The 72,089-nt window shown below is 34.5% G+C and overlaps 5 protein-coding genes and 1 pseudogene across 6 annotated transcripts; 2 read left to right on the top strand and 4 right to left on the bottom strand.

Annotated features, from left to right (window-relative positions):
- Positions 1-22,744: 22,744 nt before the first annotated feature.
- Positions 22,745-24,385, bottom strand: LOC142544999 (uncharacterized). Its single transcript, XM_075651990.1, has 2 exons — positions 23,047-24,385; positions 22,745-22,942 (listed from the first exon to the last, which is right to left on the bottom strand). The coding sequence occupies exons 1-2, from the start codon at positions 23,483-23,485 to the stop codon at positions 22,935-22,937; spliced, it is 447 nt and encodes a 148-aa protein (XP_075508105.1). The 5' UTR covers positions 23,486-24,385; the 3' UTR covers positions 22,745-22,934.
- Positions 24,386-46,850: 22,465 nt separating this feature from the next.
- LOC142544450 (uncharacterized) lies at positions 46,851-50,116 on the bottom strand. Its single transcript, XM_075651495.1, has 3 exons — positions 49,969-50,116; positions 47,490-47,867; positions 46,851-47,417 (listed from the first exon to the last, which is right to left on the bottom strand). Exons 2-3 carry the CDS (start codon positions 47,838-47,840, stop codon positions 46,851-46,853), a joined length of 918 nt encoding a protein of 305 aa, XP_075507610.1. The 5' UTR covers positions 47,841-47,867; positions 49,969-50,116.
- LOC142544449 (uncharacterized) lies at positions 48,019-49,508 on the bottom strand (annotated as a pseudogene).
- A 219-nt stretch (positions 50,117-50,335) lies between the features above and the next one.
- LOC142547618 (ubiquitin carboxyl-terminal hydrolase 2-like) lies at positions 50,336-55,938 on the top strand. 2 transcript variants are annotated; one of them, XM_075655991.1, is made up of 3 exons: positions 50,336-50,564; positions 51,090-54,097; positions 55,219-55,938. In XM_075655991.1, the coding sequence occupies exons 2-3, from the start codon at positions 51,096-51,098 to the stop codon at positions 55,427-55,429; spliced, it is 3,213 nt and encodes a 1,070-aa protein (XP_075512106.1). In that variant the 5' UTR covers positions 50,336-50,564; positions 51,090-51,095; the 3' UTR covers positions 55,430-55,938. The 2 variants fall into 2 exon arrangements, with proteins under 2 accessions (XP_075512106.1, XP_075512107.1); XM_075655992.1 differs by having other exon boundaries at positions 50,336-52,503; positions 52,582-54,097.
- Positions 55,939-57,052: 1,114 nt separating this feature from the next.
- Positions 57,053-60,978, top strand: LOC142547617 (ER lumen protein-retaining receptor). Its single transcript, XM_075655990.1, has 6 exons — positions 57,053-57,476; positions 58,775-59,040; positions 59,122-59,237; positions 60,041-60,114; positions 60,312-60,375; positions 60,456-60,978. Exons 1-6 carry the CDS (start codon positions 57,386-57,388, stop codon positions 60,490-60,492), a joined length of 648 nt encoding a protein of 215 aa, XP_075512105.1. The 5' UTR covers positions 57,053-57,385; the 3' UTR covers positions 60,493-60,978.
- Positions 60,979-64,491: 3,513 nt separating this feature from the next.
- LOC142547616 (vacuolar protein sorting 38) lies at positions 64,492-70,876 on the bottom strand. Its single transcript, XM_075655989.1, is given in 7 exon segments — positions 64,492-64,904; positions 65,059-65,286; positions 65,574-65,722; positions 67,671-67,851; positions 68,319-68,468; positions 68,470-68,526; positions 70,486-70,876. Coding segments are annotated over 7 exon segments (1,074 nt in total). The 5' UTR covers positions 70,678-70,876; the 3' UTR covers positions 64,492-64,787.
- Between the last annotated feature and the right edge of the window lie 1,213 nt (positions 70,877-72,089).

Below are 72,089 nucleotides of genomic sequence, written 5' to 3'. Positions count from 1 at the left end.
TATAACCTAATGCTATTTATGTAGCAACATTAGAAGAACTAGCCATTAAAGAAACAATACCGACATTAAAAAAGTTCTGGTCTCTTTGTGATATTTGTTTGAGCCACCCGATTTTCTCGCTACCAACTCGCCGATTCCTGACTCTTTAAGCTCCCAACTTCTCAAAGGTTTTGAGCTTAAACATGTTAGTAATGCAAAACTATCTTTATTTTAATTAAAACCATGATTGTTATTGAAAGTATTTTGTTTAACAAGAACGGTAATACTTGTGTGTAACAGATATAAATGTTGTCTCAAATGTTGTAATATCTTATGACAACATACATCGAAATAATAAAACACACAAATAATTAAATTAATTAAAATAACTCGGAAATAATTATGCACAAGTATTGTGCGATGTCTAAGAGTAAAATAATCAATAGAAAATTTAAAGTCAAATTACAAAACTAATACTAGTGATTGAATGAAATACTAATTTCCTCAACAAATTGAAAAAAAAAAATGCATCCTAAAACAAATAATCATACTTAAAACGAAACCAAAGAATGCAAAACGAGGTGCCGAAAACTGGAGCGACAAAACAAAATCTTCAATCAACACTGTCTTCAGATATCTCCAACACTCAACGGACACAATATAATTACGATGCTTCGTATTTGTGAGTTCTTCTGAAAATTCTTTCGAGACAGACGCATCTCCGTGTATCGGTTATTCTTCAATATATATAGACTTGTATTGATTTTGATAAGCTTGAATAGATTCCTATAAAATAAGGGAAGTATTCTTTCATTATGAATCAATTTCTTTCAAATAATAAAAATCTAATTCAGAGTTTAAGAAATTCGTTATTTTAGAATGACAAAATTCCTATGTAAAATCTTATAAAGAAGGAAAATAATTTTAGGAGTTAAATTTTTGTCTTGCAAAGCAAAGCATTCCTTTCAGTTATAGTATTGTTTTGATGATCTAATAATACAATTTTTTATGATCACACAAATAAAAACAAATTAGATAATAATACAACGATATTTGCCCATTTTATGTGTATAAAAAAAGGAATCAAAATAATTATTTTCATGATGAAAATCTCGTCTCCATGGAAAATTCTTCTCTCTCAATTTTTAAATTCGAACTAACTATTAAAAAATATATAGGAGAGACTGAAATTGTTAAAAATTGAAAAGATATTTTATCTTCTGAATGGATATCCGAAGCAGAAACAATAAAAACACAAGAGTTCATTTTTGGAAAAATCATGGTTTGTCAAAATGTTAGAAATAGTTATCAAGATATCATATCTTATTATGTTAAATGAGACATATGATGATAATTGAAATATTTAATTAGGTACAAATATTTTATAATATCTAGTGGTCATATATTTGTAAAGATTTAGGTGTGCAAAATTATTTCTTGATAAAATTATACATTGATACATTAATAATCTTTTTTAAATAGAAAATATTTCATCATGATAAACCACAATCAATTTAAACATACTCGATGATGCTCTATGTTTTCTATAAATAGTGGTGTTTAGGGCTCCTAAATATACACACCAAAATTTATACAACACCATCTATAGTGAGATTTGAAGTTCTTAGAATACTTTCAAACAATTATAAGATATTCAAGTAGATGTTCAAAGGGCTCTTCAATTCAATGGTTGGAGGTAACCATTTGATCCATTTTTCGCATTCAGTATCATGTTATTTAGTTGTTAACACGAATACATTCTTATAATTGGTATCATAACGAATTTTACCGCTTCTTTCATACGATTAAATATATATTTTTTTTAAAAAAATCTCCAAATTCAAAACCTTAATTTTTGAAACCCTAACCCTAGCCCCAAAATTGAATCATCTCTCTGCCATCTCCTTCAATGAATTGCCGGTCCTCGACTACAGATGGTCGACCTCGTCCGACCACTTGTCGCACCCACGCTACGTGCAATTGGCCGAAAAACAAAAAAAATTGTTTGAAATTACGTGAGTAATTCCGGTCCAACGAAAGCAGGCCATGTCTGTTGTCATCAACATCATGACAGTCTCATCTTGGATGACCTTTCCCTTCCACCGCTACTACATGAATGCTCGGAGATCGAACGAAAATCGGCCAAAAACAGACATAAAAATCGTGTAGGCTGAGGCATGATTTTCCTGCCAAAACATCGAATTCGCTCTCCGGCGTGGGATTTCAGCCAGAGACTTCAATTGTCGGAGTTGGGTTTCGTATGACGACCGATTGGGTTGACTTCAAAGGTAGGGTTTTCGAATTTCGGTTTTTTCAAAATTGAGGATGTTTTGAATTTGGGTTTTTTTCAAAATTGGGGATTTTTTGATTTTAAGGACTGCTTAGTTGCTGAAAATTTTTTTAAAAAAATTATTTTTAAAATTTGATCTTTTGAAATATTATATTTCCAAAACTATAGATAATTTTCTTGTTTAAAATTTGTTTTGATAAGATATGTCAAATATTTTGATTTATTTCCTTATCTTGTATGCAATTAAATATTATGTTAAAAAAATATGCAAATGAGGAACTTGCAATTTTGGCTTATAAAGATTCATAATATGGATAATTAAATAATAATTATGAAATACACATGAAAAATAATTTAAGAGTGTTCTTCATAGACCTGTTTAAATTGCCTTCACTTATTACAGATCTCCTTGAGGAACATTGACATGTATAGGAGTTAGGTATTTAAAGGGTATTAAACCTATCAATCTGTAGGACCAAGCGTTTGCCGCTTAACCAAAAGCTATAGCTGGTGGTAATGGTGCAACTCAAATCTTTTAAGCCGCACAGCAGCTCAAGCACCACGGTTCGATCGCTCTACCAAGCATGGACAATTATTGCACCCAATAATTGCACTCCTTGCAATCAATGAGAATCGAACCCGTGACCTTGACTATGATACGAATTGTAGGACCGAGCGCCTGTCACTTTATCAAAAGCTATAGCTGGTGGTAATGTTGCAACTCAAATCTTTTAAACCTCATAGCAGCTCAAGCACCACGGTTCGATCGCTCTACCAAGCAGGGACAATTATTGCACCCAATAATCTCCCTCCAAATAATTGCACTCCTTGCAATCAATGAGAGTCGAACTCGTGACCTTGGCTCTGATACCAATTGTAGGACCGACCGTTTGTCGCTTTACCAAAAGCTATAGCTGGTGTTAATGGTACAACTCAAATCTTTTAAACCGCACAATAGCTCAAGCATCACGGTTCGATCGCTCTATCAAGTAGGGACAATTATTGAACCCAACACTATCTTTTCATGTATCACTCTTGGAAAGCATTAATTGTGTTATTAAATAATTAATTTATAAAGAATTAAGTGAAACCATTTTTGTCCAGTGAACCGTATAATTTTAAATAATTGAGGTTTAGCTACAACATCCTTAATTATGTAAGATTTACATTAAGTAAATTTCGGTCACATTATAGACAAAAATTGTTATTAATTATGTAAATGTGATAAATTTTACTCCACTTGGATTTTTATTATATTTATATGATTAATTAGGATAAAATTTCAAAATATATTTTTCTTAATTTACTAAAGAGTTAGAAAAATTATTTTGATAGTTTTATTATCAAGTTATGTAAAATTTAATTGAAATAAAATATCAGCTCATATGCAAGTGTTATGTAACTAGATTTTTGTACATGATTTACATTGGTAAAACATGATATTTTTCTCAAATATTTTAAGTAATAAGCATGTTTATTAATTTTTTTTATAATACAACCTGTTAATTTCTAATATAAATTATGATCTCCGGGCCCCGAACTTAAGGGTGATAATTACAAAGTCTAGAAGGAAAAAGTTCTCCTTCAATTAGGGTGGATGAATATTGATTACACCATAAGAAAAGACGAGCCACCTGCCATAGATGAATTCAATGAACATGATTAGGTTAACCTTTATGAAAAGTGGGAGCGATCTAATCGCCTCTACGTTATGTTCATAAAGACTAATATCTATGTTGGTATTCATGATTCGATTGAAGGGCATGAAAAAGTCAAGGACCTATTTATGACAATTGATGAACAATTTGCAACTTCAGACAAGATCCTTGTCATCACCCTAATAATGGAGTTCTCATCATTAAGGCTCTGAAGTGTGAAAGGTGTGCAGGAGCACAGAAGATGAGGACATAGTGGCTCGATTGAAAATACTTGAGGTGGAATTATATTTCTCGTTCACTTCATTTTATGCAATATTCCACAACAATATGGACCTTTCAAAATTTCATATCACACACATAATTATTCATTGTCAGTCAAAGTATTGATTATCATGTGTGTTCAAGAGAAATGAAGGTTGTTGATAGAAACCAGGTGATAATTTTTTTATAACTGCACATGGAAAGTCTAAGAAGCAAGCCAATGTCAAGGAGAAAGGGAAAGAAAATATTTCATCCAAACATGACATCAAGAAATAATCCAAGTGTTTCTTCTGTAAAAAAAAGGACACATGAACAATGATTACACTAAATTCAAGAATTGACTTAATAAGAAATATACTCATATTTATTTGTTTGTTATGAATCTAATATGATTTATAACACCTGGTAGATTGATTCTAATTCTACAATCTATGTCACAAATACTTTGCAGGGTATGCAAAATCTAAAGAGGCCAATGGGAAGTGAGCGGAACATCTATTCGGGAAACAAGATGCATTCACATATGGAGGCTATAGGGACTTGTAGTTTAATTTTGGATTGTGGCTTTTCTAGTTTTGGAGAAAATATTTTATATTCCAAGTTGTCCTAGAAATTTAATTTCAAATTCAAGTCTTGCACCATTTAGATACACATTTTAATTTTAGATAATTATATGAATTTATTTTCTAAATCAAATTTTGTTGGCAATGGTATCATTATTGATGTTACTTTTTCAATTTCATTACAAAATGATAACACAAACACTATGCATGTTCATGCCAATATTAAAATATGTTTCATGAATTAGTCTTATTCCATATTATGGTTGAAACGTCTGCACTTTTTATTGCTTTAAAAGTACTAGAATTTTTTTTTTCAAACCTCACATAGCATTCGGCCAAATCATAAAATATTTTGGAACCATTTTAAAAGAAAACAACCAATTATTTTATCAATCCAAAAACATTATTTGAAAATTATAGCCCATACTAAACCTCTCAAAAATCTCTCAAAAGCATAAATTAATAGTCTTAAAATCCTTAACGTAAGTCATGAATCATAGATCATAAATGCGGAAAATGTAGAAGCGCTGGTCCTCGGGTTGTGTGCACCTTCAGTCCAGACAGTTCATCCATCAAGACCTCCCTCAAACTCACATGCATCCATCACACCTAGTGAGTCTAAATACTCAACATACCATAATCTTTATAACAAATAATACGTGTAAAATCGCATGCAACAGTGAAAATACTTTTACGTAAAAACATTTCATGACATGCATAAATAAACCTTAACTTTTTCCTTTTTCCTCCACATGACATAACGTAATCTTTTATCATGATCATAAACATTTTCCTTTTCCTTTTCCTTTTCCTTTGTTGAATTTAGATCGTTAATTGTGACTTTCCTCTAACTCAAAAGTCGATTGATCCATCTATATGTAACCACAGTACTGGGCGGTGGGGACATCAGCGACACTCTCACCCGTCAACTGAACCTTGGCCTATCCTCTTTCGAATAGAAATACGATCGTCGGGGCTCCCTCTGGGGCCTTTTCTCATAAATGGGCTCCCTCTGGGGCCTTCTCCCATCACGATATTCTCATTCTTACCTCAAACCTCATATAATCATATCCTCATATTCGTAATAATAGAAATACGATCGTTAGGCTCCCATTGGGACCGTCGCCCTCACGATATCTCCAACATTATCGAATTAATCACAATTACTTCACTTCCTTCAACATTTTACATTCACATCACTTTATTAAATCATGCATAACATAACATTTTTTTGTTTTTGAAACCAAGCATGCAACATGTCTTTTAAATGTCTTCCTTAAATCATAAAAATCCCATAGACATTTAAAAATCATAATTTAATCATGAACATTTCATAAACATTTAAAAATAATCATAATATCATAAAAATAGCATTTAGAGCACTGCCATGACGTTTACAAATTTTTAGGTTTAAAAAGACCGTTTTACCCCTAGACGTAAAATTCCTCGATTATGACTTTTTCTTGAATTCATTGACTATAACATGTCTCAAATAATTATTTAAGCCTAAATTACTTTTCCCATAATTTTATTTAGCATAAACATTAAACTTTTTCATTTATCTTTAATTAATTGCTTTGACGGTGTTTTAATCCCGAAAAATCCCAAACTTTAGAATAAAATTCCTAAACTTACAACTTAGACTTTTGATATTATTTCAGCCCTTATGAACCATGACTCGACCCCCGTGAGCCATGTTTCAAATATTTTTGCTTTGAAAAACCCTAACATGACCTACAAAAGTCCCACCCGAGCCGTGTCTCGATTTTGTCGAGTCACCCTCGAGCCATACCTTCCCAAACCCTGACCAACTCCTTAGTGCACCCTACTGGAGCTTAGGAACACCTAGGAACCAGCCCCAACCAAAAAACGTGACCCCCTAACCAAACCCATGCAGTGGCCGAGCGTTGCACTTTGTGTGGACTCTAGCTTTGTGCACCTAGGGACCTAGCCGTTACCCCAGCACCCGAATCAACCCCTAGTGCCCCTTCATAGGACCCTAATGAGTTACCCTAGCCCAGCCCACGAGCCCTGGACCGAGCCTTCACTCCCCTGCAAGCCGCGCAACTTTCTGCGCAAGTTCTCGGGTAGGAGTCCTTGATCACAAGGACTCCTCCCAGCCCTTCTAACCCGAGTCTTAGCTTGGCTAGGACTCTCCCCTTGACTCAACCAGACTCTAGGCTAGCCCTGAACCCAAGCCCAGGCCAGCCCTCCATTTAGAACATGAAAGCTGAACCCCAAAACTCCATGACAGGAAAATAACGATTTCGGTGAGTTGCTTGTGGTGCAGTGTTTTTTGTGAGTATAGGACCTTTTAAAATCATGTATAAACATCTCTTGATCATATCCTAACATCATGGCAGCCCCTTACATGCATAAAACAATTTATTGGATTCAAAGTCATGAATTTAACACCTATAAGCGCAATAATCCGAAAAATACAGAAAATAACTTCATGATCTTCATGCACACAATATTTAAAAAGATATTATGACATGATGGATGAGAAACGGAGATGTATGGCATGCCTTTGCGTTTTATACGCACGAATTAACGTTGACGACGAAGAACGGGCAAGAACCTTGGCTTTGAATTCCCTTTAACCTCACGAAAATCCTTCAACTTGTGGTGTGTGTGTATCGTGTAAGGGGTTGTGGGGAGAGTTTCTGAATTTTTTGAGTGTGTGGCCGTCAGTTTTTTTTTTTTTTTTTTTTGCCAATTGTAGCTTTTTAACATATTAAATACTAATTAAGTTACTAACTAGGCTTAGGCCATTAAGCCAATACAATTAGGCCCATTAGTCTTAATTAGGATGTAATTAAATCATAAAAATGGTTTTGATAAAATAAGTTTGTGAATTTAATAGCCGGGTTACTAAAAAGTTCGTATTTTTGTTGAAAAACCAACACCGATAAAATTTATGTTCCGGCGTATAAAATCACCTCAAAAACCTATATTTTCAAAAATGTGAAAAAGCAACACTCATATTTTAAATAATTTAAAACAATTATTTAATAAAAACATTTTACGTTTTTCAGCCCTCAGCCTCCGTTCCTCGATCTTCACTCGAATAACCTTTAAAAATACATTTTAATGCAACCATGTAGAAAAATATATTTTAAAAATACAAATATGCACAACGTAATTAATTAATGCAATTAAAACTTTTAATTAAAATACACAAAGAATTTAATAGTTGCATGCATGTGGTTCGCGTGAACCTTTAAATTTTCGGGGCGTTACAATGGTATCAAAGACTGTAACACATCTCCATAGAGAGGATAAGACAATAGTAAATGATGGAGTACTTAGTACTTTAAATTTTACTAATTTTGAAACTTGTGTGAACCGCATTAAGGGAAAACAAACCAAAATATCAAAAGAAGATGCCAAGAGGAGTACCAAATTATTAAAGATCATACATTCAGATATATGTCGTCCAGACATGAAATGTGAAGTCCAAAATATTTCATCACTTTCATTGATAATTACTCACAATACATGTATATTTACTTGCTTCATGATAAGCATGAAGCATTGGATGTCTTTCAGGTTTTTAAGGTTGAAGTTGAAAAACAATGTGAAAACAAATTAAGATCACGAGGATTGATATATGTTGTGAATATTATGGTGGATACACTGAAAATGGATAATATTTTGGGCCATTTGCGAAGTTTCTTCAAGAAAATGAGATTGTTGCCCAATTTGCCATTCCTGGTTCTTCAGACCAAAATGGTGTGGCTGAAAGAAAAAATAGAACTTTAATAGACATGGTTAGAAGTATGATGAGTAACTCCAAACTTTCCAAGTCCTTGTGGATTGAAGGTTTTTAAAACGACAACGTATATATTAAACCGAATTCCAACCAATCTTGTCCCAAAGACGCTATTTGAATCATGTAAATGTTAGAAACCGAGTTTCCAACATCTATACATTTGAGGATGTATGTCTGAAGTAAGAGTTTATAACTCACAAGAAAAGAATTGGACCCAGGAACCATAAGTGGATATTTCATTGAGTTTACCATGCATATATTATATTGTTCATCTCATAACATTAGAATTGTAGAATAAAAATGTGATGTCTACTCGTTTTAAAAGTGAGGAAATATTTTTTTTTTTTAAAAGCTCACATTTTCGAAATAACATTTAAAATAATCGTAATTATCTTACCGTAAAAAATAGTGCATTTTAAATTAACCAAACTCATCCAAAATCTTACGTAAACATAAACGAGTAGAAATCTTAAATTTATCAACGTATGAAAATATTCATCTCCTCTCAACCTCATAAATCGTAATGCGGAAAACATGTGGTCCTCGGGTCGTGTCACCGCACCAGCTCTACCTATTCAGAGTTCGGCACCTCAGTCTCCTCAACATTTAGCTCACCTGCATCACACACGCCTAGTGAGTCTAAAGACTCAACACGCCTGTACCAGGAATAACAAGTACATATACATAGCACACAACATTGAAAAATATCATACTCAACATATCTTTTATGAACTTAAAAGCATAACGTAAACATGTCGTGTAAAATCATATCGTGTCAAAACATGTCATCTCATATCATCATATACGTAAACGTGTCGTATCCTTTCAAAACATGATAATAATCATAGCATGTATCATCGTATCAGCATATACGTGTTAAAGCATGTCATCTCATGTCATCATATACGTAAACATTTTCTTTTTAATTGAATTCAGTTCATTAGTTGTGACTTTTGTATCAGCTCTATCGTATCAGCTCTATCGATGGATTCATCTATAAAACCGTGGTACCCGGCGGCGGGGACATCAGCGACATCATTACCCGTCCACTGAGCCTTGGCCTCAGCTCAACATATCTCATATCATCGTATACATATACATCGTCAGTCACAACCAATTCTCATCCTTCAAAAATATCATTATATTCATCACTTAATAAAAACATGCATATACGTAACTTTTCCTTTAAACCAAGCATGCAACGTATATTTTCATAAAATCTTAAAAATCGTGATCATGATGCATAAACCTTTAAAACATAGTAAATTTGTGCTCAAGGCGCTGTCTTGACCAAAATCTCACCCCGGGTGAAAAATGACCATATTTCCCCTGAAAATCAAAAAATTATCATTTTGCCCCTAGACGTAAAAATCCATGTTTTTGACATTTTCTTAATTCCATTGAAACTAACATGTCCCAAATAATTATTTAAGCCTACAAGAATTTTCCCATATTTTTATTTGGCCCAAATCGATGACTTTTAAATTAATCTTTAAATATAACATATTAATGCAGTTTTAAATCCCGAATTTAACCAAACCTTATCATAAAATTCCCAAATTAAAAACTTAGACTTCTAATAATTATTTGAGCTTAAATACAATTTTTCATAATTTTATTAAGCTTAAATCTAGGCGTTTCAATTAATTCTGTAATTAACGTTTCGTGCGGCGACTAAATCCCGAATAATTCCAAAACTCATTATTTTGATCCGAAGCTATCCAAACTTCTAAAAATGTCCCAAAACATATTTAAAAGTATTTCTTAGACGTAAACTCGAGTTAATTTCATAACTTAACCGAATTGTTTTAAAACTTGGATCGGAGACTCGGTTTCAACCCGTATCAACCCGAAACGTAACCCAAACTTTCCCAACTTTTTACCATACCTTAAAAACACTGTAATGATCTTAAAACATTAACTTCAGGCCCCCAATCCCTAGGCTGAAAATTCCAGAAACTCACCTAAAGTTTGGCCCCTTCCTTATTTGCACTCTAGCATCCTCATCTTCCCAAAAATTTACTTCCTAGCCTACCCCGACGGCACCCGCCCTGAACCAGCCTAACATGGACCTAGACCAGACCCTAAGGCACCTATTAGAACCAAGACAACGGCCTCATGCACTTTACTAACAGCTAGGAACCGAGAATCCACAACAAGACACTACCGAGGCCAAATCGTTTCTACCTATCTCGATTGCTCGTTCTGTTGTTTCCAGCATGGTTCGAGCCATTCCAGACCATGACTCAGACCCACCAGGGTCTGGTACAGGGCTGGAGGAGGCCCTCGCTCAGCTGGTGTAGCAGGAACAATGGATCGAACCCTCCACAAGCCACACACTCGATCGACGCTCGCCTATTCCAACAAAACCCAACCAGCTGCGAACTCCAGCACTTAAACCTTACCAACCACGATCTAAACATCCCCTTACCATCACAATACAGCAGCCCCTTGCACACAGAAACAGAAAACGTGAATTCAAAAATCAAAGAATGCATGCTAAAAAAACAAAACCGAAAATCCTTTCCTACTCCATGATGGATCGAGAGTTTCCTACACAATATGCACACTTGACAACAATATATAACATGTGTGATGCAAGAATAATGGAGTAGAGCGTGCCTTAAGTGTTGGAAATTTATAGAGTCTTCGAACTATTCCGGTTATAAAAATTATTTTGATCAAATCAGAAATACAGCGGAATCGATTACATAATTTCATAAATTATAATCGAACATATGAATATAAATTAATGATGAATTTAAATAAAATTAGTTTCTAGAAAAACTAACCTTTTTGTAGTTTTTCTTTCTTTTTGTGAATCCGAGATCTGTAGAAACCACAGCCTTCCAGTACAATCTTTTCTATCGATACGATAGTGTGTGGGCACTCAGAAATATACAAACTTAGAAATCAAATTTTTCAGAAAATATATTATGCTCAAATATATTTTCTCAAGATGGCTTATTCTCGATTTTTTTTTTCCTTATTGAATTGCCTGTAATGTTCTCTTTAAATAATTGAGATTTTAACAATCAATTCAACAATAGCAAAGAATGATTATAGAAAACCAATTTTTCTACGTAATTGATTTTTAAACAATAAAACAATTTACACATGTTTAATTCAATAATATATAAGTATATCAAATTTGACTTTTCTTTATTTATTTATATATATATATATATATATTTAAATCAATTGTCTCTCGTTTTAAAAAAAAAAATGTGTATGTCCATTTATAATATTATCACGATAATTAAATTTATAATTATCTCATAATTATAATTTAAATATAATTAATAACTCATATTAAATTATATTTATATCTAAGTCTTTGATGATATGGAAACAAATTTCCATTATCTCGAGTGATTTCTAAATTGCATTTCTTATCCGTCATTAATTTGAAAAACGTACTGGGGACCATGGACTCATAATTAGAATCTCCAATAAATTAGATAAATAATTTACCAAATTTATTAATTCCATAATTACTCCACTAAAAATATGAAATTGCACTCTTCTTCATTATGAAATATTTACTCTACAAAACGAGTAGTCCATTGATATAATCATTACATATGAATTAATCCTCCATAGACAATTCATAATTGAAGCTAGGAATTTTCCGTTTTACCTCTTCAATTACTTCTTATCCTCATTTACCATTAATTCACTAGTGAGTGGTTCAATTTATAATTCAATTATAAATTAATTGGCCCACACTCAGTTCTAGAATTAACAAATGAGAGAATTATCTTTCTGCTTCTCGCAAGAAGGAATGGATTCCATGTCCGTGAATTCATATTCCCAGCCATTAATTTCAAATGTAAATCTAAAATGCAAGTATTGAGAATGCATAATTGCAAACTTTAAACAAGCAAATCAAGAATCACATTGAAATGAACAGGAGTCTATAATCACATAAGGATTCAGATTTATTCATATATGATCATCTTTATGATTTAATTTAAATTTCATATTAACAACGGAATTTATTATGAAATGTCTAATTAAATCGGTCCAAGTCCTACATAATATCATTATATATAAATGCCTCCATCTAGATGTCTCTACATCGACAGTCCGGATAAGACGGTCACATTCTTAATGTTTATGGGCCGCATTAATGATGCTTTAATTAAAGATCCCATAATTTAATTAATTTCATCACGGACTTAATTTAAGTTTATTATCCATAATTTTAATCCTTTTGTATATATAACTTTTATATATATTAAAATCATGGTTACATCCAATAAACTAGGGATTTTTCTATGATATTTAAGACAATAAATTTCATGTAAATATGTTCAATAATAAATGTCACTTTTATTAATAATATAAAAACATAGTCTAATAACAATGCTTTTAGGGCACTATTCCAACAATCTCCCACTTGCCCTAAAGCATATGAGATATGTCTTTAAGTCTCATATTCATCATATGCTTCTCAAACACTTTTGCAGGCAGTGTCTTAGTGAATGGATCGGCGAGGTTGTCTCCAGATGCAATCTTGAGAATGGAAACGTCACCTCTTTGTACTATCTCTCGGATCAAATGATACTTTCTTTCTATATGCTTCGATCTCTTGTGACTGCGAGGTTCCTTTGAATTAGCCACCGCACCACTGTTATCACACCACAAAGTGAGTGGATTATCCATATTTGGAACAACTTCCAAATCATATAAGAACTTCTTAAGCCATACAGCCTCTTTAGCAGCTTCAGAAGCAGCTATGTATTCGGCCTCCACGGTCGAGTCGGCTGTGCTGGATTGTTTTATACTTCTCCAGACTATGGCACTATCACCAAGAGTAAACACGGATCCAGATATCGACTTTCGAGAATCTCTGTCTGATTGAAAATCAGAATCAGTGTAACCGTCTATTTTAAGGTCTCTACCCGAATAGACAAGCATATAAGTTCTCGTTCTCCGAAGATACTTGAGAATGTTCTTTACCGCTATCCAATGATTCATACCAAGATTTGACTTAAATCGACTGACTATCCCCACAGCATAACATATGTCTGGTCTAGTGCACATCATTGCGTACATAAGGCTGCCTACTGCAGAGGCATAGGGAACGCGTCTCATGTCCTCAACTTCTTGCGGTGTCTTAGGACACTGCTCCTTTGAGAGGATGATTCCATGTCGAGTTGGTAGATAACCTTTCTCGGAATCTTGCATTCTATAACGCAATAACATCTTATCGATATAAGAAGCTTGAGACAATGCCAACAATTTGTTTTTACGATCTCGAACAATTCGAATTCCAAGAACATAATTTGCTTCTCCCAAATCTTTCATTTGGAATTGCTTGGCTAGCCAATCCTTTACTTTAGACAATTTTTCTACATCATTCCCAATGAGCAGAATATCATCTACGTAAAGTACTATGAATACCACATTATCATCTTTGATGTGCTTGTATACACAAGGTTCATCAACACTTTGATCAAAACCATAAGATTTAATTGTTGCATCAAATCTATGGTTCCAAGATCTTGAGGCTTGCTTTAGTCCATAAATGGATCTAAGTAATTTGCAAACTTTTTGCTCTTGACCTTGTGCTATAAAACCTTCTGGTTGCCTCATGTAAATTTTCTCATCTAGATGACCATTTAGAAAGGCCGTCTTGACATCCATCTGCCATATCTCATAATCAAAATAAGCAGCAATTGAAAGTAAGATGCGGATAGATTTAAGCATGGCTACAGGAGAGAAAGTCTCTTCATAATCAACTCCTTCTCTTTGGGTATAAACCTTTGCAACCAATCTTGCTTTAAAAGTCTCCACTTTCCCATCTGCACCTCTTTTTCTCTTATAGATCCATTTACACCCAATAGGTCTAATGAAACGTCTCGCTCATTTTTAAAATTCTACTGGATAAATTTTTTTTATATAAAGCTTGCATTTTCGAAATAACATTTAAAATAATAGTAATAATTTGACAGTAATAATAGCGTATTTTAAAAATAACCATCCAAAATCATACGTCACCATAAACATATAAAAATCTTAAAAATCATCAACGTATTAAAATATTCATTTCCTCTCAAATCTCATAAATCATAATGCGGAAAATATGCGGTCCTCGGGTCGTGTCACTGCACCAGGTCTGCCTACTCAGAGTTCGGCACCTCCAGTCTACTCATCATTAAGCTCACCTGCATCACACACGCCTAGTGAGTCTAAAGACTCAACACACCTGCACCGTTAATAACAAGTACATATACATGGTACACAGCAGTGAAAAATATCATACTCAACATATCTTTCATGAACTTTAAAAACATAATATAAACGTGCCATATGAAATCGTGACATGTCAAAACAGTTCATCGTTAATCATCATTCATCATTCATCATTCATCGTTCATCGTTCATCATTCATCGTTTATCATTGTGAATTCAGTTCATTAGATGTGACTATCGTACATCATTCATCATTTACGATGGATCCATCATACATAGAACCGCGATACCCGGCGGCTGTCGGACATCAGTGACAGGATCACCCATCCACTGTGCCTAGGCCTCATCATCAGCATTTACATATACTTTGATAGCCACAACTAATTCCATCATTCAAAACATTATCATTTTCATCACTTACAAAAATCTTGAATAAATGCAATTTTTCTTAAATCCAAACATGCGACGTATATCTTCATAAAATCTTAAAATCATGATCATGATGCATGAACATTTAAAATATCATAAATTTGTGCTCAGGGCACTGCCAGGACCATCATCTCACCCCAGGTGCAAAATGACCATTTTGCCCCTGGAAACCCAAAAATTACCATTTTTGCCCATAGACATAAAATTTCACTTCTTTGACATTTTCTTAATTCCATTGACTCTAACACGTCCCAAATAATTATTTAAGCTTACAAGAACTTTCCCATATTTTTATTTGGCATAAATCTATGACTTTTAAATTAATCTTTAAATATAACCTATTAATGCGTTTTAATCCTGAATTAAATCAAATCTTAGCATAAAATTCCCAAATTAAAAACTTAGACTTCTAATAATTATTTGAGCTTAAATATAATTTCCCATAATTTTATTAATCTTAAATCTAGACGTTTCCATTAATCCTTTAATTAACGTTTCGTGCGACGATTAAATCCCGGATAAATCCAAAACTCATTATTTTGATCTGAAACTTACCAAACTCCTTAAAACATGCCAAAACATATTTATAATCATTTCTAGATGTAATATCGAGTTCATTTCATAACTTAATCCATTCGTTTTAAAACTTGCACCGGGGTCCCGATTTTAACCCGAATCGACTCGAAACTTAACCGAATTTTACCAAACTTAAAACATGACTTAACAACACCATACCAGACCTGAATCCACCCAATTCGAACCCCTTAGAACCTTAAAAACCTTGCTGGTATGCTGCTGGAAATTTCAGAATGTGCACACCTCTACCTAGTGCACTAACCTTCATTTTATTTCGTTCCTAGCCTAGACCCGATGAACCAGCCATGACTCGGCTTCCCCTAGACCATCCTAGGACTCCTCTGGACCCAAAGGAACCACGGCTACACCCCCAGGCACGAAGAACAGCTCACCCGATCGGTAATCACCTCATGCATCCTACACGACCAACTTCTTTCCCCGAACTCGAACGGCTTTGTGGCTCGTCCCAGCGCTAGCCGAGCCTTTCCAGACCGTGGTTCAGACCCCTCAGGGTCTTGTCCATGGCTTGGTATGGCCCAAGCAACGCTGGTCCTTTCCACTTCAACGATCTACCCACTTTCGATCTAATAATCAAGAACCATGGACCACCCTTACTCGACGCGGTGTGGTCTTGTTTCCAGCCTACACTCCTCTCCTTGTCGGTGATAACATACCTGAAACTCACCCTTTGACAGTCCCCTTGCACAAACAGGAGAAGAAAACGTGAGATGCCAAGAAGATGCAAACTTAAATCATGAAAACCAAAGCCATGAGAATTTGTCATGAAAATACCGAGCCAAGCATATATAATACACACATGACAGAATATAACGACGTGAATGATGCAGAAATAATGATACAATGCGTGCCTGAAGATGTTTCACGCAAGAATAACGAAGATCGAACGCTCCGGGGAATTGTTTGATGCAAGAACGAGTGAAAACCAAGCACCTTGAGAAACTCCTTGCTGAAACCGAAATAATTCTGAATAGGAGGGATGAGTGTCGGCTGATTCAATTATTGGTGTAGCTAGGTTTAGTTTAAATGATGTTTAGTGCTTAATTAAATAATAAACAAATACCTAATGGGTCCTAAATTGCTAATTAAGAGTTTAAAAATAATTTTAAGTCCAATAAGCTTAAAATTAGGCCCATTAAATCCAAACATACTCCCGAAAAATATTTCGTGTTGAAAAGTTTTTTAAAATATTAGCCGAACCCTCAAAAAGTTCCCTGATTCGATAAAATTCGCGTACCGTTAAAAATAAAAATCATGCGGTTAAAAATACCCAATAAATCTCAATTATTGAAAAATAACTTTAAAACATCTTATATTAATTAATAAAAATTAATCGTGTAATAAAAATAATTTTCTTGAAAATTTCTCGGTCTCCGTTCCTCGTTCGAACACGAAATGAAACTTAAAAATCTTTAATGCATAAACCTTTAAAATTTTGTGAAATAAATTCTATCATGCATGAATAAATGCATAAAAATAATTAAACACATAATTTATGAAATAAACATGCATTTTATGCTTTAAAAGAATTTAATAAAATACCAAAGAAATTTAATAATTTGCATGCATGTGGTTCACGTGGACTTTTCGATTTTCGAGACGTTACATCTAACATCTTGAAAGGACCGTGTATCGTATTATCGTAAATCTTATATGATTATCGATAATTCAGGAATTTGATATGCGATTATACATTTGATGTATATCGTGACAAGGAAATTGAGAAAATGAATATTGAATATGACTTGACGTTGTAAGAGCTCGAGTGGAGAGGCCGGACGCCAACTTAGTACAAACAAAAATAATTGTACAGAACGTGTGGCGCCCGGGCGGTAGAAAATGACCGCCCGAGCGCCAGGATATATGAGATTTGTGTTCGGGCAGAATGTTCCGCGCCCGAGCGGTAACTTTTGACCGCCCGAGCGCGGCACAAATACAACTCGGGGGCAGAACCTCTCGCGCTCGGGCGCGAGAATTCTACCGCCCGAGCGCGAGAGCGGTGGAGATAAGAATAAGTTCTTTCTTTTGTTTTCTTCATTTTACATTTCAGAGTTTCGAGAAACACGAGAGAATTTTTATTTCTTTCGTCCGAATCGACTTCGAAACGCTGTTTAAACGCGAAACAAATTATATATTTGTGATCGTCGCGTTGAGGGCTTCTGACTTAGGTAATTTTCTTCTAGTTCCAGCAGCTCTAAATATCAAAGTGCTGGAATAGCATGTATTTGAAGTTGAATTTCTGATATGTAGTAGAATAATCGACAAGAAACTTGTATGCGAAGTCGGAATTGAATTATGATATGATTTGGATTTGATATGAATTTTTGAAGTTTCAAATGATATTTGAAACTCATATTAATGATTTTGGATTATGTTATTGATTGGAATGAGTGTTATTGATGTAGATAAAGTGTTATATCAATATGTTCAGGCTACATCAACTGGAAACGAAGAATTGAGGTATGTTGCGACCGGGTAACATACGACAGGTATCTGTATTATATGATATACGTCGGATTGATTTGATTGATTGGAATGAGATTATGTGTCTATATGCCTTATTTGTGGATTGATGTGGCATACATGACATTGAGATTGAGATATCGATGTATAAAATAAATGTTTTGTTAACACATATCATTTTATGCATACATCGATACATGACATGCACGTTGAGCTATGATCCTTGGATACCTTGATATGATTGGATTGGATTCCGGGGTTTGTGAACACAATCGCTATGCCGGTATTATATGACCCGTAAAGCATAGACAATTGTGACCCCATATGATTGGATATGAGATTTGGGATTTGATGGCGCTTTGCCGACACTATCATACGAGTATCCCATATTGGCCGGTGTGCCAGCTCGAGCATTGATTTGATAGCGATTCGATTGATTTTGACATGTGCTCAGTGGATGGGCATTTGACCTGATACCTCCACGACATACATGCATTGCATACCATATATCATTGTTTAGATACTTGTGGTATATATGATTGGTTGTTCCATACAGAGCTTTGCTCACCCCCAAGGGGGGCTGTTGTTGTCTTTGTGTGTAGACAATGGCAGGTACTCCAGGATATCAGGAGACCGGAGAGGGTACTTCTGGAGGGAGCCGCAGCTTGGGCTGACGTTTTATATTTATGTCTTGTTCCCAGTATATATGTATATGTATCTATATACCGGGGCATGTCCCGAGGATATGAGTTGTTTGTATGTGATTGGCTTCGATTACGTGTGGGCGTGTTTTATGATTTGAGATTAAATACTATTTTCAGTATTCAAATTATAATAGAGATATTTTGGGCTCATTGTAAAGAAATTTAAACTCGTTTTCCGCTGTAATTAGTTAACCCTAATCAAAGTGCATTGTAATAACGATTAGGAGCTAAGGGCCCCACACTAGATGTTCATCCGAAATCCAGACTGATGTCCTGCACATACAAGTTTTTTCGACTTAATGGTCGGCTGGTAGTTCCTAATGATTCTGATTTGAAATATGCCCTTCTTCGAGAAGCACATTGTAGCAAATACAGTATTCACCCTGGAGGTCGAAAGATGTATTTGACATTGAGACCTCAATTCTGGTGGAAACGTATGAAGAAGGACATTGCTGAGTTTATTTCTAAATGTCTTGTCTGCCAGCAAGTAAAAGCCGAGAGAATGAAAACGGGAGGATTGCTCCATAGTCTTGAAATCCCGAAACGGAATTGGGAACATATTTTTTGTGACTCATTTAGCTCGTTCGCCCAAGGGCTGTGATGCTATTTGGGTTATTATTGATCGGCTTCCGAAATCTGCGTATTTTATTCCGTATGAACGGACTTATCCTTATAAGAAAATGGCCCATTTATACATTGAGAATGTTGTGAGACTGCATGGTGTGCCAGTCTCGATTGTATCTGATCGTGATCCCAGATTTGCTTCTAAATTCTGGGGTAGTTTTCAGGAGACGATGGGTACGCGTTTGGCTATGAGTACTGCTTATCATCCACAAACTGATGGCCAAACTGAGCGTATGATTCAGACTCTAGAGGATATGTTACGTGCAATTGTGATGGACTTCAGAATGGGATGGCAAGATGCCTTACCATTGGTCGAATTTTCTTATAATAATAGCTTTCAGACGAGTATCGGTATGGCACCGTTTGAAGCTCTATATGGGAGACGATGTAGATCACCGTTATTCTGGGATGAGATTGGTGAGAGACAATTGACTGGACCTGAAATGATACAGGAAATGAACGATAAGGTTCAGTTAATTCGGCAGCGGATGAAAGCTGCTCAGGATCGTCAAACGAGTTATGCGAATAAACGAAGACGACCCTTGGAATTCCAGAAAGGTGACAGAGTGTTTTTGAAAATATCTCCCTTTAGAGGCACTGTTCGATTTGTCATGCGAGGGAAACTATCTCCTCGTTATGTTGGTCCATACGAGATTCTGGATCGAGTTGGTGATCTTGCGTATCGATTGGCATTACCACAAGCTTTATCTGCCATTCACGATGTGTTTCATGTTTCTATGCTGAGGAAATATGAACCGGATCCATCACATGTACTGGCACCTGATGAGATAGAACTTGATCCTTCTCTTTCCTATGTCGAACAACCTGTTCGAATTATGGATCGAAAGAAAAATATATTGAGAAATAAATCGATTCCTCTAGTTCGAGTGCAATGGACACGGCATGGTGTTGAAGAGTCGACGTGGGAATTGGAAAGCAAAATGCGAGAATCATATCCGTATTTATTTGATGCTAGTCCATTTGTTCCATTGTATTCGATGTATTCTGATCCTTTTACTGATTTTGTTCTATAGCTGGTGACATATGTATGTTTGCCAATGTTATATATATAGAGATGTTTGAGATTCCGAGGACGAAATCTTTTAAGAGGGGGAGAAATGTAAGGACCGTGTATCGTATTATCGTAAATCTTATGTGATTATCGATAATTCAGGAATTTGATATGCGATTATACATTTGATGTATATCGTGACAAGGAAATTGAGAAAATGAATATTGAATATGACTTGAAGTTGTAAGAGTTCGAGTGGAGAGGTCGGATGCCAACTTAGTACAAACAAAAATAATTGTACAGAACGTGTGGCGCCCGGGCGGTAGAAAATGACCGCCCGAGCGCCAGGATATATGAGATTTGTGTTCGGGCAGAATGTTCCGCGCCCGAGCGGTAACTTTTGACCGCCCGAGCGCGGCACAAATACAACTCGCCGCCCGAGCGCGAGAGCGGTGGAGATAAGAATAAGTTCTTTCTTTTGTTTTCTTCATTTTACATTTCAGAGTTTCGAGAAACACGAGAGAATTTTTATTTCTTTCGTCCGAATCGACTTCGAAACGTTGTTTAAACGCGAAACAAATTATATATTTGTGATCGTCGCGTTGAGGGCTTCTGACTGAGGTAATTTTCTTCTAGTTCCAGCAGCTCTAAATATCAAAGTGCTGGAATAGCATGTATTTGAAGTTGAATTTCTGATATGTAGTAGAATAACCGACAAGAAACTTGTATGCGAAGTCGGAATTGAATTATGATATGATTTGGATTTGATATGAATTTTTGAAGTTTCAAATGATATTTGAAACTCATATTAATGATTTTGGATTATGTTATTGATTGGAATGAATATGTTATTGATGTAGATAAAGTGTTATATCAATATGTTCAGGCTACATCAACTGGAAACGAAGAACTGAGGTATGTTGCGACCGGGTAACATACGACAGGTATCTGTATTATATGATATATGTCGGATTGATTTGATTGATTGGAATGAGATTATGTGTCTATATGCCTTATTTGTGGATTGATGTGGCATACATGACATTGAGATTGAGATATCGATGTATAAAATAAATGTTTTGTTAACACACATCATTTTATGCATACATCGATACATGACATGCACATTGAGCTATGATCCTTGGATACCTTGATATGATTGGATTGGATTCCGGGGTTTGTGAACACAATCGCTATGCCGGTATTATATGACCCGTAAAGCATAGACGATTGTGGCCCCATATGATTCGATATGAGATTTGGGATTTGATGGCGCTTTGCCGACGCTATCATACGAGTATCCCATATTGGCCGGTGTGCCAGCTCGAGCATTGATTTGATAGCGATTCGATTGATTCTGACATGTGCTCAGTGGATGGGCATTTGACCTGATACCTCCACGACATACATGCATTGCATACCATATATCATTGTTTAGATACTTGTGGTATATATGATTGGTTGTTCCATACGGAGCTTTGCTCACCCCCAATGGGGGCTGTTGTTGTCTTTTTGTGTAGACAATGGCAGGTACTCCAGGATATCAGGAGACCGGAGAGGGTACTTCTGGAGGGAGCCACAGCTTGGGCTGACGTTTTATATTTATGTCTTGTTCCCAGTATATATGTATATGTATCTATATACCGGGGCATGTCCCGAGGATATGAGTTGTTTGTATGTGATTGGCTTCGATTACGTGTGGGCGTGTTTTATGATTTGAGATTAAATACTATTTTCAGTATTCAAATTATAATAGAGATATTTTGGGCTCATTGTAAAGAAATTTTAAACTCGTTTTCCGCTGTAATTAGTTAACCCTAATCAAAGTGCATTGTAATAACGATTAGGAGCTAAGGGCCCCACACTAGATGTTCATCTGAAATCCAGACTGATGTCCTGCAGATACAAACAGGAATAGTGTTAACATTTAACTCTCTTAAAGGACCATCCTTTACAAGTCTGTTTAATCTTTCTAAGGAAATATGCCCTAACCTTAGGTGCCATAAATATGTTTTATCTTCATGAGAAACCTTTGCTTTTTAGTTTTAGGATGTTCTACTTTAAATATTTCGACATTAAGCAGTGGTTGTTCATTTGGTCTTAAAATATATAACCCATTTTCCATTAATGCAGTACAAATCATACGTCCATTTCTTAAAATAACAATCTCATTATTATTAAAAGAAAGCGAATAAAATTGTTCATGCAATTTTGATACAGAAATCAAATTTCTCCGAAAACTAGGTATAAAATAAACATTGTTTAAAACCAAATATTTATTATTAAATCTGAGTTTAACAACTCCCACTGCTCTTGCCGAAACCACTGCTCCATTGCCTACTCTCATCGTGAATGACCCATCGACAAGCTCTTCATAAGAACTAAGTATCTGCAAAGAAGAACAAACGTGATTAGTAGCACCCGAATCAACTATCCATATAGAAGAATCAATAGTTACTAAACAAGATTCTAGAACAAGTAAATTATATTTACCTTTCTTCTTCTCTTTTAGGCCAGCGAGATACTTGGGACAGTTTCTCTTCCAGTGACCATCAATCCCACAGTGAAAACATTTTCCTTTGGGCTTTGCAGTGTTGCCTTTCTTTCTGTCATTAGAACTCTTCCAATTCTTTTGCTTTTTCTGAATTCCCTTTCCTTTCCATTTATTCTTCCTTTTCAAACTAGATTTGGAGGAAGATGGTTTATTCTCGACAACATTTGTCTCACCTTCTTGAACTTTTCCAATGGCAATAGCCTCAAAGGTTTGCAACTCGTTGAGCAATTGTGTCATGTTATAGTTAAGCTTGTTCATGACATAGTTGCTCTTGAATTGCAGGAAAGTAGGAGGCAATGATTCTAAAATCATACTCACTTGTGTACCATCATCTATGGTCGCACCATGAGTTTCAGCTTCAGTGAAGTAATTTACCATGTTCAAAACATGCGCACCAACTGATTGCCCTTTTTTTCATTTTAGCATTCATAGCATTCTTAATGGCCTCATGCTTAGATTGACTAGATCGCTGGCCAAACATTGCTTGTAGAGAATCCATTATCTGATAAGCATTATCTACATGCTCATGCTTTATCCTAAGCACGCCATTCATTCCAGCTAACAGGTAGCCTTTTGCTTTATTGTTTGCCGCTATCCATCGATCATAAATTTCTCGTACACTACGAGAAGCATTTAAAGAGGGCTCAGAAGGACATTCCTCTGTTAAGACAAACTTGAGGTTTTCACAGACGAGGGCAATGTTAATGTTACTCTTCCATGTTAAAAAATTTTCACCAGTCAACTTTTCATTAAGTAAATCAAGAACGGGACCGGAAGTCATGATTACTGTAATATAAAAGTGACATTTAATCAATTGAACAAATATCATATATAATTAAATTTAGGAATAATAAATATGATGTACGATACAATATATTTATTTTACCAATTCCGAGGAAATTTAATCTCGCATTTAACAAGTTGCCTTAGGGTCAAACGAATTAAATGACGATTAAATCGAGACTATATCTATTAATAAATGAAACACTAAGATATCTCATATCTTCACTTTTATTTAATAATTATCATTTAATTTAGCCTGGATACATTTAAACAATTTAATTGCATCTTTATGAGTGTAACCCACAATTTCAGATTTTAAAACTCAATTCATAATTGCCACCTTAGGGTAGGTAAAGTATGAATTTAATTAAAAATCTTATCCTTTCGGAAACTAAGCCTTGAATTTTGATTTAAATGCAAACCTTCCTTAGGGATGACGTCCTATGCGTCACTAGGCGCCATTTAAATCTCACGTTGCTTTTGTTAATTGTGGAGGCCGTAGAATTTATTCATATATTCTTCTCCCACTCATTATAATAATTAAAGTTTCTCAAACTTTTAATTATTTAATTAATTAAATCATCTAATGATTTAATTATAAAAATTACAATCTTATTGTTTTTTTTATATAAATACAACATGTGTATTTTTTTTTACATAATGAATATCATAAAATTTAAATCTAATTTAAACATGATACAATATATAAAAAATAGATATGGTTGAAATTCGTAATTTTGCTTATTATCATTAATTAATAAATTAAATAAATCTTTTATTTAATTTCAAATTAACTTTATTATCAATTAAAAAAAATCCGATGATATAAATGAATTTGTCCCATTACACAATTATTAAAAACATGCTGGACCCAATTATTGAAAAACGTTGCATCAATTTTTTTTTTAAAGAACTATTCTTTCTTCTGTGCACATAATAAGTCTTCTTCCAGCTCATGTAGGACTCGATAGAATAAATAAATTCATATTCTATCATCTTATTTGATATGTTTTCATAATTAAGATAAACAAATACCCTCGGCAATCAAAAATTTTAACAACTAAATTTATAAGCTTCAATAATAACTCATTATCATAAATTTAAATTCTCGTGATTTATATTCATATGAAAACAATGGCTCTGATACCATTTGTTGGAAATTTATAGAGTCTTCGGAACTATTCCGTCTATAAAAATTATTTTGATCAAATCGGAAACACAGCGGAATCGATTACATAATTTCATAAATTATAATCGAACATATGAATATAAATTAATGATGAATTTAAATAAAATTAGTTTCTAGAAAAACTAACATTTTTGTAGTTTTTCTTTCTTTTTGTGAATCCGAGATCTGTAGAAACCACAGCCTTCCAGTACAATCTTATCTATCGATACGATAGTGTGTGGGCACTCAGAAATATACAAACTTAGAAATCAAATTTTTCAGAAAATATATTATGCTCAAATATATTTTCTCAAGATGGCTTATTCTCGATTTTTCTTTTTTCTTATTGAATTGCCCGTAATGTTCTCTTTAAATAATTGAGATTTTAACAATCAATTCAACAATAGCAAAGAAATGATTATAGAAAACCAATTTTTCTACGTAATTGATTTTTAAACAATAAAACAATTTACACATGTTTAATTCAATAATATATAAGTTTATATATATATATATATATATATATATATATATATATTTAAATCAATTGTCTCTCGTTTTAAAAAAAATGTGTATGTCCATTTATAATATTATCACGATAATTAAATTTATAATTATCTCATAATTATAATTTAAATATAATTAATAACTCATATTAAATTATATTTATATCTAAGCCTTACATGATATGGAAACAAATTTCCATTATCTCGAGTGATTTCTAAATTGCATTTCTTATCCGTCATTAATTTGAAAAACGTACTGGGGACCATGGACTCATAATTAGAAGCTCCAATAAATTAGATAAATAATTAAACTATTTAAATAATTTACCCAATTTATTAATTCCATAATTACTCCACTAAAAATATGAAATTGCACTCTTCTTCATTATGAAATATTTACTCTACAAAACGAGTAGTCCATTGATATAATCATAACATATGAATTAATCCTCCATGGACAATTCATAATTGAAGCTAGGAATTTTCCGTTTTACCTCTTCAATTACTTCTTATCCTCATTTACCATTAATTCACTAGTGAGTGGTTCAATTTATAATTCAATTATAAATTAATTGGGCCCACACTCAGTTCTAGAATTAACAAATGAGAGAATTATCTTTCTGCTTCTCGCAAGAAGGAATGGATTCCATGTCCGTGAATTCATATTCCCAGCCATTAATTTCAAATGTAAATCTAAAATGCAAGTATTGAGAATGCATAATTGCAAACTTTAAACAAGCAAATCAAGAATCACATTGAAATGAACAGGAGTCTATAATCACATAAGGATTCAGATTTATTCATATATGATCATCTTTATGATTTAATTTAAATTTCATATTAACAACGGAATTTATTATGAAATGTCTAATTAAATCGGTCCAAGTCCTACATAATATCATTATATATAAATGCCCCCATCTAGATGTCTCTACATCGACAGTCCGGATAAGACAGTCACATTCTTAATGTTTATGGGCCGCATTAATGATGCTTTAATTAAAGATCTCATAATTTAATTAATTTCATCACGGACTTAATTTAAGTTTATTATCCATAATTTTAATCCTCTTGTATATATAACTTTTATATATACTAAAATCATGGTTACATCCAATAAACTAGGTATTTTTCTATGATATTTAAGACAATAAATTTCATGTAAATATGTTTGGAGAGCAAAACGATGTGAGGGAACTCGGATGAAATTTTCTTTGCAAGGACATGAGGAAAACCGAGGCACCCATAGCTCTTTAATGAAGGAAAAAAAACAATGATAGTTGGCTGAAAAGGAGATGTGCCGGTTGGTGGATTGTAAAATAAAAGGTGTAGGGTTATTTAGTTATTAATGTATCATTAACAATTAGGTTAATTAGCTTTTATTTTAAATTAAAATAGTTTAAGCCCAATAAGCTTAAAATTAGGTCCATTAAATCCAAACACACTCCCGAAAAATATTTCGTGTTGGAAAGTTTTTGAAAATATTAGCCGAACCCTCAAAAAGCCCCCTGATTCGATAAAATTTGTGTACCGTTAAAAATAAAATCATGCGGGTAAAAATACCCAATAAATCCAAATTCTTGAAAAATACCTTTAAAACATCTTATATTATTTAATAAAAATTTAATCGTGTAATTAAAATAATTTTCTTAAAAATTCTCCGGTCTCCGTTCTTCGTTCGAGCGCGAAATGAAACTTAAAAATCATAGTGCATGAACTTTTAAAATTTCATGAAATAAATTCTATCATGCATAATTTATGCATAACATGCATAAAAATAATTAAACATCATTTAATGAAATAAATAAGCATTTAATGCTTTAAAACAATTTGATAAAAGACCAAAGAAATTTAATAACTTGCATGCATGTGGTTTACGTGACCCTTCAAATTCTCGGGACGTTACAATCTCCCTCCCTTAAATTGAATTTCATCCCCGAAATTCGCTTATCCTCGATAAACAAAAAGTTTAGACTCTTAATTCTAGATTCTCAATATTCCACGCTTCCGATGCGCTACTCTGATAAAATAAATGTTAAGCTGCCCTTACATCTCCTCAATCCTAATAAAATTTGCCTACCAAAATTCTCGATTACGAATCACAAATTAAAATGACTTAGGGTAATTTAGTTCTATTCTACTATGGCCTCAAACTTCAACTTTTATCAAACTTTCTAATATTAGAAATAGCAGTCTGAATTTTATTACGTCTTACTTTTCTTATACTATACCCATAATGTTCGTTGACTTATTACATGTGTATTTATGCAATTCGACCTAAGAAACCTTAGTACTAAAATTTACTGATCGACTTCTATCCTTGGTATTACACTTAGAGGTTAAATCTTACTTCAACCCCATAATAATATTAACCTAAGATCCTTGAATCAAATCTTGTCTTACGACACCAAACTTACGTCACTTAATTATTTAAGAATACATCCCAAATACTAAATTGTTGCAAATCTTAAATTTCGAGTAGCGATAATCCATAACACCCAAAATATACAATATCAATCTTCTACCTAAATAATAAAATCATTCTAGCACATATTACATGCTTAAACTATTATCTTCCCAATTGCAATATAGTCGAGGACTAAGACCCTTGGACTTTCCTCGTTGGAACAAATGTCGCATTCTTAGGTATCCTCAATGCTTCGTACATACTAGCGTATAAAACTTATTAAGTCATCCCATGGGAGCCTTAGACTAACTCTAATAAATCAACTGCACTTATACTCCATAGAGTTCTAGAATCCCCATATCAAGCTTTTTAGATTTTTCACTCGATAAAAATTTTAATGTTCATTAATTGATAACTTATGTTGAACACAACTAATTCTCTTTTTCTTTTTTTTTACCCAAAATTTCCTTATGAACAAATATCCCATAAATTTGAAATTCAAAATTACCTAATCCAAATATATTTAGATAAAATAATTCCAATACACATATCCGCTTAGTCTCAAGTTTCTTAATGACTTTCAAAATTTCTCAAAACAAGGTGTCTACCTCAATTCTTACATGCGTCTATCGATTAACCTAACCATCCAACATACCCAACTTTCTTGAAAAAAAAAATTCTAGCAAAGGTATAGTCCTAACTATTAAAATCATGACTAAAACTTATGACACATCAAACTTAACTTCCCAAAATTTGCTAACTCAATGTCTACTCTTATAACTTAGCTAACCGATCAATTTTACCTTAAATTGTCATCACTTTAAATTCTTAATTTGCCACACATTATTTAACTAACGCTTAAATTTTCAAGCCCGAGATTGATTCATCCTACAATGTCCTTGATTACCATTCCTTATAACATTATAACCCAGATATCTAAAGGTTCTAAATATCCTTCAAACCTAAATCATCAAAAATTTCGGTCATTTAAACCATTCGTTTCTCACTTACTGCTAAACAAATCCTCCAAATTTCTTAAAAATTTCAAAATTAGTTCTTACTTTCCTCGAATATTATCCGATTTGTTCTTAATCTCAAAAATCCAACAATTACCCATAAGTTCTTGGCGTTTCTAATCCCACTTTATAGGTTTCTCGTAACATAAAGTTCAATAATCTTAAGATTATTAGACCCAAGATCAATTCTCATAACCTTTAAAATTACTGATTTTACCCAAGTGTTCCTCAAAAGTTCAACTTTAATCCTCAAAATTTGCAATTTGGTCCTTAAAATTCTCGAAACTAAAAATTTAATCCCAAAGTTTGGTAAATTCGTAAATAGTTCCTTAGATTTTATTTTTGCACTTAGGTCCTCAATTTTTTCGTTATTACAATTAGGTCCTCTAAATTCTTAATTCATTCAATTCAATCCTTAGATCCCATTAGGTAGAGCATGCATCCTAAATAAATTCTACGTTTTTATACTTCCAAATATCGTCGTAGTTTTCGAATCATTAATCCTTACATGGAATCCTAAAAATTAATTCAATCTAGCAAACACAAACCATAAGTAATTTCTTAGAAATTCTACAAGTCCAAAAGCATTCATAATTTTCAAGATTAACTTATTACCCCAAAGAATAAGAATCAATATAATCAAATCATTATCAACCTCTCTTAAAGCCCAATATTCGAGTTCTTAGACACGTCCAATTCCAAACGTAACCAACATGCAATTTAATCTAGTTTTTAAAACAGTAAATCCTTAAATCATAAAAGAAGTTAAACATATACCGTAGATCATCATAAAGCGTAAATCATGTTAACATGCAGGTGATAAGAGTAAATCATTTAAAATATTTAAATCATAAAAGCTTACAGACTTGAGGCTTGAAGACTGAGCTGCAGAAACTGGCGGTGGCACAACCCTATACAGGACCCTTGCTCTGATACCAACTGTGACGTCTACTCGTTTTAAAAGTGCGGAAATAATTTTTTTTTAAAAGCTCACATTTTCGAAATAACATTTAAAATAATCGTAATTATCTTACCGTAAAAAATAGTGCAGTTTAAATTAACCAAACTCATCCAAAATCTTACGTAAACATAAACGAGTAGAAATCTTAAATTTATCAACGTATGAAAATATTCATCTCCTCTCAATCTCATAAATCGTAATGCGGAAAACATGTGGTCCTCGGGTCGTGTCACCGCACCAGGTCTACCTACTCAAAGTTCGGCACCTCAGTCTCCTCAATATTTAGCTCACCTGCATCACACACGCCTAGTGAGTCTAAAGACTCAACACGCCTGTACCAGGAATAACAAGTACATATACATAGCACACAGCAGTGAAAAATATCATACTCAACATATCTTTCATGAACTTAAAAGCATAACGTAAACATGTCGTGTAAAATCATATCGTGTCAAAACATGCCATCTCATGTCATCATATACGTAAGCGTGTCGTATCCTTTCAAAACATGATAATAATCATAGCATGTATCATCGTATCACCATATACGTGTTAAAGCATGTCATCTCATGTCATCATATACATAAACATTTTCTTTTTAATTGAATTCAGTTCATTAGTTGTGACTTTCGTATCAGCTCTATCGTATCAGCTTTATCGATGGATCCATCTATAAAACCGTGGTACCCGGCGGCGGGGACATCAGCGACAGCATTACCCGTCCACTGAGCCTTGGCCTCAGCTCATCATATCTCATATCATCGTATACATATACATCGTCAGTCACAACCAATTCTCATCTTTCAAAAATATCATTATATTCATCACTTAATAAAAACATGCATATACCTAACTTTTTCTTTAAACCAAGCATGGAACGTATATTTTCATAAAATCTTAAAAATCATGATCATGATGCATAAACCTTTAAAACATAGTAAATTTGTGCTCAGGGCGCTGTCTTGACCAAAATCTCACCCCGGGTGAAAAATGACCATATTTCCCCTGAAAATCCAAAAATTACCATTTTGCCCCTAGACGTAAAAATCCATGTTTTTGACATTTTCTTAATTCCATTGACACTAACATGTCCCAAATAATTATTTAAGCCTACATGAATTTTTCCATATTTTTATTTGGCCCAAATCGATGACTTTTAAATTAATATTTAAATATAACATATTAATGAATTTAAATCCCGAATTTAACCAAACCTTATCATAAAATTCCCAAATTAAAAAATTAGACTTCTAATAATTATTTGAGCTTAAATATAATTTTTCATAATTTTATTAAGATTAAATCTAGGCGTTTCAATTAATTCTGTAATTAACGTTCCGTGCGGCGACTAAATCCCGAATAATTCCAAAACTCATTATTTTGATCCGAAGCTTACCAAACTTCTAAAAATGTCCCAAAATATATTTAAAAGTATTTCTTAGACTGTAAACTCGAGTCCATTTCATAACTTAACCGAATTATTTTAAAACTTGGATCGGGGTCTCGGTTTCAACCCGTATCAACCCGAAACATAACCCAAACTTTCCCAACTTTTTACCCTACCTTAAAAACACTGTAATGATCTTAAAACATTAACTTCAGGCCCCCAATCCCTAGGCTGAAAATTCCAGAAACTCACCTAAAGTTTGGCCCCTTCCTTATTTGCACTCTAGCATCCTCATCTTCCCAAAAATTTACTTCCTAGCCTACCCCGACGGCACCCGCCCTGAACCAGCCTAACATGGACCTAGACCAGACCCTAAGGCACCTATTAGAACCAAGCCAACGGCCTCATGCACTTTACTAACAGCTAGGAACCGAGAATCCACAACAAGACACTACCGAGGCCAAATCGTTTCTACCTATCTCGATTGCTCGTTCTGTTGTTTCCAGCATGGTTCGAGCCATTCCAGACCATGACTCAGACCCACCAGGGTCTGGTACAGGGCTGGAGGAGGCCCTCGCTCAGCTGGTGTAGCAGGAACAATGGATCGAACCCTCCACAAGCCACACACTCGATCGACGCTCGCCTATTCCAACAAAACCCAACCAGCTGCGAACTCCAGCACTTAAACCTTACCAACCACGATCTAAACATCCCCTTACCATCACAATACAGCAGCCCCTTGCACACAGAAACAGAAAACGTGAATTCAAAAATCAAAGAATGCATGCTAAAAAAACAAAACCGAAAATCCTTTCCTACTCCATGATGGATCGAGAGTTTCCTACACAATATGCACACTTGACAACAATATATAACATGTGTGATGCAAGAATAATGGAGTAGAGCGTGCCTTAAGATGTTTGGAGAGCAAAACGATGTGAGGGAACTCGGATGAAATTTTCTTTGCAAGGACATGAGGAAAACCGAGGCACCCATAGCTCTTTAATGAAGGGAAAAAAACAATGATAGTTGGCTGAAAAGGAGATGTGCCGGTTGGTGGATTGTAAAATAAAAGGTGTAGGGTTATTTAGTTATTAATGTATCATTAACAATTAGGTTAATTAGTTTTTATTTAAAACTAAAATAGTTTAAGCCCAATAAGCTTAAAATTAGGTCCATTAAATCCAAACACACTCCCGAAAAATATTTCGTGTTGGAAAGTTTTTGAAAATATTAGCCGAACCCTCAAAAAATCCCCTGATTCGATAAAATTTGTGTACCGTTAAAAATAAAATCATGCGGGTAAAAATACCCAATAAATCCAAATTCTTGAAAAATACCTTTAAAACATCTTATATTAATTAATAAAATTTAATCGTGTAATTAAAATAATTTTCTTGAAAATTCTCCGGTCTCCGTTCTTCGTTCGAGCGCGAAATGAAACTTAAAAATCATAGTGCATGAACTTTTAAAATTTCATGAAATAAATTCTATCATGCATAATTTATGCATAACATGCATAAAAATAATTAAACATCATTTAATGAAATAAATAAGCATTTAATGCTTTAAAACAATTTAATAAAAGACCAAAGAAATTTAATAACTTGCATGCATGTGGTTTACGTGACCCTTCAAATTCTCGGGACGTTACAAGAAAAATGCAAAAAATTTTGGAAAATGACTTGATTAGTGGGAGTGGTAATCTACAAGAAGAAATTCTTGAAGAATATCCCATTAATGATTAATCATCTTATTCAAATGATCTATTGGTTGCCTTTCGTATCCCTCAAGCCCCAACGAGTGATAGGCAACCAATTGTTTAACATCCACAAGATGCTTATGAAAATCTAGTTTATCGAATTGTTAATGAGAAAAAGAAACAATTGTTGATCAAATAATTGATCAAGAATCTCCCCAAGATGACAACTTAAGAAAATATATTAGAATGAGAAAATAAGCAATACTTAGTGACTATATTGTGTATCGCAGATAGAATACGACATTAACATATGAGCCGAAAATGACCCTAATATGTTTGCACAAGCCATGAATTACAGTGAATCGAAATTATGGTATGATTCCATGAAAGAATAAATGAATTCAATGGGATCAAATCGATTCTGGGGTCTTGTTAAGTTGTCTGATGGTGCAAAGATCGTTGGACGCAAATGGGTCTTCAAAACAAAGAGAGATTCATTGGGTAACATTGAAATACATGAAGCAAGACTCGTTGCTATGAGATTCACTCAAAAGGAAAGAATCGATTATAAGGAGACATTTTGTCATTTCTCTAAGAAAGATTCTCTTCGAATAATTATGTCACTAGTTGTACATTTTGACATCGAGTTGCAATAAATGAATGTGAAAACAGAGTTTCTCAATGGTTATATAGAGGAAGCGATATAGATAAACAAACAGAAGAATTTTCCTCTAGTGATAATTACCACTTGGTATGCGAGCTTAAGAAATTCATATATGGATTGAAACAAGCCTCTCATCACTGGTATATAAAACTTCATGATGTCATATGTTCATTTTTTTTCGTAGAGAACATCATGGATCAATGAATATACCAGAAAGTCAGTGAAAGTGAAATTTGTTTCCTTATCCTATATGTGGATGATATATTTCTTACAAATAATGATAATGGATTTCTATATGAGGTGAAACACTTTCTATTTAAACTTTGATATAAAAGATATGAGTGATGTATCTTATGTCATTGACATCAAGGTACATAAAGATAGATCCCGAGGGATCTTAGGATTGTCACAAAAGATATGTATCAACAAATTTTTAGATAGATTTCTGATGAATGATTGTTCACCAAGTGCGGCTCCCGTTGTGAAGGTTGACAAATTCAATTTGGATCGATGCCAGACAAATGACTTTGAAAAAGAACAAATGAAAAAACATTTCTTTTATTTTGCCGTTGGAAGCTTGATGCATATCAAGTTTTCACTAGACCGAAATATCATATATAGTTGGAATGTTGGAGAGATATCACAATAATCCGGGTATGAACCACTAGAAAGCTGCAAAGAAAGTTATGAGGTACCTTCAAGGAAACAAAGACTGCACGCTTATGTTCAGACGAGCTGAGAATTTGGAGTGATTGGCTACTCTGCGTCAGACTACGATGGCTGCATTGATGCAAGAAAATCCACTTTTGGATATATTTTCTTGCTAGCTAGTGGAGTTTTATCTTGGAGAAACACAAAGCAAACTTTGACTTCTACATCCACTATGAAGGCCGTGTTCGTATATTGTTTTAAGCTACCTCACATGGTGTTTGGATGAAGAGTTTTGTAACGTCTGCTATTCGTTTACTAAAAATGTGCTAGAATTTTTTTAAAAAAAAAACTTCAATCTCCATAATTCAAAATATACATATATATACTTTAAAATACCTTGACACCATTTTAAAAATAAAACAGCCAACTGACATTTAAGAATCCAAAGGAAAATAGTTTAAATCGTAAAATCGTCTAACATTTTACCAAACCCAAAAACATTATTTGAAAAGTATAGTCCATACTATAACCTCTCAAAAACAACTCATAACATAAATAAATAGTCGTAAAAATATCTTTAACATTACTTAAAATCATAAATCATAACTAGTGCGAAAAACTAGCGTCGGTCCTCGGGTTATATGCACCTTCAGTCCAGCAAAGTCAACCATCAAGACCTCCATTATAATATACATAATCAATATCACCTGCATCAATCACACCTAGTGATTCTAAAGACTCAACACACCATAATCTTGATAACAAGTAATACATATACAGATAACATGCAACCGTGAAAATATTTGTACTTAAAATATCGTTTTCATGAAGATGCATAAACTTTAAACAATAACATTTTCGTAAACATTTTTATGATGCATAAATTTTAAATAAAAACATTTTCATAATGATGCATCAACTTTAAACATAAATATTTTCATAAGCTTTTCATAAACATTTTCGTAAACTTTTTCATAAACCTTTTCGTAAACATTTTCATATCACCCTCAACATATTCATATGAACATGCATACTTTAAACCTCGACATTTTCCTTTCCCTCATTCATAACATGTATCCTTTCATCATGATCATAAACATTTCTTTTTTATTGAATTCAGATCATAAATTGTGACTTTCCTCATCCTCAAAAGTCGATGGATCCATCTACATAAAACCACAGTACTGGGCGGCGGGGACAACAGCGACGATCTCTCGTCAACTGAGCCTTGGCCTATCCTCATCGAATGAAAATACGATCATCGGGCTCCCTCTGGGGCCTTCTATCATAAATGAGCTCCCTCTAGGGCTTTTTCCCTCACGATATCCTCATTCTTATCCTCATATCCTCAATAGTCACAATTACTTCACTTCCTTCAACATTTTACATTTTCATAACTTTATAAAAATAATACATTTAATATCTTTTTCATTTTAAATACAAGCATGCAACATATCTTTTAACGTTATCGTTTCCTCATGGAAATCCATAAAATTTTAAAAGAAACCTTTTAATATATAAAAATCCATAAATCTTTTAAATAAACATTTTAACATCATAAACGTTCAAAATAACATTTTGATATATTAAATCATAAATATTTTAAATAAACATTTTGACATATTAAATCATAAACTTTTAAAATCAACACTTTAACATCATAAAAATTCATAAACATTTAAAATAATCATATTAGCATGTAAAGCAACATTCAGGACACTGCCATGACGTTTACTAATTTCTAGGTGTAAAATGACCCTTTTACCCCTAGACGTAAAATTCCACATTTTGACTTTTTCTTCCTTTCATTGACTCTAATATGTCCCAAATAGTTATTTAAGCTTACATGAATTTTCACATATTTTTATTTGGCTTAAAATCGATGACTTTTAATTTATTCTTTAAATATAACATATTATTGCGTTTTAAACCCGAATTAAACCAAATCTTAATATAAAATTCTCAAATTTAAAACTTAGAATTTTCATAATTATTTAAGCTTAAATATAATTTTCCACAATTTTATAAAGTTTAAAATTATGCTTTTCAATTAATTCTTTAACTATCGTTACGTGCGACGATAAAATCTCGGATAAATCCAAAACTCATTATTTTGATCCCAAATTTTAAACATAGCATTTTTATTATTTATTCTACCTTTGTAAGTCATGAGCCACACCCGTGGACCCATGGATTCAATTTTAGTCTTATTATTTTCATTTTTGACCCCTTATCGAACACACCGAGCCATCTCCTAATTTACTCGAGTCATGCACGAGCCACCTCGAGCCAAACCCGAGCCAACCCCTATAGAAACCCTCCTGACCAAGCCCAATCTCAAGCCCCTGAACCTAGCCCTGGCTCGCTCAAACTCACCTGGAACTGAGACCCGATTGCATGTGTTGTGTGTGTGTGAGTCTCCTTCCCTTCACCAAGACTCCTAGCCAACTAGGACCCTTCCAGCCCTTAACCACTTGACCCCGCATGACCCTTGTAGAACCCGTAAATCAGTCTACGTATAAGCCATGCATAATTCTAGTATTTTAAATTAAATTGACTTCATTGCATGATTATTTTAATGCTTTTCTTTGAAGTTAATTATTTTATTATTTCATGCAGTAGTTTGATTTTTCAGTTATTTCAGTGAGGTCAGACTGGAGTTGGAGCTTTGAGATAGAATTTAAGATTCGATAAATATTTCCAGACTTTATTTTAGCTAGCAAGTAAGTTAATTTAAGTTAATAAGGAGGTTTGAGGATTTAATTTAAGTTACTTGAGGTGATTAAGAAATAAGCTCATTTATGTTACTTAATTAAGGGATTAATTCACTAAATTAATTAAAAGATTAGTGAGGCTTTTAAGGGTTATTAATTTACTAGATAATTAACATTTTCACCCTTCATTTATTTGGGAATTTTTCGGCCTTAGCATCTAGACCACCCCTTGCCAACTCATCACCCCTTTTTGACCCATTCTTGGTTGAGTTAGCATAAGGATCTTTTTAATTCTTGGTCCACCTTAATTAAGTAAATATTGAACATTATCCTAGTCTAAAAAGCTCAAGAATTCGGCCATCACCATTCTAGATCCCTCCAAGATTTATTTGATTAGCAACAACAATTCAAAATTTAAATGAGAGTGGACTTGGTCATGATTTGGCCTTATATCTTGCACCCACTTCCCTCACTCCCCTAACCATCTTTCCCCCTCTCCTTTTTCGAAATCTGAGTGAACTCCTTAAGCTGAAAACCGTGAGAATTCAAGAGGCAAATTAGAGAGAAAATCGAGTAGAAGAAAACAAGAGAAGCAACTCCGTCTCCTCCGTGCCGCGTCGTCGTCGTTTCGTTCGTTTTCTTTCGAAACGAAACCAGGCATGTCTAGATTCTTTCAAACCTCAATCAAGTCCTATTATCAATTATTTTTCAGTACATGATCATGTTTTAATGAGCAAAAACCGAAATTTTAAGCAACTAGAACAAGGAATAATTCTGCACAGATTTTCGGTTCTACCATGCTTCACGATTGGTATGTTTTGTTTCGATTTCAGGGATGGCTCGTTCCAGGGGCTCGAAGCTGCATATGAACATGTACTAGGACATGTTAGGGTCATGATAGAACGTTGGTTCCAGCCCCATACACAATATAATTCGTCAATGACAGCACATCCCCCATGAGTGTCATATTGAGCTTCAAAAATTCAGTTTTGTTGTCCAAGGATAAGGATCTGATCATGGCTGCCCTAGTGGCCTATAGCCATGGTTGGATCACTCCCCTAGCATGTCTAAGACGATACTAAGTCGCCCTTTTGGTGGCTTGGTCCATGGCTCATCGGTTTTCAATTTAAAAACAAGAACAGCCCCCTCCCCTCTCGGCCCCCTTCGGTTTTGACAGCATATGAGTTCGGCTTTGGTTGGGTTGGTATGGATCTTGGTTGGCCTATGGCCCTTAGCCAAGGTTCATACCATGCCCCTAGATGTCTAGATCGTGCCATGGTCAATCAATGGCCACTGGAACGAGTCGAGACAGCAAGCGAAGCACAACACCACACACGCACGCATGAGGGCCCTCGGTAAGAGCTTTTGGTTGGTTGCTGGAATGGTGAGGATTGTGGCTGGCCTAGGGCCCTTAGCCATGGTTCAAATCATTCCTTGGGATGTTGGTAAGAGTCTCTGGTCGGTGGTTCACGCCCCAATGGCCGGTAGTCTCGAAAACAACACAAGATACGCGATGGTACAGCTGCTGGAAATTTACAGCAAGTTGATGTGTCGGTTCGGAGGCTCGTTCGAGTTCTCGGTCGGCTTTTAGCCTATGACCTTGGACTGGACAGTGCCCCATTGAGTTAGGAAGGTCATGTTTTTTATCGTTCGTGATTCGGATCATTTTTGAGGTCGTACGAGAATTTACGGTGCGATGTGCCAAATTGACTCTCGAAAGAGAGTTTCTTGTTTTGGCCTCCATTTCACCGAGGTTTCGACCCTCATCATTTTAGGAGCATTAGTTCATAATTTTCAGCGTATTTTAATCATGACTATACGTCGGTTCAGTGTCGGTTCGGGTTGGTTCGGAGTCATGATTAAATACGAAGTCATTAGGCGTCATAGTCGCATTTTGAACTTAAAGCGCATAGTTGGCCAAGTTTAAGCTATTGCATATTTTTTCATGACATATTTAGGTTGCAGCGAGCCTGGGAACGATCCAATCCAGTTGGTAAAATTACAGGATTTTTCAGTTATGCCATTTAATTATATTACGTGCATGAAAATAGAAAATACTTATTTTTGAGATTTATGCGATATTGCTTGTGGTCAATTCACTATTATGGGAGCATTATTTTATACGGTCGCCAGTGACCGATCAGTTCAGTTTGGTACCACCTGGTCGCCAGTGACCGGTCAGCTCAGTTCAGTTTGATACTCCCCGGTAGCCAGTTACCGATCAGTTCAGTTCAGTGCAGGGGCCACAGGCGTAGACCACAATCTCAACAGCAAATTTTTATCAGTTATTTCAGTACAGGGCTCCAAGGAGCAAACATTCTATTTACTATGACTTTCAGTTCAGTTATGCACGTATTATAATTGCTCAGTACAAGTTATTTTAAGTATGCCTCATGACATGATATTTTATCCATGCAAATTACATTTTCTCGTTACCTACGATATTTGCATGCTGAGTCTTTAGGCTCACTAGACTTGATTGTTGTAGGTACTGATGAGGCCAGGGCCGAGGGCGGGGACTAGTGAGCCAGCTTAGGTCGGCAGTAGTGGCACCCAAGGACCTCAGTTTCAGCACATGTCATTTTATGCTCAAACATTTTTATCAGTTGTTGGACATTCTTTGAATTGTTATTTTTGGCAAACTTTATTTTCTTCCGTTGCTATATTTTTTTTAAACATTGAACTTGATTCATCAATTGATTTTATGGATGAGGCACTCCATTTATTTTAAAAGAAAAATTTTTAATTTTCCGCAAATTTTCAAAGTAAGAATTTTCGGGCCTTTTTACAACCCTAACCTTACCTGGACCACTTCCAGACCCTGCCCAGACCAGCCCAAGCTCTGGGCGCGAGCAGAAACATACCTGAACGGGACAGCAACCTCGCGCGCCCCTTGCTGCCATGCACTACATCACATTTTGCTCGAGCCAGCAGCCACCCAAGCCGCACCAGCCCCTGCCCAGACCCTTGTGCACCCTCTTAGGACTCTAAGGACCTAGCATGTCCCAGCCCAAAGCCCCTAGGCCGAGCCACTCCTTCCCTGTGCTACAGCTGTACTTGCGCTACTTTACTTCTAGTTCTCGGGTGGAGTCCTAGCTTGCTAGGACTCCTCCCCAGCCTCTTGACTCGAGTCCTAGCGTGGCTAGGACTCTTTCCTTGACCCACACATGACCCTAGCCCAGGCCTGGCCCCAGCCAAAATCCAGCCAAGCAACCAAGCCCCAACAACCGAGCGTACAAACACCATGAGTGAAATTTGTTCCCAGCTTGTGTTCTCTCTCTTTTTGCAGCGTATTTGGTGGTCTAGGACTCTTACAAACCATATAAAAACAACCCATAAACCTTACCTAATCATGGCAGCCCCTTAACAACATGTTTATCATAATTTTGCAACAATTTCATGCCTCAAAAATTCACATGTACTATAAAAACGAAATTGTTTCATGATGCACTTTTTTTTCATGCAAAATTCAATTAAATAAAATAATATGGTGTGATAGATGTTTGAAAGAATGTGGCGTGCCTTTGCGTGTTTAACGCACGAATAAACGTTCACGATTGTGAAGAACGTCGACTAAAACCTTGGCTTGGTTTTTCCCTTGAAATTTAATCGAAGCTTTTCCCTTGATACTGCTGGTGTGTGCCGTGTCTTTTGGTGAGAAAGAATTTGTATTGCAAAGGGGTGTGGGGCGAGAGTTTTCAATGGGTTATGGGGTAGATTAGCACTTTAAATAGTTAAGTAAATCACTAATCAAAGCCTTGGCCCATTAACAAAGTTAATTAGGCCCAATAACCCATTAGTGCTTAATTAAAAATATTAAAATAATTTTGCTTAATACAGTTCGTGAATTTATTAGCCGAGTTGCCAAAACGTTCATATTTTTGTTGAAAATCCAACATCGATAAAATTTACGTCCCGGCGTATAAAATCACCTCAAAACCCCTTATTTTCAAAATTAATAAAAAAACATCACCCTTAATTTAAATAATTAAAAACAATTGTTTAATAAAAACATTTTATATTTTTCAGCCATCGGTCCCCGTTTCTCGATCGCAACTCGAATAACCTTTAAAAATATATTTTAATGCAACCATGCAAAAAAGTATATTTTAAACATGTAAATATGCACAACATAATTAATTTATGTAATTAAAATAATTAATTGAAATACACAAGGAATTTAATAATTGCATGCATGTGTTTCGTGTGGACCTTCAAATTTTCGGAGCGTTACAAGTTTCATTTCGGGATTTAGAATCGTGGATTATATTTGTAAGTCATTGATTATATTTTGTGAAAATTCAAATGTTGTTTTTATGGCTAATAATAAAAAAATGTGAAAGTCAAAGCAAGTACATTAACATTAAATATTTATCCATAAGAGAGCATGTTAAAGATAAGACGGTGGCTATCGAACACATTAGCACTGAATTGATGATTGTTGATCCTTTGACTAAAGGCATGCCACCACATAAATTTAAGGATCATGTAGAAAGTATCAGACTTGGTTCATCTATGTAATTTTGTTATAAGAACAAATTCAGTTATAATAAAACTTTGTTATGATGTTTTTCTCATATTTGTTATTTGTGTACACATTTGAAAAATGTCATTAAAGTTAAACCTGAATGAACATAAAATTTATTCATTAAGTTGTTTCGGTTCGAGAAGCATGATACATCGTGATATATAGAGATAGTACTAGTCTTTAGGGGACCTATCAATATGATTTGTGTATTTTGTTTACTCATTTGGTGACAAGATGTATATGAGCCAAGTGCAAGAATGTTGAAAAGACTGTCAAAATATCATATTTTATCCTATCAAGTGACTCATACGATGATAATTAAAGGATATAATTATGCACAAACTTTATCATATCTAGCGGCCATAGATTTGTACAGATTTAGATGTGCAAAATTCTGTTATGATAAAATTATATATTGATAAGTTTATTATTCTTTTGAAATACAAAATATGACATCATGATAAGTCACAATTAATTCAATATTTCTCGATCATGGTATGGATTTCTGTAAACACTGACGTTTGATATCTCTAAGCACACACACCAAAAGTTATACAATACTACTTATAATAATGTTTAGTGTGTTTAGAAGACTCCCAAACAATTAGAAAATGTTCAATGAGATGTTTAAGACATCCTTCAATTCGATGGCAAACATAATAATTCGATCCATTTTTCGCATTCAGTATCATGTTATTTAGTTGTAAACATGAATAAGTTCTTTTTTTTAAAAAAAATCAATGCTCTGTCTATCTTCTATGATGAGCATCTTAAAATTTTTATCCAGTAAGAATTATTTGTAAATGCAATTAAAACATATTATATTGTAAATGGACTGATCAAATGATTAGAATAAACAAAATAAATTATAAATTTTAAAAAAAATTATAATGTACATAAAAACCAATTTTTGTGAAATCCCAAATTGTTAAAGACTTCCATAAAAAACAGAATATTAACTTTTCATGTTTTCAAATCTTGAACACACTTATTCTTGTCCGTACGTATGTTTAAAATTTGAAAATACGATAATTGATAGATACTTTCTTATGAGAATTTATCAACAATTTCAAGATTTAATAAGAATAATATATGTCATCATATTTTAAATATTTTGGGAATGACGAGTATCAGTCCAAAACATATTGAATATTTGCATACACTAGTTTATTGAAAATAAACAGAGAAAAATGGTTATCAATCTTTTCTTCACAAATTTAATAAGACAAACATTTATAATATTTTTTTAGAGTTCGCAAACACTCTTTTGATACCTTCACAATCATAAACTTTTTATATTAAATAGTAATTAATATTCATTTTTTTTGTTAACTCAGACACCTCGGTCTTGCCTGACTGATCTAATGATATAATGGTTTTTTCATTGGCTCGTTTCCCGAGTAAATACATATATGATCATAGTCGATATACACTTGAAATTGATTCTCGTTTAGTTTGATCTGCCTTTCGCATTTAAAATAATGACAGATATATTATACTCCAAATATTTCACCATTATGTAATGGAATTAGGGCCACTTTTTCATTAGCTCGTTTCTCGAGTGAATCCAGATACGATCATAGTTGATGCATATTTGAAATTGATTTTCGCTTAGTCTCATCTGCTTTTCGCGTTTAAAATAATGACATTTATATTATATTCCAAATGTTTCACCGTTATGCAATGAATTTCAGGCGTCGACGATGTATAAAAATATTTATTAATATCGTCGTATAATCTGATCCAAAAATAATCTAAGAGTTCGCTTGGTGTGTAGGATGTAATAATTGAATTATTGATAATTTGATAGATAAATGTTTGATAGGATAAGATATTTAATTTGAGAGAAATATAATATCATGTGTGGTGTGAGTTCAAAAAGATTGATAAAGTCATGACAAAATTTGTAATGACCAAAATACCCTTCAATATTTTATTTTAAAATATTTCCCATGTCTGTTTACTTATCCCCAAAGTTACCTAATGTTTCGAAAATAATGAAACGCGAATTGGAAACCCTTCCCAATTTTTTCGTCCGTGAAGATCGACATTCGAGGTGAGATCCGTCTTACTAAGAACCGAAAATCCAGCCTAAAGCACGAACATGGTTTTCTGATAATTTTTGTTTCTCAGGTGAGCTCAGAAATTGTAGCTACAACCCTGATTCGAAGCAGTGGAAGAAATCAAGATCTACCTGTGAGAAGAATTTCTTGTGAGTAATTTCCGAAAATCTTATTCGAGTAATCCTTTATTTCTCAGTTTCAATGAAACAAAAGTGCAAACGTTTGGCTGTTTGAACGGGTTTTTTTTTTTTTGTTTTTTCTCTTTACGTCGATTTAATTTTTTTTATTTTGGTTTCCTGTAAATTTCTTGTCTCAGTCATGTTTCATTATGATGACGTATCAAATCTATTCTTGAAACATAAATTACACCAAATATGTAACTATAGGTAACAGTGAATAAATCATCCAATTTTAAGTATAATTTCGTAATGTGTATACGAATGTTTAAAATTTTAGGTACCGAATTATACGTATCATGGAAGTCAAGACACCATCACAGTGCGTTTGTGGAAACGGGGTAATGATATTAAGGAAAGCTGGGGATTACTCTACCCGTCCTGGTCACTATTACTATATTTGCCCCGCAGGAATCAAACATCGGAACAGTTTCTCTTGGTATCTTGAGTACCATGGAATGAATGTAACACCCACCGACGCACAGTCGAATAAATCTGAACGTAACTCAACTAATTTTGAAGATCATTCATGTCATACTAGTACCCAAACCTTTTGTAAGAGGGAGTCAACGAACTCATCCTCCGGGCCACATGCTCGTCCTTGGAAAGAAGCTATTCCACATGCCAGGAGTCAATATTCTGAAATGGACCGTGGCATCTCACCTACAAGAAATGAGTTACCGAAGCATAGCATGAAGAGCACACCTTATTCACGTGATCATGTTTGTTGCTGTTTTGGGTTCATATGCGCGTTGATCTACGTTCTTTTCCTCCTCATTGTAGTCCTTCTCTTCAAATTATGATTTATTGCATATTTGTGTATATTATTTCGCTGTCTTCAAATTGATTTGTTGAACTGTAAGACATGTAATTCCATTGCCTTTGACATATGATACATATGTGTTGTGTTAAATTTCTGACTCCTACTTTTTCTTGAGTTCTATTTTGATGATCTTAGCACCTAATTTATGCCACTCATGCATACAACAGAAGCATGTGAACGGGTAAGTAATTTTATTGCAAATATGAATTTATTGTTGTTCCCTTTCACAGCTTTGTGCCTTCCTTGAAAATAGTGTAAAGGCTGAAGCTTTATATCTACTATGCTACAGCTTTTCCTCGTCTGTGGTGATTTGGTGAAGAGTCTAAACATTGGGAGATGGTGAAACATTCTTATATTAGGTAAGCCTTTATATGATTTTTTTCGAATCAGGATTAGAATCAATGTTGGCTATATTTCACAAAATCACTCATAACGGTTTACGTAACTGGCAGAAAAACAGATTATATTGCTTTTATGTATTATGTTTAGAAAAAGTTCTTATGAATTACCGATATTGTCTTGAAAGTTGTCATTAATTTTGTTGCTTGTATATCCAATATTTTTTAGTAGTTGAGTATATATGTTATGTTAAAAATCGTGCATGAAATCTACCTGCAACTATTAATTGCTTAGAGCACTGTTGCCATATGGTGATATATCAAATCAAAAGGATCCTCTATCTCTTTTGAATGACAATCATTTACTCTTTTGGTTGGTAAGCTATGTTTAATGTGATTGTGTTACTTAAAGTAGGCAGGATTCATCTTTCACAAATCGTCTACAAGCTCGGTTTCATTTATCATCTTTCTCTTTTTCTGCAGAACATTCCCAATATGTCTGTCACATACAAATCATGTTCTGAAGTAAGTGTAACCAGCAAGTACAAAGTCGATGTGATTATCATATCGGATGATGAAGAACTGACTGGAGAAGGAGCAGATACTGTTGTGCGCAAGGAAGTGGAACATGTTTCAATCAAAGTTCCGGCTTCCCCAAAAAAAAAAACACTACCAGCAACCATCCCTGCAAGAAGGTAGTGGATGAGTACTACAAAACTAACATGCTAGCTTTCAAATCATGCAACAAACGTTCCAACAAGCATTCCAGTGGTCGCCCTTCGAAGAAAACTTCACGCCTGCATGGAACAGATGGCTACGTGGTAATTAGTAGCTCGGATGAGTCAGCGCACTCCCCATGAAACTTCGTACAAGTAGATCATAAGTACTCTACCCTTTTGCTATTCAGTAGTGGCCTATCTTGAGTATGCATCGTAACTTAGTTTGACATGGGCGGTCGTAAGTGGTGTCTCTTTTGCAAGATGTTGGTCCAAAGTCTGTAGAAGTATTCTACCCTTTTGGTACCCTTTTGTATGTTGCACCAACATCTGTACAAGTATTATATGGTAATTGTGGGTGTTTAAGTAACGACTAAATTATGTTTTCTGTATTGAGTACTCCAACTCCAAGCAACCAGTATATTGATTTGGCCCATGCTCTTTCGTTTTTAGATATGACATTGTTCAGTTAATGTGACACCACTCTGCTGTAATATAATGTTATAAGAAATATTAACTGTTGTTATTATGTTATTACATAATGGTTGTGGTTGTGTTTGTTTGTAAAAAAAAATGGCGTAAGTTGGTTAGTACATGTATGTGAACCGTCACAACACCCAAACTGCAGAAAGTGAAACTTGTTCTTGTCCGTCGTTGTCAAATACATTGAACACGAGTCAACCGAATTTAAGTTCGAAGTACATGAAAATGTTGTCCATCGTTTTCAAATTCATTGTGCTCCACTCTTTCGTATTCAAGTTCATGAAAATCTTTTGTATTGAAGTTCACGTATTCAAGTACATTTTCAACCAGATTGGGAATCACAGTGGCATAATCCACACAAATTATATCCTCAAATCCTACAACTGTCCAATATCTCAATTGTAAACACTGATATCATAATAATGTGGCAAAATATAGTACATTATACATCATCGGAACAAAAGTGGCAGGATCCACAAACAAAATAATTTCACCCATCACAAAATAGTCACATCTATAATAATGGGCCAAAATAGAGTACCCTACACAACATCGGCACAAAAGTGACAAGATCCACAAACAAAAGACTTCGATCCATCACAAACAAGTCGCAACCATAGTAATTTTCAAATATATAGTACCTTGTACCATGTCCGGTTATGGATTCAGTAGGCATTTGATTAAGCTGATCTTTCCTTCCCGATCGAGCCGCAGGAACAACGCTAGTTTGTTGGGGTTATCCACCAGTAGCTCCGCCACACGCACTTTCTCGTCTGAATTTAATTCCGGAATGGTTCCGAATGTGGCCAACACATTATCCATAGCATTTTCAATTTTCGAGTCAGCCGACATCTCTTTGATGAGGTTTGACATTGTTTCCTTCGTGATATCTGCTAAATTATTGATTGCAACAACAATTTGATTGTCGACGTCGTCTATTTGCTTGCGTTTCTTCGACCTCACCTTTGAAACTCCACTTGGATTTGAAGGGAGAGTCTGAGCTACGGACACTGATTCACCATCTCCTTCCAATGGCCGGTAAAAGTCGTCCATGCCAAATTCAATGTCAATGGGTTCATGCGCAGTCATATTTAAGACATCATGAACTACAGCTGAAAAAGTCTCCACTCGATCACCTGTTGCCCTATCATAACCGAAGATTTCACACCAATCTTTGTAGTGTGGCCACCGCTTGTAACGCAATGCTCGAACACTATTGTCGACCTGAAATATATTCAATGTATTATTGTATTTATTTCAAATATGAAAATAAAAATTATAAATCAAATTTATGACCTTCAGTATCGCTTCCCATGCTTCATTAGTAGCGTCAATCATGTTTTCTGTGTCATTCCAACCAATCCCACTTTTTGCTAGCATTGATGTCAAACATCCATAATGTTTCTTCCACACGTGTATCTTCGAAGTTATGTGTGGATGCCCACGTAAATCTGAATCTTTGAATGCATTCCTCATTGCAGATTCCAGTAAAGGTAAATACCCATTACGGAATCCGTTCTCCGTTTTATATCCTTTACTTATTATTTCTTTCAATGCCACAATTAGAACCTCTTCCTCGGGTGCTGTCCAACTACGTCGCAACTTATCTGTTTTTTTACCTTTCGACGTCACACTTGTGCTATCCATTGCCTTGAATTTTTAGACCACATACACCTGTCACACATTAAGGTGAGAAGTTAGAATGGGAGATGGTACATTATGTTGCAAAAGGGATAAACACATGTTACAACATAATTTGAAATACAACAAATAATCGAATACATATTTCACAAAACAAGTGTTTTTACAAACAACAGTAGTACGTAAGTAGCATAGAAAATCAAGTTTGCAATCCAGATACAGTAACATACAACACTTGTCTTAGTTTTGGTACATCGACATTGCAAAGTTATCTCTCCACATATCCCATGCATCGGACGAATTAAAATCATCTATAAAGTAATTCTCATTCTGTGGCATTGGGCTTAATGTCTCCTCTTCAATCTCATCAAGAAGATTATCCGGCATTTGAGCTCGGACAAAGTTGTGTAACAGAATGCAAGCCATTATGATTCTGTTCTGAGTTTTAAGTGGGTAGAAAGAAGGACTTCGAAGAATAGCCCATCTTTTCTTAAGCAAGCCAAAAGCTCTTTCGATCACATTCCTAGCCTTGCTGTGTCTCCAATTGAACAGCTCTTTGTAATTCTGTGGCGCAGTTGTGCGATTTCCCCAAGCATCCCTATGGTACGGTACTCTTCTATATGGAGTCAGGAATCCCTGGACGTTTGCATATCCGTTGTCGCACAAATAGTAACAACCTGACATTGAAGCCATAGATTTTGTTACTACATTTACATTTGAAAGAATAATGAAAAAAGATTGCATGAAAATATATATTTATATATGCTGAAATGTGATGATAATATCAACCAAAATACTAACCTCTTTCGAATTTCAGTCCGTCATCACGTTACAATGCATCACGAAGAACTCGGCCATCCGCTGCCGATCCTTCCCACCCACAGAGCGCATAAATAAAATTCATATCTCGGTCGCACACTCCCAAAACATTCATGGCAATGGTTCCTTTTCTGGTTCTGTACTTTCCCTTCTCTGTTATAGGCACGTGCACGTTTACATACGTACCATCCAATGCACCGAGACAACCCTGAAACAGAAAGTACATAAACAGGATTAACAGGTATTAGGATGACTACTATAATACATTCTACATACAACATTTTAAATCGAATTTTTAATAAGTCGTATTCAGTAATTGTTCATATTACCTTGAACCATTTCCACGTCTCGTTCGTGCAGGTTTCATCGACTGGGGAAGGCTTCACAAGCAGTATAGTGTGTAACTTTAATACTGACCCCAACACTTCATGGAAATGGGTGCTGATTGTTTGACCACTTCGTAGATAATCATGACCAATGACTCGGTTTTTTTTTATGATGCGCCAAAATGGACAAAAACATTGCCACTTTTTCTTCGGTTCTGACATATCGAGAATGGTTCAGCCCGCCAACGTGGGTTAGCAAGTAACATAGTTGTGCAAATGAATTTCTATTCATCCGCAAATTCACGACACATTGAACATCTTCGGTTTCAATAATTCTTCTCAAATGGATCATTTGTGCAGTCATTCTTTGCGTCATGCTGTACGAAGCTGACGTTCTACGTGCTTGCAGCCGTCGTTCGGCGATACATCTCGTGCGATGTCGTATTAAAAGACATACCGTGAAAATTGTACGGATCATCATTTGGTGTAGGATCAGGAAAATTCTAATGTTAGGATGTCTACGGTCCATTTTGCACACTTCTTAAAAAGTGTAACAAAAGTTAGAGCACGTGACAAAAAAAAAATACATAAGCTCTCAAGAACAAAGTTCAAACTCTTGTATATCAGGTTAAGTTGTAGTAAAAAAAAAAAATTCTACAATTTAAAATTTAAGTATTTTGTTGTACAGTAGCCAAACCGAAATTGAGATCGAATGTCTACGACAGTGTCAAATGAGCATAAATTCTCAGGATTAAAGCCGACAAAGAAAAATAAAAAAATGGTACATTACAAGAACAAACAAAACAAATGACAACAAAGCAATAATCTGTTTGTAATACAGATTTCTACCAAAAACAGGAAAAACAAAAACACAAATTTAGCATCAGTGATTATTTATCCTCTAATGTATCTTCTGTCAAAGATTTACGCAGAAGATGCAACATAAATAATCGAAAATACTTTTAAAACTGTAATTTATTAAATTATACCTTCGAATAAGCTTCTGATTTTTTCGGATCTGTCTTCAAAATCAGGATCTACGCTTCTCCACTTTCAATCTCGGAAGTACTGTGCGGTGGTCAATTCTTGTGAACAAATAAGGACAGTGAAGTGGACCAAACCCACTTGCAATTTTTTAATAGATATTCAGGGCTATTTCGGTCATTTAACATTATGAATGTTGCCTGATAAATGTTATCCAGCTTTAATGCGTGGATGTAGTCTCCACAATGCCAACTTTGAAAACGCAACCAAACGAAAGACTACTAAATAATCCACCCGTAATATCACTTATCAGACTGGGCCCAAGAGTATTTGTAATTTCTACTGCTGCTTTTACCTTCCATATAGCCTCACTTTCCTTACCGCCTCTCTGTCTCTCTCTCCAATTCTAGCGTCAGAACGAGAGAAAAGGGGTTACCCAAAAACCCTTTAAAATACATAGAACAGTATTTTTTAACAAAAATAACTAATAATTGTTTTGGGCGTAGATCTTAAATTTCTGACATCTGGGCTTTATTTTTCCTTAAATTTTCTTACTTCACATCGAAGATAATCGAGAAATTATTTTGCTTTACAACTTCAGGCTGGTTCTTGCGCCGTTTTTTTTTCAGCTTTACCTCTGTTTTCTTTATTAAATGTTATGGATTGTGATTGAAAATTTTATCTGGGAATGTTAGATGATGAGCTTAATTATTGGATTGATTGATAGGGAGAGGAATCTTGATTATTTGTTTACTTGTTTATTTTGCCGTTTGGTTTTCTTGGATAGTTTGGCTCTTGTGCAGTAGTAGATTGATTCAGTTCATGATTATTCTTTTGCCATAAGTGTTTTAGCCTGTTATTATGTCCGATTAATTTGATTGATTTTTGTTGGTGATTTTTTTTCTTTGTTATGTACTATCTTGTTTGCGATTTTTGGCTGAGCTATAAGTCCTTCTAATTCGGTTAGTTTCAGTCACTATGATTTCTTGTTAGCAAGTTTATATCCATCAATGTTTTATATATATATATATATGGGTTTGTTGGTGTTTTAAATTAGATGTGGTATGTTTCGTTTGCTTATTTTAGTTTGTGTTTATTATTTTTTGTTTTCTTGGATATGTGTTAGGTAATAATGGCGAAGAAGGTTAAGAAGAAACCAAGAACCGTTCATAAAGAGAAGCGTGTCCCCGCACCTTCTTCTAAAATACATCCCGATCAATGCAAGCGTGTCCCTGCACCTTCTCCCAAAATACATCCCGAACAATGCGGTATCAATGCTGAAGCTCCTGACAATGATGGAGTTGCAGTTGTTAAAGAAAGAGGAGTATGTTCTCATATTGATAGAGGGATTAATTTGGACAAACTTTCTGCCAAACTCGATCCATCAGGGCATTTCACATGTGAAGATTGTAGAGGAAGTGCCTTGGATAGACGAGCAAGTAAAGGGAAAAACAAACCAGGGAAAAAAGGAGGAATTAATTCAAAATCAGAGTCGAAAGCAATTTGGATTTGTTTGGGATGTGGGCATTTCTCTTGCGGAGGCATTGGATTGCCAACCACGCCTCACAGCCATGCTGTTCGGCATGCAAAACAGAATCATCATCCGTTGGCCATACATTTTGAAAATCTTCAACTTTTATGGTGTTTCCCTTGCGGTAAATTAGTTACTTTTGGAAAGCAGGAAGATGTGGACGAACGCAAGAATGTCATACAGGAGGTTGCTAAAATGCTGAAAGCTCGACCAAGTGAAGGGTCTGCTATAAATGTGGAGGATGTTTGGTTTGGAAGTGGGAGTGAAACCAGTGCAATGAAATCGGAGTACTCTGTATCCAACATGGCAGATGAAAGAGTTGGCTATTCAGCAAGAGGTTTAATTAATTTGGGAAATACCTGTTTCTTTAATTCGATAATGCAGAATTTATTAGCAATAAATCAGTTGCGGGATTACCTTTTTAAGTTTGATGAGTCTGTTGGTCCACTTAGCGCTTCTCTGAGAAAGCTTTTCTTGGAAGCGAGGGCTGAAGCTGGTTTAAAAGGTGTGATAAATCCAAAATCTTTATTTGGTAGTCTATGCAATAAGGCTCCTCAGTTTAGGGGATATCAGCAACATGATAGCCATGAGTTACTAAGATGTTTGCTTGATGGTTTGTGTACTGAAGAGATGAGTGCTAGAAAGCAAGTCAAATCTTCGTTGGCTGATGGGACAACTTCTATAGAAAAGCCGACATTTGTAGATGCCATCTTCGGCGGACAGCTTTCAAGCACTGTCAGTTGTTTGGAATGTGGGCACTCTTCAACAATTTACGAACCCTTTTTGGACCTCTCATTGCCAATTCCTACTAAGCAACCTTCACCCAAGCGGGCGCAACCTGTCACCCGGGGCAAGAAGATCAAACCGCCTCCAAAGCAAGGTGGGAGGACTCGCTCCAAAGTTAACAGAGATGTGCCTATTCTTCCAGCAGAAAGTGTTTCTGATCAATCAACTTTTGTTGACTCTTTCAGTGAAGTGCATCCTAGATTACAGCCTGCAGAGCTTCCAGGTGATTCTGCATTGTCAATGTCCATTGATTTAAATACTGCTGCTCTTGATATGGGTTTAACACATCAAGATCTTTCAGATGGTCAAGAAGCAAAAAACCATCCCAAAATTAATAATGTTGGAGAGCAGTCAGTCTCATTGGATGTTTTGACATGGTTGGATTACCTTGAGCCAAATCCAGTGTCAAATGACTATGATGGTGCCTCAGAAACTTATGAAATGTCAGCAGACCAGGGCTCTGCAGATAAAAATGTCTTTCAGAATCATGTCTCATTACCCATTACTTTAGACTCTAGGGTTGGGAGTAATTTGGAATGTGAATGTGCTGTTTCGACAATGCCCTTGGATAGTTCCTGTCAGTTTGATCCTCTTGAACAAGGTATATTAACCCACCAACAAGATGCATCTTCACAATATGTGGTGAATCGAAATGAAATTTCTCAATCTGATGAGAAGCTCTCTGCTGACCATTCTTTGACCAAGGAAGTGGTCCAGCTCAATGCTGTAATAGGTCATAGCTCAGAATTATGCAGTCAAGTCTGTTTTAATGATTCAACTATTGATGTGTGCTCTTCTGGCGGGGACAATGAAAACCCATCACAGGTTAAGGAATCTGAAGTTATTTTGCTTCCTTACAAAGATGTTTCAACTAGCTTTGAGTTATTGGAAGAAGAAATTGAGATCTCTTCAGAAGTGGTCGGTGATGCACAAGGTTCTCAAGAATTTGATGGCTTTGGAGACTTATTCAACGAACCTGAAGTTACCTTGGAGCTTGGGCCCTCGTATCCTGTTTGTGAGGCAACTGATGCTGTTAAGAATGGAGTAGTGGGAAATAGTAGTGATTCTGATCCTGGTGAGGTTGATAATTCTGATGCTCCTGTGTCGGTTGAGAGTTGTTTGGCCTTTTTTACAAAGCCCGAGCATCTTTCCAAGGATGAGCATGCTTGGCAATGTGATAATTGCGCAAAAGTTTTGCAACAAGGAACAAGGAGGAAATTGCGAAAGCTTAAAGCCAAAATAGTGCCAAATGGTTGTGATGATATCAATCCAAATGGTCCATTGGAGTGCTGCGACAATAATCTCCATGAAGTTGAGATCAACGGGATGTTGGAAAATGATGGATTTGATGGTTCTAATGGCGGGTTGTTGCCTCACAATCAGGAGACGCATGATATGGGCAATAGCATGCGTAGCAACCATCAGGAAACCAAGATGAATTTGATAGCTTTTCAATCAGAAAACCACGTGTCCATGATGCCAAATTTGTGTCATGGTCTGTCAGAATGTTCGAGTTTCAATAGTCAAATTCTTGATTCGTGCTGTGGTAAACGTGATGCTGATAGTGTTGGGCTTACTGAAACTGATTTATTGCCTGGAAAATGTGAATCAGAAGTGAGTGAGGGAGAGGAGGTGGACTCGAAGAGTTTGAAAGTAAAGAGGGACGCAACTAAGAGTGTACTAATCAACAAGGCTCCTTCTGTGTTGACAGTCCATCTAAAGAGATTCAGCCAAGACTCTCGAGGTCGCTTGAGTAAATTAAACGGGCATGTGAATTTCAGAGAGACAATTGATCTTAATCCATATCTGAATCCCAGGTATATTTTTCTTCAACTTGTATAATTTGGTGAACTATGGTATTAGAGATATTTGATGTTATTTAACCATTTTGGTGGGATTGGGCAAAGTCTGGTTACGAAAGTTGAACCTTTTAATTGTCAATCATCAGAAGGCTAGATAACTGCGAGAGTTTGAATCTAACCACGCATACATTTTTTTGTTATTTTTGTGTGGTTTTCAACCCCCACAAAGCGAGTCATCATTACTCAATACCATGAAAATGTGAACTTGATGCTTTACTCAATACCATGAATGTGAACTTGATGCAATTTATGTTACCATATATATTTGAAGATGAAGGCACCATGTACCTGGACTCGTATTGAAAGTAAGATATTTATGTTTTTTTTTTAAATTTTTTCGCCTTGATTGTCCCAAAAAATATTGTTTGAGATTTCTTTTGAATCGCGCAATGCTCATCAAAAATTAGTTTGCTATCAAACTAGCTACGCATTTATCTGATTTTTTTTCTTCTCAATACTGGTTTGGAGTTTATGGATGTGAAAAGTAGTAATATCTTACTTTCGGACATGAACACTATTATTAGATGACTTAAGACTCAAAGATAATTGGTTCATGAAGGAGATTATAAAACGGGTTCTAACACCATTGTACTATTTCAACTAACCTGGAAACATAAAAAAGAACCTCAATTTGTTTTGATAAAAAATTTCTCATGCAACATGAATGTTTGTGAAATTTGTTCAAGTTGATTGTGTCTTGTGGGGACTGAGGAGAAATTCTTATGGTATAAAACATGCAAATTTCAAAAAACTTTCGTTTTCATATTGTGCTTTCTGTGTTGAATTCAATTAAATTACGTTTTCATTTGTGTTCCCTATGTTTAATTCACTTGATCACATGTATGGCTACTTGATTGTCAACAAAATTATCTATTATAGACACATGCGAAGAGGTATATCGTGAAATTGATTGAGCAAGTGTATTGTATGTAGAATACATTCCCAAAGTCAATTCACACACATGTCAAATTGACATTATTTTTTGAAAGAAATGACCTAAGTGGCTGATACTGTTACATTTGTTTGCATAAAACTTCTATCGTCTCTTCTCTTGCTCTTGCAAATTATATCTCTAGGTGCACCAATGGAGAAAAGCACACTTACCGTCTCCTTGGAGCAGTCGAGCACAGTGGAAGTATGAGGAGTGGCCATTATGTGGCATACGTGAGAGGAGGCCAAGGAGATAGCACCATTTGGTATTATGCCAGTGATACTCACGTTCGTCAAGTTTCATTGGAAGAAGTTCTTAGCTGCGACGCCTACATTTTGTTCTATGAAGGAACTTGAGAATACTCGTGTTTTGTTGTATTGTTTGTCATGGTTTCCGCCATCAACACAATCATTATTAACGTAGTGCCCTTTGGGAGGGAAAACCCTCCAGCTTTCATCAGCTAAACTATACTTCTCAGTCACAGAACGTTCCCTACTTCCATTTTTCGGGTGCGAAAGCTACTCTCCAAGTATCTGGGAGAACGGAGAGGTTTTCGGACAGGGCTTCAGAATTATTACAATATGATCTGGCTTCTTGGTGTTCTGTATTGAGAGACTGAGAGACCTGAGCGAGTATACAATCATATGATTGATTATTCAATAGTTAGTACACATTTTTTGAGGCGCAATCAGCTCATAAACATGTTCTTTTAAAGTGTAAAAACAATAAACTTTTTTCCCTTTTCTATTTGTTATTATTTATGTTTGCACAATTTCTGCTGTTTTCAGTTCATTTTCTTTGGGAGAGACTTCGTAACTTTGATTCGATATGTATTTGTTGTATATAAAATTTTCAATTATGTGTATATCAAGTTTTTACAATTTTAGCTGTTTTTTCATATAAGTGACAAAAATACTAAACCTGTCAAAAAAAAATTAAAGATAGCCTACTGAACTGAAATTCGATAACATATAAAACCAAAATCACGAAAAGCAAACATACATAACCAAATTTGTAGTGTCCCTAGATAATTATCCAATAATTTTAAATAAAATTGGGTAATTTAGTTTTCAACATTTTTAACCAGATATAAACTTAAATAAAAGAATTAAACTACATTTTCACTTAGAGATCTAAAATATTTGTTTTTGGAGATTATTTTAATTAACATATTAATCATAATAAGAATTAGAAAGATGATGATATTATTATTGATGATTCTATATTATTATTATTATTATTTCTACAACTACTATTATTTTTATATTATTATAGATGTACTATTTCAAATGTGCTATACACATATTATATTTCGTATATAATATGATTAAAATTTAAGGTATTTAATCAAGGTTGACTGTGATATTTAAATATTTGTGTGTGTGTTTTGGATGATTGATTTTGTGAGTAATATATTTTGATAATTGTGCTTGAATAACTTAAATCGAGACAAATAATCGATGCTGACTTGAGATATTTAACATTTATACATATATATTTAAATCGATGTATTTAATCAAAGATGTATCACGAAATATTTATGTTACATGTATATCCAACTTAATTCATTAAATTTTGTTTTGGGAATATTATTTCATGCTCTCAAGACAATTCATCAATGATGATTTATTAACATTTAATAACCGTTTGGCACATTTTTTCAAAAAATATATATATTTTTAATGATGGTTTCAGCTCTATTTTTAGAATATAATTTTGGAGAAAAATGTAATATTTTTGTATTTGATTGAAATCCGAAAAGTAAGTTTCTCGTGAGACGATCTCACGAATTTTTATCTGTGAGACGGGTCAACCCTATCGATATTCACAATAAAAAGTAATACTCTTAGCGTAAAAAGTAATATTTTTTTATAGATGACCCAAATAAGAGATCTATTTCACAAAATATGATCCATAAGACAGTTTCACGTAAATTTTTGTTAAATTGGAATTCAGAAACCAACACACAATTTTTTGGGGGGAAAATAAAACCCAATTAAGCTTCCATACGATCGGGGAGACACGTTTTGCCCGAGTCCCCACACGTGTTATTTTTTTTAGCTTGTCCTCGTTTTCTTACCGTAACCATCAGTGTTCATTCCTTCGCCATGACGAGGAATTAGACGGAAGCATAAAATACAGTGAGTGCAAAATTAACAATCAATTCTCATTCCGTGTTCGTTGTTTGGATCAACCCAGAAATAGATATCTGTATAGAAAGGGAATTCTGGACATATCTGTGGGCTTAGAGAAAGTTTTAGTTCTTTGGTTGATTTGCACAAAAGTGAGGAAGGAGACAAGGGTGAGAAAAGATGAATATATTTAGGCTGGCAGGAGACTTGACCCATCTGGCAAGTGTCCTTGTTTTGCTTCTCAAGATTCACACTATCAAATCTTGTGCTGGTATGCGTGTTATTCACTCTTATTTTACTTATTTTTTCATGCCAAGATCCAAAAAATATTTGATTTTTATTGATTTAAGACCAGTTTAAGACCCTTTATCTCCTTAATTCCGCGACTCTGATGTAGAGATAGGAATGCGTCTGTGTTCGGCTGTGAGATGAATATGTGTTTGGCTGTGAGATGTAGAATCTTGAATAGTGGTATCCAAGATTGATGCTTTTGATTTCCAACTTGGTAATGGTGGTTATTATAATGATTTATATGATCTGTTTTGCATTGTGCCCATGTGAGGAAAATGTGTTTTTGGTGGTGATTCATTGAGGTTGTTTTTTGAGATTTTGTTCGTGTGCTTACTCTAAATGAGTTCATAATTTCCTGGTTGTAGCCAATGGTATAGGTCAAAAATGTTAAGTGGGTAGCAAGTGCTAGAGATTAAGGATTGGCTTTATTTGGGAACCTTAAGTTAAGATTTTATAGGTTCTTTATGATGGTGTAGAATAACTTGTGTATGAAGGGATGAATGATCAATCAGTCATTTACTCTGTATATTTGCTGAGTTTGTGCAAGTGAGTTTAATGTTCTCTAAAATAAACAGCTTTAGGTTGCATTTGGAACGGAACATGCAATATCTTGGTTGTTATTGAATTTCGTCGTGATCCCATATAGGTTTCACGAGTGCAATTTTAGACTGCTTAGAAGTTCGAGAGGAGCCTCTACAATGTGTTTCTGTTGATAACTGACCAGCGGAACAGTGTGATTTGGGAAAAGATTATTATCGTGTTAGTTGATAATATGGAAGATACTCACACTATAGAATAGATTAAGGTATATGTATTTAATTTTTTTGGTAAGTGTGGTTGAAAGAAACTTTATAATTAATGAAGTACTCTTGCCTTGTACTAAAGGACTACTGATCAATATATTTGTGCTTCGGCATATTTATTAATTAAGTGCTTTTGAAGCCTAAAGAAACAGGCAACTGAGTAATCTTCCACTTCCTTGACTGATTAGCAGACATAAATGGCTATAACAAATCCTTTTGTGATTAAGATGGCAGCACCAATTTTTACTTGTGCAGTGGCCAAATAATCTCATAAATCCCCCAATTCTAACAGATATATCATAATGTACATGTTCTCCTGCGGTGAAATAAGTTCTATTCCTTTAGTATAATTTTCTTTTCCTTGATTAGAAAATATTGTTCTCGCTTGTTTCATTTTATTTTGATTATTGTCTCAGCCCCATCAAAATCTCCTGGTTTTCTGTTCATTTGGGTTGATGTTGGCCTCTTTATGCAGGTATATCTCTGAAGACCCAAGAGCTGTATGCTGTTGTGTTTGCCACTCGCTACTTGGATCTATTTACAACATATATTTCTCTGTATAATACTCTCATGAAACTAATATTTCTCGGAAGCTCTTTTTCTATTGTCTGGTACATAAGGAAGCACAAGATTGTACGCCGATCCTACGACAAAGACCAGGACACATTTCGCCACTATTTTCTTGTGCTGCCATGTTTGGTCTTAGCGTTACTCATACATGAGAAGTTTACCTTCAGAGAGGTACTCTTTAACTTTTTTCTTACTGCTGCTACATATCTTGATTTTATCTAAGTTATGGTGTCGGAACATTTTCATATACAGGTATTGTGGGCATTTTCCTTGTTCTTGGAAGCTGTTGCCATTCTTCCTCAGCTGGTTTTGCTGCAGAGGACCAGAAACATTGACAACTTGACTGGGCAATATGTTTTTCTTCTCGGGTAATTTTCTTATTTCATATTATAATTCGTATGAACTGGATTTTTTTTTTCATTTTGAGTTTGATAGGAATTGTGTTTTACTTTAGAAATTTGTCTTGGTTCGAGTTGGGTCTTGTCGTGCTTTTCCGCTCCTACTATATCCAGTTCTTAGTTATTGATTCATGTTTCTGCTTGCCGCGTGTATGGATGTGTGTGCTTTATCCATTAAAGTTTTTGTTATTCCATTTTTATTCGATAAGATGTTTAGTGAGTTTATGAGTTATCTTAATGTCAAAGCATCCATTAGTGCTTCTTGAAATTCAACATCCCGAGCGCAAGTAGTGTAGGAACCATGAAATCACGTTTAAATAAACAAAGGACTACCTCATTAGATCTTAGAAGTGCCAGGAAGAAGCAAGGATGGACTCATATTTTGGAAGGGCAGAGACATGCATTACCAATCACATAATCTCTATTACAAAATATGTTATTGAAATTGGTACTCTGTCATTTAGTTTACAAGAAGATTAGATTTTTTTAAAAAAAAGACAAACTAAAAAATCTACCTTTTCAAGTTAAAGTTTTAAGGAGTATTGATTTACGAAGCACTCTACCTCCCCATCTGCAACATTTCAAATTCTCCCCTCAAATTCAAATCTTTCAATCCAAACGCAACTGTAGATGATGAGAAAAAATTATTGTTGCAGTAGCCATCGTTGACTTTTCTTGGAATTTTACTTGTCAATATGCTATTTAGGCAATGAAGACTGTAGTAATGTTTATAGGTCCGCTAAAACTCCTCAAATCCTGCTCTCTTTTTGCAGTGCTTACCGGGCTCTATACATTTTGAACTGGATTTATCGCTACTTCACCGAGCCACACTTTGTCCACTGGATAAGTATGTCACTCTACTCTTTTTAAATCTACACACACTCTCACCTGCACCGTGTTTGGATGATATTAAATCTACACACACCTGCAGTGTTGGGGACGATGTTTCTTCAGAGGCCTGCCACATAGTTCTAATCATATGTTTGCTTTGCGTTGAAAATCTTGTACTAACACCAAGTATTGTTCACTGGTTCTCTTCCACAGCCTGGATTTCAGGTCTTGTTCAGACTTTGCTGTATGCCGATTTCTTTTACTATTACTTCCAAAGGTAAGCTTTTTTAGTTCACCGCGTATTTTAGCTCACATTTCATTTCCTCACTCGACTTTGTTCTCATTTCACCGTTCCAGCATGAAGAACAACGTAAAACTCCAACTACCCGCATGAGGTCGTGTGATACACTATATCGGGGATGGTCTAGAATTTTTGGAACAAATGGATGACTGATGCACCTATATTTAGTTACTTGTCTGACTTGATTATTACTTTCGAGCGTTTCAAGAATCTGAAACACACTTGACAATCTCACTTATTGGGATTAATTTCCTAGTTATCATATGAATCCTACGAAAGCATATTTTCTTGGTTAATTTTGGAATGTTGTGTAAAGGGATTGGAGTCTTGAGTATCCGATTAGAAAAGCTCTATGGATCACTAATACTTGACGTTGAAATGAGTACAGCTGTGCTGCGGTGGAGACGGCGTGAGATGAAGCATTATTACGCAGCAATGCTTTAGTTTGAAATCTTTTCGTGAAAATTGCATTAGCATCTTCGTGAAAATCTACAAGGGCAAGAAAAACCCGTGTAACAATGTCCTGATTCTGGTCTGCCTAGCCGTCTAGACAAGAACCTTGGAATCCGTTAACGTCCATCGATCCAATCCGATCCGTTTAAGTTCGAGTCAGGTTTGAAACTCTGGCAACTTGGCCGACGACCATCTCCTAAACGGCCAAGTCTAACGAGTACGACTTTTACAGTGAGAAAATGTTTCTCCTTTTATGCAAGAATAAGGATAGGACCTTTTTTGTCGGGGTATCTTGCCCAAGTTTTTTGTTAGTACAAGGCAAAAACCCTGTACTACTATCGAATAAACCTTTGTAATATAATAAATCACATGACCAACATCGGACGTAAACTACGGGAAGCAAAAATAAAATAAAATATGGTGGCATATATTCTCCATGCACTTGCAAAAATTCAACGTAGAATGTGAAGGCAACACAAGTAACAAAAAAGCATGCTAGATTTGACTCAGCATAGGCTGATAGAGAAAGCAGCCGAATTGGTTAAATATAGATAATTATTAATTAATAATAAAAATACCTAATTTATTTATATTTTGCGTTTTGAATTGGCGTATGTAGGATAACAATTAAACAGAGTTTTTGTCTTTTACTTATAATTGTTGTTTACCAAAAATTTAATAAAAAATTTATGTTATCATCAATTTTACTTAATGAATTCGGTTCAGGTAATACATCTATCATATATCATATATTTTACTACAAAATTCACATCTCATAAATTATTATTTGCTGAATTGATATAATATGGAAAAAATATTTGGTAAAAAAAAAAAATCAATTGCTGAAAAATAACTGCATGACTAAATTGATAACATCATACATAATTAGCTAAAAATCACATATTATCACCATGAGAATAAAAATGAATTGCCCAAAAAAAGGTACCCTTAAATTCTTAATTAATCATATCAAATCATTACGATTAAGGTCACATGCCTATCGGCACGTGCGCACATGGTTACACACTCACCGTACATGCTTATTGTAGCACCTCATAACTTAAATAGTATTTGCATATATTATATTTTATTACTAAAATTTATTAATTATTATATTTTAAATATATATATATATATATATATATATAATGAATGAAATAACTAATATATTATATTTATACACATTCATGCATGCATGCATGCATACATACCATCATCATAGTTGCTTAACTAACACACCACCTTCCTTCTTGCACAATCGGTGATCGAGATTTGTTCAGCATAGATTGGAGATAAGGCTTGATCATTGACTATAAAATGGACCCTTCACCTCAGGAATTTCAAGAGTTCTCAGCTTGAATTTTCGAGTTTAAGGAGTGGGTCTAGTATAGGGTAGAGTGGTGAGAGTTTATAGCTCAAAAAATAGAGAAAAATGGTCAAAAATATCTTTATATACCCAAAACCCTTCCAAATATTCTATAAAAATTCCATTACACTCTCAACTTACCCAGAAATATACCACAAAAGGAGGTGTCAAAAAATCATCAGTCGATTTTTCGTTAAAATTCAGAAATCGCTACTGTCCGAGAAGGGAATAGTGCCGAAAAACTCTTTTTTCAGGTATTGTTTTCACTCCCATTTTTCGTACATTCATAGTTCTCACCCATGTCAGTAGTTTCCCGGAATCGGCACCAGAAATAGTGTTTTCCGATGGTCAAAGTAGGAGTATAAGCTACTGTTTCTTTTACGTTTCTGGCATGTTCAGCTAGGATTTAGAGAAAAGTTAAAACATATAAGTTGTAGAGATAAGTTTTTACATCTACTGGAGAAATATGGGCCGCGCGTGGTGGCCAGACGCGGGTCACGCGCCGCCGCCGTCGGCGCGTGTGGTGCACGCGCAGGTGAAAAACGAAAATTTCATTTTTCGAACGTTTCTTGGTATGATTCCAGGCTACTGTACAAGTTTCGTAAATTTTGGATGAGTATTGCATTTACTGTGAATTTTTAAATGGAAATACTATGATTTTCAGATATGATATACTATATATATGATCATATGAACCTTTGTATAAATGTTCATAGCCTTCAGTACTTGAAAAATATTATCATTGGAAGTAGCTATGAAGTTTTATAATTTTTCGACTCACAAGTTATTTATTATGATTTTTGTGAGTTATATATTAAATGTTATATATATCGATTAATGATAAAATAATTTCAAATAATACCTATTTTGAATTTTTTTTCAGTTGATATTATAATAAGAGTTGTTATAGGAAATATTGTAATTTTTGGAGTCAAATATTAATTATTGTAAATTTTAAAGATAGTTTTGACTATTAGAAAATAATTTTGACAAAGAAATATTAAATAAATAAATAAAATAATTTTTTATGAACTTTTAGTCGATAAATAAAGTTTATAAAGTTATATTCTTTATTTTGGTAAAAATTTAGGGATAATCTATATCAAAAAGTGTTTACTATACTAATGATAATCACATTGGTCAATAGGATTGACTTGAACTTGGAACTCTCACTCTCATCTATAGTAAGTCTCAAGGTGAGGAAATTTTTTTTATCGTTCTTCATATATAGCATTTGGCATTTGGCCTGGAAATTATGATATGATATATTATATTCTTTAACGATATTAACTACGGATTATTGATTTCTTACGCCTGTGCATACATTTTGTATCTTTGAATCGCGTTGATGCATATGAAATATGCCCCATCTTGAATGTCCTTTTCTATCTTACTGACTCTTTGTTCATGCCGGTACTACCTTTCCGAAATGAGTGAATACTTCAATATAACATTCTCATTGTAATCTCATCATACTAGATGTGATTCTTATCAAGCTTCCAGTGAATGAAGTTTTGGTTAATCATTGAATAAATGAGTGAATGATAAGGTGATTGACCAAAACAGAGCCATGGACAACGGACTTTGGTCTGGAGATTGAGTCCATTGAACAACGTGACTTTGGTCCGGGTATATTAGTTCACTTGGCTCGTTATTCTTTACTAACCATTATTTTTGTGTACTCATATAACCGGATGTTGATCCTTTTGTCTATTGTATCATTCTTTCGAATTTGAGTATCATATTTACCTTTATTTAATTTTCACTAAGTCCTTAAAGAATTAACCTCTCTATTTTTCTTTATCTATTGTAATTTCCAGATCCAGGTAACCATGATTTGGATAAAGAAAGAAATGTCGATGTATGATCCGCCAGCTGTTGTCTGGAATAAATTGCTAGAAGGCATAATAAGTCATTTAGTCTATGATTCAGTTTGTATGAACTGTTTACGTCATTGTCACTCTTACCGTCTATGTTAGTTTGGATATGTAAAACTTTATCGTAATTTATTAGTACTTGTATGTTTCGCTTTCGCTAATAAAGTTCTCTAATAGTTCTTATTATTGTATGTGATACTTCTAAAGAGACAAATTCTCTTATGAGGTATTATTAGGGAATGTGGCATTCCGTGAGGTCTAGTTTCAAGAGAGGGTGTCACACTTATATAAACATCGATTAGTTAACATTCACTTATTGAATGTGATGAAACATATAAAAATTGCACATCTAACAGGTGATTGTCACATTATCGGTGCTGACATAAGTATGTACTGTGGATATATAACATATCAAACTTTATATATATATAATGTAAACCAAAATTCTCGATATATTCCATTCCTCCAAACAAAAAAATAAGCTAAAATTAAACAATTTGAACCAAATCACTGTACTGAGAACTACAAGATAAAATTGCAGTCTAAAATATTCATTACAATTATAATTGTCAATATAATTCTGAAAATTTGGACAAAAAAAAAACACGGCGCTTCATTAAAAAAATAAGCACCTTTCAAAATGTAAGTAGAATCCATCTACAGAAACTTACAATTTATTGTGCTGTTTCAGATCATGTATCAATGTATTCTGGAGAAACGATGTTTCTCAAAAGCTCCTTCAAATTCGCTAAGATGTGTCGTGGCCCTAAGCTCTTCACGCCAATGAAATTTAGAAGCTGTTCTAAATCCTGCAACCATGTAATTTTATAACTGATATGAAAAATTGCTGAAATTTTAATCTTGGCTAAATTAGTTGACCAAATTGTAAAGTAAGTTTTCATGATATACAGATGTTAAGCTATCTTATTATAAGTCATTCAACGATTCAAGATTGAAATGCACCTTGTTTAGCAAAAACACGGCATAAGCTGCTCTTGTTGAATCTTGACCTTCGAGAAAAAGAGGAAATTCCATTGGCTTTGAGCTTGTCGAAATTGCTGGATCCAAAGTTGAACTAGATGCTGAATGCTCAATTGAAGGAGCATAATCTTGTATATATGATCGAGAACCTCCTAATCGAAATGGATATCGCAAAGGCACGTGCAGATAAGAAGCTATGAGTGAGACAACCTGCATAGAAAGGGACCATTGAGATCAAGAAATTAGAAAATAAGTGTACATGCATATTGCCAAATGCAAGTGATATCAGATAAGTTACATCAACACCCCTGAAGTTTGAACCACACGGATAAACACCCGTTATCCTAAATTGGTGTTAAAAAGACATTAAGATTCCTAGGAACATATCATGTGATAGCACTTATTAATATTTTGAATGTAAAACAGCAACCAAGAAAACTAGGATAACAAATATATTAGTTATTAATTATATGCCCCGCAAAAGAGATGACACATACATGAGCGACATATCCCAAAGCAGTTGAAGATCGTTGAACCTCCTTCTTATCGGTGAAAAAACTCAGCTTCGTAAAAGGGATCATGGTAAGATGCAGACCCAAGATGGTCAACGAGGCCTGGTTAATAGGTTTTGATCCAGTGCAAACACCTGAAATTGGCAACAAAAAAACAATGAGTATTCAGCGAAAGGATATGAATCATTAATTGGTAGAAATAAAAACAATGAGTAATTAGCATAAAACTTGCAGAAGGGTAGGCTTATCAAACGCAGCCACAAATACTTAATACAAACAGGGAGAACATATATTGAATCACAAAATTATGCAAGTGCATCGACAAGGTTATTGAAAGTACATAAAGTTTGGAATCACTTTATGTATAAACAAAAAGTTTAAAAAGACTACAAACAGCTATAAGTCAAAGCCTTTGGCTTGCACACATGAAAACGTCAATAAGTAAATCGATAGAGAGAATTTAAAGCTAAACTAAATTATTTATTTCTATAAACTTGGCAGATTTAGCATGATTGGTCAAGGACTAGTTAGAAGCACTTGACTTCTCTAAAGATTAGGCATATTCAACATCTGAAAGTAGTCCAATAAAAATTTCATCAGCAGACTATGGCAGAAAAAATAAAGAGACCGAACAGATAATGTCAAACAATATTCTTGGAGAACTGCACAATACTCTAAAGAAATATGTTTCAGGTGTCCGAGAGTGAAGTAAAACTTCAATTGTGTCAACTTTGCGTTGTGCCGTGCTCAACACACGTACAGCATGCTGAAGAAATTAGAGTAACAAAACCCAGATCACAGTTCATGCCAGATAATTAACGCGATATTCGTGCTAAGTGTCCCAACCGAAATGTTCATGGATCAGAAAGTCGCCAGTGCAAGATTGAGTTTTGTACAGGATTCCTGGCAAGAGAGTGGTTGTTTAGGGTTTCGCCCTCTAAGTAGGGAAACTAAAAACATCCCTCAGACATCCATCTTCCAAACACTTATTAACCTTGAGCAGTATTGCATTCTAATCAGCACCAAAAATTGCTGCTAAACGGCAGTTAAAAATTATATGAAAAGAAAAACAGTCTCCCTCCTATACAAGTGTGACTATTATGCCAATCAATCACTTAAAGTCTTTTAAGTAAAATAATATTCAAAAGTCAATCTATTCAACAGAGGCATCTAGCAGTGAATAAACACAAGTGTTTAACAAAGTACAAACAATTTACTGAATAACCCAAAGAACCTTGCAATACAACACATTGCATTAACACTTGCATCTGACATAAGACAGATTTCAAGCGTTTGGATGATAGTAATCAAAGGCACGCGCCTTGTTTGCACCATAGCTTAATCAAAGGTGCGCCATGTGCCTGAGAGCACACGAAGCTCCACATCTCAATTAAGCGTGCATAGGGCAAACTCTAGGCCCGTATGCACACCTATTGCAGGAAGTTTCAGTTCGCAAAAGAAACAAGTTGACCCGGGTTTCTAAAGTGAGATACTTGAAGAAAAGTAGAAACCCCTGAATCCCTCAAAAACTTAGAAGGTCGAAACGCAATTAGTCTCCATTAGTCCTATAGGGGGCCCCGTCCTTCTCTTCTTCCCATCTTTTAAAGGCGAAGGGCAGATAAGAGAAGGTAATGCCATGATTCAAGGCTGAGAAAAGATAAACCTAGTATAGCCCAAGAACTCTGGCATATGTGCAGAGGATAAGATACTGAAATTTTTGTACGTCAGATATTTTATGAGCTTAAACAATACTGAGGCAAGAAATAACAACTTCTTAATATGTTCAATGTGTATGGAAGCTTTCCACATAGGGTAGAGAATAATAAGTTTATAAAGTTAAGTTTAGATAATTTGCACAATAACAAACTCCCAACATAATTTAAACAGTTCAACCAACCATCTATTATGCAGATTGAGTAACCAGTTGCATATGTCCCTCTTTATACTTAACATTTCCAAAGTCGAAGCATGAATAACTATACACTTCTAACTGAATGTGTCGTATTATAGATAGTATCTTAGCTGTCTAAACAAAAAGAGGAGCATAACACATTAAAAAACATCCGATGGAAGATCCATTACCTGACTTAATACTGCTACTAAATGATTCAAGTTCTTGCTCAGGAACTTTTCCAATCACCACCTTTACTGGATATAGAAAAGAAACCTGAGACACCAGACACTGTTGCCTCACTCTCAATAACCTCTGCAATTTTTTCAGATGCTCATAACCTTTTTCTCCAGCAAGTGACTTACTTGAATCCTGCGACAAAATGAAAAATAAAATTACAGGTGCACAGAAATCAATTCCAAATCAACCTAAAATAATCCAATCCATAAAAAAATTAGAAAATTTAATGTAATATACTGGGAAATGAGAAATACAAAATGATTTGCAACAACATACAGCACGCTTAAATTCTAAGACAGATGTTACTTGAAAATTTGAACAATTTCACAAAGCTGTGTTTAAGATAACTACCTTATCTGTATAAATGAATGCAGTGCAAGAGAGGATTATTATCATTCAAAATTAAGTGTCTCATAAACTCCATCACAGTATTATATATGAAATAAAAGAATGTATAAGAAACACCACAAAGCAATACCATATTCACCAAAAAGATATAAACGACGAGCCAGTGAGTGAGGATCAAATGCCAATTCATTTGAGCAGAAAAAACTAGGGAAAGCAATCTGAAAGTAACCTACCATTCTATCGAAATATACCTGCAGGCGCCTGCTGGCTACAGAAAGCGAGGTGCCACCGGCCAAAAGCGATCTAATTTTGGCACTAAGAAGTTCCTCCTGCTTTCTTACTTTCTCCTTTACAACCTTTGAATCCATTGACATGTTCCCCATCACCAACTTGCGACATTCCTAATCTATCACGCATCTGATCAAGCTCATCTGACTGGTTTAATGACTCGGCTTCTACCTGCGTTGAGAACCCACCAATGGATTGAAGAAAGGAATGAAAGAAAATACAAGAAATGGTAAAGAATAAAATAAGTACGGAAATTTCTTAGGTACCACATAGGTCATTTACTTAAACCAGGTACAAATATAAAAGCAGATCCAAATGAAAAGTACCATACTACTTAAAACCAAGTAAAAATTTAAAAATCGATTAGCATAAAAATTACAAAAAAAAAAAAAACGGTGTAATATTATCCACCAATGTATTCTACATATAAGGTTCCAAACTTCCGATTTGAAAATACAGCAACAATGTAAGCTAGTTTTCTACTTTCTACAAATAAATGATTCTGAAAGAGTATCAATAAATAGGAGAATGAGAATTTACTACTAATAAATGCAACGTTTTTGGTATTTGAGTTTGTGGATGCGTTACCAATTAAAAATGAGATAACAAAGAAATCAAATGTTTTGAAAGACAAATCAACAACATTTTTTGTATAAATGGAATTTTGATCCACTTATCCTTCCATTAGTCTCAAAGATAAAAAAAATTATATCGTGTTCAACTTTCTAAAAAAAAAGAAGCAATTCAAATTACTCGAGGCACAGTTAATAAAGCCGACAAGGAGTGTGCTTAGAATCAAGGCGAGGCTTAGTTCATATGCCTACACGCAAGTCAAGGCACAACCCTCAATAAAGCACACCCCTTATATATATATATATGTATGTATGTATATATGTATATATATGAATGTCAATATATATTTCAGGAGCTTTTCTTCAAAATGTTTAGATTTTAGTACATGAACACCTCGTGTGCCTCACTTCGATAAGGCGAGTACTTGGTCATAATTTGTGCATAGGCCATGAGTCTTACTGCACCTTACACACCTTCAGTAACTACAGCTGTGTAGCTTTCATGTTAAGAACTAAAACAAATATAGCATTAAGTTGATGTATGTGCCAATAAAGACAAGAAGGATGACGTTTATAAAAGCGTTGGTTTGACGAATAATCAAGTCATATCCACAAAACCCACAGATCCTATGGTAGGGACGTAGGGTACCCCCTTTAGTATCTAAAAAATGCCATTATGATAAACATCAAGCTGAACCACAATCATAGACAGCATAAAAGTAGCATCTTCCATGAACAACAAGAAGTAATTGAAAATAAATATTTTCAACAGGTCGAGCAAATAATGTGGATGTTTCGATTTTTTTACCATTGGGCATTGAGAGATGTGCGGCTGGAGCCTACTTATAATTTTGACAAAATAACATTCGCTAAACACAGTGGCAATAGCTGTAATTATTAAGAAAACACCTTCTTCCTTTCCATCTATACACGTGACCAATTGTGGGAATCTAGCACATTTATTCCTTCCGTAGTAAACATGTTACCAAGGCCTTTCCAGTACATAAACTATGTGATATAATCATGAGCGTGATGCACTGCAAATTTCACAAAGATCTACCATTGATTAAAAACATATATTGTCCTAATTCCGAATTGAGTTTTTTTTGACTGATTTCATATTTCTCAAGGAATAACCTTATTCTAATTGACTAGCTGCACACTGCTCTAATCCAGAAAATATATAGATTCACGAGCATAGTTATTAAAGGTGCAACTAATTACTTCTATTTCATTTCCAATATCCAAAAAATGTAAACATAATGATCCAAATTCATCTAACTTTTCTATCCCCCCTCTTCTCCAGTATAAGAAACCAAGTCAAACAGAAAACTAAAATGGGAGAGACAAATGTTTTATGGCGCCATACCATTAACAACTTAAGAGGAATAACAAACAAATAGGGTCTTAAGTTCTTGCATTGTTATTCTTTCATTTTAAGCATTAAACTGGATACAGCCCACAGCTATGTTCTTCTAAAGGTGAACATATTTACAAGTAAACGGATAATTAACGCATAATCAACAAATCTAAACGAAAATGAATGAAAAGTACTCACTTGTATAAAAGAATTCAGCTTCTGGTCAAGCGCATTCTTCTTCTTCCTCGCTTCTTCAAGAGCGGAGGTTAAACTGCAGAGACGAGCAAGCTCCTGTTCATAATCCTCCCAATCTATAACCTTTGCACGCTGATCCACCTTTACTTCGCGCTTCTCTTCTAGTACCTTCACGATCGGCTTCGTCGATTCCATTCACAACCCGCGATCAAAGAATGTCTCGCAGTGAAAACAAATTGTTGTTTCAAATTACCATTCGAGAAGTTCTTCACCATCATACTCCGAAAATTTGGGGACAGAATTAGGGTTTATATTTTGCGAATTTTAACCTCATCTGAACTGTATGACGGGTTTTCAAGAAATGAATGATCGATGGTGAAACCAAGAACGGGATTCGTGTTGCGTATGACGTCGTGTGATGACGTCATGAAGTGGAGTTAGGGCGTGTTTGGTGCACATACCAGATTCGAATTAAGAAATAATTCAAATATTTTGTTAATATTTATTATTTGCTCGATTGCCTAAAATAAAACACTAAAGACTACGTTTGGATCAAAACAATCTTTAATAAAAATTCATCCAAATTATCCCAATAATTTTCAAATCCATATATTTCAAATCGATCTTAAGCGATTTAATTTATTTTATAAATCCATCATATTCGGTTTATTAATATATTTTATATCCGAAACAAGATATTTCCACCAAAACACAATTTTAAAAAAAAATTATATATTTATAGAAATCTATGCTATTTTATTTAATGATAAATTAGTGAATGACACACACGCGATGTGCGTAAAAATAAACAATAAGTGTAACACAGTACATCTTTTAAATATGTATGTATTGATTGATACACAAGTACGACGACAAATGATAAAATGTAATTATGAATATTAGAGGTGTTATATATATTTTTAAAATATAATTTTATTTTAAAAGAGACAAAAACTTACGTAAACGGTCTCACGGACATGTCTCTTATTTGAGTCATCCATGAAAAAATATTATTTTTTATGCTAAGAGTATTACATTTTATTGTGAATATCGGTAGGGTTGACCCATCTCACAGATAAAGATTCGTGAGACCGTTTCACAATAGACCTACTTTGAAAATGAATATATGAGTGGATCTAAACTTATTGACGCCGTTAAAAATAACATATTTTAATGTACTATTTATTTCAAAATGTCATCTTTGCTGAAAAAATATATGCCACAAGGGCATTAATCAATTCTGAAGATGTTTTTTGAGTATGAAATTATGTATGTGCACGAGAGACCGGAGAGGAGCTTGGCATTGTAGACAAAATCTATCTTGAAATAAAATATCATACAAAACACATTATTGAAGCTGTTCTCCATGAAACCTCTTTTTATTTCCATGTACAAACAACTCTAGATGGTTATACTGAGTGAAAGAATATCACACGGGCTAATTTTTTTGGACTAAAGTTTTAATTTTAATTTTAATGGGTTCTGTCTTTCTTTTTCTATTTGGGTTACCTGAGCTAAATACAAAAACCTCAACTTTTAATTAAAAAATATGTGTGGGATTATTTCACAAGATACTTGCTAATAAAACCTCAATTTATGTCGTTGCT

Source organism: Primulina tabacum, chromosome 5 (assembly GCF_025594145.1).
Source record: "Primulina tabacum isolate GXHZ01 chromosome 5, ASM2559414v2, whole genome shotgun sequence".
Classification (NCBI taxonomy): domain Eukaryota; kingdom Viridiplantae; phylum Streptophyta; class Magnoliopsida; order Lamiales; family Gesneriaceae; genus Primulina; species Primulina tabacum.
The sequence above is the reverse complement of the archived record's forward strand: the minus strand, read 5'-3'. Positions and strand labels throughout refer to the sequence as shown.

What these genes read in the sequence shown, in the direction of transcription:
- LOC142547617 (XM_075655990.1), top strand. Translation starts at nt 57,386, where the DNA reads ATGAATATATTTAGGCTGGCAGGAGACTTGACCCATCTGGCAAGTGTC. An exon ending in CACTATCAAATCTTGTGCTG is followed by an intron (nt 57,477 to 58,774) that starts GTATGCGTGTTA and finishes CTCTTTATGCAG; the next exon opens with GTATATCTCTGAAGACCCAA. An exon ending in ACACTTTGTCCACTGGATAA is followed by an intron (nt 60,115 to 60,311) that starts GTATGTCACTCT and finishes TCTCTTCCACAG; the next exon opens with CCTGGATTTCAGGTCTTGTT.
- LOC142544450 (XM_075651495.1), bottom strand. Translation starts at nt 47,840, where the DNA reads ATGGATAGCACAAGTGTGACGTCGAAAGGTAAAAAAACAGATAAGTTG. An exon ending in CATGGGAAGCGATACTGAAG is followed by an intron (nt 47,418 to 47,489) that starts GTCATAAATTTG and finishes AATATATTTCAG; the next exon opens with GTCGACAATAGTGTTCGAGC.
- LOC142544999 (XM_075651990.1), bottom strand. Translation starts at nt 23,485, where the DNA reads ATGGTAAATTACTTCACTGAAGCTGAAACTCATGGTGCGACCATAGAT.
- LOC142547618 (XM_075655991.1), top strand. Translation starts at nt 51,096, where the DNA reads ATGGCGAAGAAGGTTAAGAAGAAACCAAGAACCGTTCATAAAGAGAAG. An exon ending in AATCCATATCTGAATCCCAG is followed by an intron (nt 54,098 to 55,218) that starts GTATATTTTTCT and finishes TTATATCTCTAG; the next exon opens with GTGCACCAATGGAGAAAAGC.